Below are 60,948 nucleotides of genomic sequence, written 5' to 3' on the forward strand. Positions count from 1 at the left end.
ACATAGGTGGCTTTCACAACAAGGAAGAGATAATGTTTCTAGCCTAGTAGCCCATTGACGGGGAGGACTCCTTCGCCGATTAGGGTCAGGAGTTTCCGAAATGAGAAGTCAGAGGATAGGTTGACTCGGTGGTGATGAACTCCGTGGTTGTTGCGGGAGGTGTCCCATGGGATAAATAACCAACAAGATATCTGCTTGCCACGCTGCCCTTTCATAGCAACTTTTGAGGCTCCACTGGCAATCTCTTTTGAGCAAGAAAGTCACGGGGTATAGATATTGACGAATAAAGAAGTCCCGAGAGGATAGACCAGCCAATTGACTCGTCAGAGTTCCTGTCAGGAGAGGGAACTAAGCAATCAAGTATAGTAGTGTGCGACTCTCTATCAACACCTTGTACAGAGCGGTTCTCCTCTACCTTGTGCCTCCCAACGGAGTCTGTCTGGCAGTTCTCCAATTGCTTTGTCCTCAAAATCACTGTATCAGCCTTTTCATGGTCATTTAGGCTTATTAGGCATTGGCCTTTAAGAATTCAGAGCAGACATTTTCAAACCAATTAAGCTACTCCTAATTATATGAAAACACAAGATTTAAGATGTAAAGGATCCAATTATATGCAAATGTACAAATAACACTTAAACACTCATCACTACTAAAAAAAAGGGTTTTTATCTCGGTTCCAAATTTTGCTTTATCTCCGTTGTACTCAAAACCGAGAAGATACCTCACCTGATAGGTTTTTAGACCTGCTTTTGCCAAAACCAACTAACATACTACCATGGTTGACTCTTGACCGAGATGAAAAGTATTTTGTTATATCGGTTCATCAGTAACGCATATAACATAAATTTCGGTTATCTCAGGTACATCATCAATTGAGATAATTAATATTTCGAATACCTCGGAACAGACAGATATAATAGGCGGGAGCGAGAAAATAGAAAACATGATCTAACCAACTGTCCATTAAGTCATGGTCTCTTCAAACTCAAATATCCCACGATTAATTAATTAAAAAAAGAATTTCATCCTCTTCAATCATTGTTCTCGAAAAAAGTCTAATCTCCACTCATTGTTCTCTAGCTTCTTCAAGTTAATACTAGCGAAGTAGCAAGCCTTAAATACGGTTGGAAACTTGAAATCAACAGTTTCCCCAATCCCTAGTAAGCTTTCCTTCCCAACTTTTCCTGTCGATGTCTAATGACATTTTTATTCGTAAGCATCTTCAGTTTTTTATTAACAGTGATCAGAGCATTTTCTGAACATGAGATGCAGCCCTTATATCAGACTTGTTTATTTATTTGTTTTCTCTTTTTTACTTCTCTCCATTGTGTGGTAAGCACAACAAAGGTTCGGCTGAAGGAAAAGTGGATCTGATTTTGAAAAGTTGTATTAACTGGATCAGCTTGATGGGTTCGTGGAGGTTGGCTTCAAACGGTTTCAAAGCTTGATCTTGGTTTAAATGAATGGGAAGTGCAGACCAGTTGAAAAGGGAAAGGGTCTGATCCATTTAAATAGTATATCTGTATGTCTAGTTACTGTTCAACCAAAATGTTGATACACATTACGAATGATGAAAGCATTGGCTATCTTCAAGCTCGCGTCTGTTCAAGTTAGCTGAGCTTTCCTACATGAAATTTGTACTTCAAATTTTAAGGGAACTTTCCAAAATGTTGATAAAGTCTGAAATCTGAATGATAACACCTTTTGTCTACCTTCAAACTGGTATCTGTTGAAGGCACCTGGGTTTCCTACATGAAAGAGCTTTGGTTGTTGTTTTGTTTTTGGAATGGAACGATTTCGCATCATTTTGAAGTCTGCAATACGAGATTCAAGGTGTGGGAGCTAGACTAGGCTAAAATCACTACTTGTTTTCTGAAGCTTTTGTCAAACAGAAAACTTGTGTCGTAACCATTTATTTGTTCGCAAGACTTTCATTGTGACATGGACGTGGGCTATACGTTTAGGCACATGATACAGATTTCGCTCAACAAAACTACTGCTTCAACAAAAATGGTGATACTTATTATACTGTTATCGTAAGACTCACTTTCTTTTATTTGTTTCTCATCATGGAGCAACCTAGCTGCTTATGGCGTTTGTTTGTTTATGGTCCTTTCTTTGATTCTCAAGTGTTGGCAGACACTTGGGAAACACCACATGACCATTTTTTAAGACCAAACAGGGAAGGCAAGGTCTTTTAGTTTATGAGTTCTGCTGTGACCTAGGCACGCTTTTTGTTATGAGTATAATTTTGAAAGGCTGACGCAACCACATTTAATTTACAGATTTCATGTTCTTTCTCGTTTCTTTTATTCCAGTAATTGTGGAATTTGGAATGGTTTCTTTCCAAATTTGAGAAGCTAATCATAAAATTCTATTTTCCCTCTCCTTGGTCATTTCAAGATGAATATTCTGGAGAATCTATTAGCTTTCTAAAACAAGACAAAATATCTAAACTTCAATCTAACACTATGGCTGCGTTTGGTTCACGGAAAGATGAGCAAAAGAAAATGTTTTCATGGAATCTAAAATCTTACGAGTGTTTGGTGAACCATGGAAAACAAAAAAGTGGAAAATGGATTCTCAAAGTACCTCAGAATGGGTGAAAACAACTTCCTAAAAAATAGAATAGAAGTTGTTTTCTTTTCTTTAGTCTCTTATCATCTCATATGAGTTTTATAATAAAAAAAAAAAAAAATAGCTTTCATCGTTGAAAACTTGAAAAAAACAGTTGGAAAACAAATTTTTGGAAATCAAATTTAGGTCAAGCAGATTCCAGGAATGCAATTTCTTGTTGAAAAAGAATTCTGCGAACCAAACATAGCCTAAGTAAATCAAGTCACAACACATAAGCAAGAACACCACTTTTTTAAAAACAATTGATGAGTAAAATTTACCTTGAGCAGATCGAATGACAAAAGCAACGACAACTTGTTCAATCTCTGAGTAAATTTACCTTGAACATAGATAAATTTTTAATTAGAACCCCATATCAATTATTGAAAGGGGAGGATAGAAGAGAGAGGAAGAGAGGACGACTTACCTTAATCGAAACCTTGGCTGGCGCGGCAACACCACTCCAATGTTTTCTCTTTTTTTTCTTGTTGTTTTCCTTTTCATTCACATGTTATTGATTTCTCCTTTTTAGGGCATCGGGATTTAGATGAGCGGCTAGAGCAAAAAAAATCCCGCTTAAGTTTTCATTATTTCCCGCTTAAGTTTTCGTTATATTTTTAGGGCAAAGTAATTTTTGTTTTTGACAATTTAATTATTTTCCCTTTTTGTTTATCTTTAGTAACGTATATAGAAGCGTTAGAAAATATACAAGAAACGTTACATAGTATTTACCAACGGATATTTGTATTACTAACGGTTAATAAATGTTGGTCCATTAAGTAACGGATGCATATGTGTTGGTAATGAAAAATCCCAATGGTTGCAAAATAGCCCAAATGGTGTAGTGATGTCAACTGGGAACCTGAGCTTATCACTTCACTTCATCAACCAGCAACCCCAGACACATGACACCTCTATGTAGATGAAGCGTGCAACAACAACGACAGTGGATTGGGGGCTGTGTTAACTTCACCAGAAGGCACCCAGCTACAAAAATCAATGAAGATCGATTTCGCAACGTCCAACAACAAAGCGAAGTACGAAGCATTGATCACAGGCCTTCGCATGGCACAACAACTACAAGTCCCAAAGCTTAAAGCTTACAACAACTCATAGCTAATAGTCAAGCAGATTACCAAGGAATATGTCACGAATGGAGCAAACATTGCAAAGTACACTCAGGTCATCAGTAACCTCATCAGATCGTTCAAAACATTCTCATTAAAGCATATTCCAAGGGAAGATAACAGACATGCAGACAGTCTAGCCTTCTTAGCCTCAAAGACAGAAAAGGTTTGCCCCAGCACAATCTACATTGACATTTTAGAGAGGCACACCTACCAACAAGAAAGTGTCAACAGCCTCATAGATTTCTAGCCCTCATCCGAGGAAGAGATCAGTTAATCTTGGATAGGCCCATTTGTCAAGTTCATCTTACATGGCGAGCTCTCATCAGAGACAAAGAATGCACGTGCCATACAATTCTGAGATCCCATATACATCATAATCAATGGACGCTTGTTCCATAAATCAGCAGGCAGACCCCACCTCAGGTGTATCACTCCATGCGAAGGCCAACTCATCTTCGATGAGATTCACAAGGGAGAATGTGGCAACCATGCAGGAGCAAGATCCCTGACACATAAAGCAATAGCCCAAGGGTACTACTGGATAGGCATGCATATCGAAGCAAAAACGTACGTTCTCAAATGCCACCAATGTCAAACATTTGGCCACAACCACCTAAGCCCAGCATGGGAGTTGGTCAACATTGCCAGCCCTTGGCCTTTCCACATGTGGGGGCTAGACATCATGGGACCATTCATCCCACAAAAGAAAACATGACTCAAATACGTCCTAGCAGCCACAGATTACTTCACCAAATGGGTAGAAGCAATCCCTCTAGTTCAAGTCAAAGAAGTCCACATCATCAACTTCATATGGACCAATATCATCACATGATTTGGTCTCTGCCACACCCTTGTCATAGACAACGGAACTCAATTTGCTGGCTCGCAAGTCAAAGCATTTCTACAAAAATGGCGCATCATTTAAGTATTTTCTACACCCAGATATGCACAAAGCAATGGCCAAGTAGAAGCTACCAACAAAGCAATCAAGGAGAATCTCTAAAAGAAGTTGGAAAGCAAGAAAAGCCAATGGTCGGAACAACTCGAGAACATTTTATGGGCATACAGAACAACAGCCAGAGCCAGTACCAATGAATCTCCTTTCACACTTTGCTTCAGAACAGAAGCAGTCATACCATCAGAACTCACAATCACAACCACACGTTTTGACATCATTGAATCAGGAGAAAATGACAGCATCTTGGCAAAAGAGGTCAATCTCCTAGAATAACGAAGGAAAACATCTGCAATATCCCTAGCTCGGTACCACCAAACAATCCAACGATCTTACAACAAAAAGGTCGTCCCAAGATCTTTTCAAGCTAGTGGCCTAGTTCTCAAAAAGACACTCGCTCCTGCCAAGCTCGACCCAACATGGGAAGGCCCCTACATTATTGACAAAGTCGTTGGAAATAGTGCATACTGGATCAAAACTCAGCTCGATGATATGCTTCCCCGGCCTTGGAATACAGCTCTCCTCAAGCGATTTTATCAATAAGTTTTGTTCCCCAGATATATCAGTCGATATGAATAAATTTTCATCAACATTTCAAGTACAGATGTCATCTTTTGCTTTACATGAGTACCAGGCATCTTGCAATACCCAACCCGACTTCGGACATCACAATGTTAGGTCGTACATCAAAAGCGGAGTCAAGAATGACTCAACTACAACAACCACGCAGTGGTTAATTATCAAACAATTCAACCCAAGGTCCCCCAAAAGGACCCTAAATCAACTTAACACCAACGTCAGGGTTAAGCATGATTCAACTGTAATTGCCACTCAAAGGCCAATTATCAGACAAATACAATCCTATTACATCTAAGGGCCAGGAAAGACTCAACACAAACACCTAAGGGCAAGAGAAAGCTTAGGTGTCAACTACACAATGCTCCATGACCTGTTACAACCAGACGACCTAGCAAAGTCCAAAAATTCATCAATTCAGAACACATGTCGTCATACAACAAATCAAAAATAGCAAAAGCAATCATCTACATGCAAACATCAAGCACAATCTCAGCAACAGCAGAGCTGCTAGCCGGATCATCAGCCACTTTCAACATATCCATGAAAACATCATCAGGAGAGGCAGCTGGAACATCACCTAGGTCAGAGGGTAGATCAAATCGTCAACTAGCATCTGCAGCGGTACTTCCACCAGTTACCACTGCAGCCCCACTTTCGACAGATCTTTTTAGGGCATTGTACTTACGACCCAGCTCCATAAAATCTTCAATCAGAACGTACTCAACCCCACTCTCCACCAAATCAACCAGGTCGTTGTACTTAACCTGAGCTTTTTCAGCAACCACCTGTGCCTTTTTGAACTCACCAGCCCAGTGCTGAGTCTTTAGCTTTGAAGTATCGAGAGCAGGTCGCAACAAGGCCACATCCCCAGCCAGATCATGCACCTAAGCCATCAGCCCAACAACCTCAGCCTTCTCCACCTTTTGCACAACCACCAGCTTGTCATAAGCCTCCTTGGTGGCATCTAGCTCCTTTTTGTACAGGTCGGAGATGGTTGCCATATCCCTCAACTTCCTGTACATGGCCAGCACCTGACAACCAACAAAATAAGTTAGATCCGCAACACTTACAATGCATAAAGAAAACAAGCTCAGATCAGCAGAGCACTCACAAAGCACAGTGATCGGTCCATCTCTTTCAGGTGCGCATCCAAGCCTTTCCCAGAGTCCAGCTTACGCCTATCTCCATCAAGAGCAATGCTCTCCAGCAACCCTCCTGCCACCAACGTGGACTTAAAACTACAATCCCCATTCTTCACAAACTTCCTTAGCCCACTCGCAGGGTCATCATACATGACAAGCCTACTCAGAACGTCATCTCTACTCTTGTCACCTGGGGCTGCACTCCCCGACCCTTGATATTTTTGGGCAGCTGGCTCAGCATCCCCAGCTTTCTTTTTACCACGGGCCTCAGCCACCCCAGCATCAACAGCTAAATCACTCAAGTTCATCCTCTTCAAAGGTACCCGACCTGAAGAAGCACGACCTTCACCAGCACCAGGTCATTCTTCAGACTTAGAACGGGACCTCTTGGCCCCCTCCGTCTCAACCACTTTGGAGCGCCTCTTCAAATTAGGCCTCCGAAACGAAGTGGGAGCATCACCACTTCCACCCGCACTTACACCAGCACTACCACCAACATCTCCACCAGCACTACCAACAGCACTTCCACAACCAATCTCAGAGTGTTTGGATGCAGAACGTTCACCATCACCCACCTCAGAACGTTTGGAAGCAGAACGGCTTTCAGGAGCTCCTCTAGCCGTCCTTATTGGAGCAGAACGGCTATCAGCAGCTCCTCTAGCCATCCTCACCAAAGCAGAACGGCTATCTACAACCCATCCAGCCATTCTCCATCTAGAAACAGGTGCTTTCTTGTGGCTCTCCCTCACCATTATGGAATCCGAGCTAGAATCAGAGATATCAACAACAACCTTGCGAGCCCTCTTATTTTGCTCCAATTTTTTACGGTTGATTTTCTCTCCTCCACGCCTCTTAAAATAATGCACAACCTCCCCTAACAAAGCTCGTTTTCCCTCCAAGCTCAGACAAGCAAACCTTTCTATCACCAATCTCAGTACGATCAAGAATCTGAACCTCTGCACAAACAAAACAAATAAGTCAGAACGTCCAAAGTATAATATAACATACACACAGTACGACCTAGAACAAACGACCTACCCTCCAACCGTACATCATGAGTGTTCAACTCACAATGAGAAGGACAATATCTACCCACAACCAACAACGGCCTATGCCTCCAATTCTCATTACTCACTCCCACAATAACAGGAGACTTCCCCTTCCCGACCTAAAAATTGAAGTTCAGAGCAGCCAACCTCTTCACAGTGAAATGCTCCATCACATCTGATAAGCAGATGTTATAGCCCCTCTCATTCAACAAATCCAATACATGGAAAATCCTCCAACTGTTCCCTACGAACTTCCAACTGTTCCCTACGAACTGACAAGTGGTTTTTCCCAAAAAATTCAACACCTCCACATTAAGATGGGAAAAAGGCAACCTCATCCCAGCCTTCAACTACCCATACCAAACCACTACCCCTCCACCCCAAAGAACGTAGTCACTACTATACAAGTTCCTCTCCCCACTCAGGTCGTACATGGCCAGGTTGGCCTCCACCCAACCAAACTCCTCCCTCAAAGAAGCATAACAATCCTCCGACCTAGGCCTCCTCGCATCATCAGCCATCGTCTCTAATGACGAAGACGATGAAGCTTCATCACCACTACAAACCCTAGCTTCAACTTCTTCAGCACTTACTGTTCTTTCTCTCCACTCATCTATCTCAACTTCACCACTTAAACTATCACTGGTCATAGATATTATGAAAGCAAAAAGAAATAAATATCAAAAAATTTCAAAGAACGCACTTGGAAAATGAAAGAGCAAAAAAGGGTTGTTGAGTATTTCTTTCTCTCTCTTCCTTTTCTTCGTTGAACTGGTAGAATGAAGACACAAATGACCTTTCCAACAAAACAAAACCCTTTGATAGCACAAACCTCGAAGAAAAACAAACCTTTTTGTATTCCCACAACTGCAATCATGACTCGCCCACAAACCGCCGCGATTTTGGGTCCACAAATCCAGCCTAATAGTTCCAGCACATTTTTCAAAACCCGATTCAAATAACCAGCTATATGACACGTGTTGTCAAGCTTTATTTTACACATACTTTTTTCACTGCGGTTGTACACAGAACGTATAAAATAAAAGGGGCTGTGTAAGTACCCTCTATTCTACACTACAATGCACGTGTCCACACACCAGGTTGTAGTATATCAGCTCGTACCAATTCATCAGAGCGTACCAGTGACCCAACCCTAGAACGTCCCCAACATCAGTTACAACCATTTATGGAAGTAAATCAGCTAGCGCAATCCTGGAGCTCAGTCAACGCAACAATCAAGGAGACATTTACTTTGTAACATCAGAGTAATGACGAATCTCCAAGATAGCACACAAAGTGGATCTACACTTCATAATGACCTAGAGCAAATATAGAAGGTTAGCTCAAACATCTATAAATAGAGAGAGATGAACTACATAAGGCTTGATTTAAGTTTACCCTAAAAAACTTGATACGTAGGCAACTCTTATCACAAGAAGAGTGCAGCCATTCCCCTTTAACCTCAACATCAGGTCACAGGCATAAAACACCAACATCTACATCATATATATATATATATATATATATGAGTTTGCGCATATTCTCTCTATTCACCATATCGCTCCATTTTGCACCTCGAACAATATGATTGGCTCCTAAAAAATTGGATGGAATAATAATTAGTGACACCTCCCCTGGTTTGTTTAAATCTCCATAATCTATTTTTAATTTTCTATAGACTCCTCAAATTAAAAAAAAATAACAAATTAAATAAACCTTATACAAATTCTACCGAAAACCTAACTTTTCTCCTGAAGCTACGATTGTCTCTTATCTTCTTCCCTACCAAGCAAGAGTTCACAATAGCCCCACTACTGCATCAAGCCAAACTGGCAGCCATGACACAAAAATTGTACGCCTCAATTCAACAACCTTTTTCTCTCCTCGCCTAGGCCCATTTCCCAAATCTCACTCTCACCCTTCCATCGTCACAATGACCAGCAAAGACCCGAATCTCGATGCCATCTTTGACAAAAAATGAGACCTTTCATAATCTGCAGGTGATTAACCTACAAGTAGATTTAAAGAATTGAAAGAGCATAGACTCCATAGAGTTCTTCAATGCGCATTAAAGGAACCTATCATCTCTCGCCTAAGAAAACTGGAATAGCAGTTGATGCTCCAATGAGATAGCATATGCCCTAACCTGATTATGCTCCCTATGATCCTCCAGAAGAATGCATATTCAACCTGTCAAGCAGAGTATTGAAATCGATAGGTAGCCCACTCATGGCCATGGCCATAGTGTTTATCACATGCACAACAAAATCCCTTCCATAACTCATGCTCACAGCTTTCTCAATAAGCTATTGTTGATATGGTCCATCAACAATCCGCATATTTGGAATGCTCTTAGCCTATTTTTGTTTTGCTGTATTCCTCTTTTTCCCTAGAACCCGCAATTACTTAAATTTTCTATTTCTGCCACTCGACTTCATATGGCATTCTCATCTGTTCATTTGGGTGAACTACACCATAGTGGAAAGTGGAAAGTCATCGGGATTTAGGTACGCTTACATCCTATTAAGGAGTATTATATTGTTAATCATCTAGCGAACTCCAAAAAAACACATAGCACGAGGCCAAATGATCACATCAATTAATGCCATCCATTTGATCCCTTAATCTTTAGGGACTATTTGTATTCCTGACATATTTCTAACATGATAATTCTATTTTCAGATGCTGCAATACAAAAGTTTTGAAAACCTTTGAGTACCCCAAACCACCGAAAAAGAATTACAAAAAACAGAAATCTCAATCTCCCAAATTTTCTTATACTTCAGGTATGGTCTTGTCCTTTTCATTTTAATGTTTTTTGTTTTTGTGATTCTTTTACCAATTTCTCTTCAGTTTTATTTTTTTTCTCTTCAACAGTCTGTGTATCTGATTTCAAATGGGAATGAATAAAAAAAATAAAGGCTTTAAACCCCCAATCACAACAAAGAAGAAGACACCCATGTCATTCCAGGTAGTTCAATCATGTAAGCTTTAAACCCTTAATCACAACAAAGACGAAGACACCAATGTCGTTCCAGGCAGTTCAATCAAGTAAGCATATTTTTAATCTTCAATTTAGACAGGGTTATCTTCAATTTCCCAAACCCTAAAAAGCTCTATCTTCAATTCATTGGATTTGATTTTCTAAATCAAAGGTAACCATTCCAAAGTGTTGATATTTGTGACTTTCAATTTGTTGAAGTTGCCTTCGATTCTTGGTGGTGCTGACGATTCTATTTTAATTGCTGGATGGAGTGGGTATTGGAATTATAGACATCATGTAATGCCCATGTTTTTAATTACCTTGAATTTCCATGTTATATATATACTATAAGATTGTTGAGGACATTTTCAAATTTGAAACTATGTATATGCCAGTTGATGTTTGATTGCATTAATAATCAAACACAATGTTCTTTGGGCAATGTCTTTGCTATTTAATGTTGTTAAAGCAAAGAGCTTCAATACATAAATCAGGCCTTAGTTTCTTTAGTTTATCTCATTCCATTTTTTCCTTGATTTTTTCTTCTTTTCTTTGCCATATGAACTTTGTTCGCATGCCAAAGAGGGGACGGTGTTTCGACCCCCACCTACGTGGCAAACGTCTATTAATTAGTAGGGGTCTCAACTTTATTCATTTAATCGACAGGGCTAAAGCCCAATTTGCAATATCATAGATCAATATACATGCCCATTAACTCATGTGTCTAGGGCTGAACCCTAGCCACATGGTTTGCCACTTACGTACATTAATTTATATCTAGATTCATTTCATATCAAAGAGATAATCATCAATTAAGAGTTAGGTTCAATTGCAATTACTTAAGCTATAAGAAATCTCTACTCTACAGATATAGATACCAAACTATTTTTCATATAGAACTACATTCTTGAGACTTGATCTCATCGATAATTTGGGTACGTAGGCAACCAAAAGATGCAATCTCATCATTCTCTTGATCACCATCACTTTTCTCACTACTTTTCTACGTTATTCATCTATTTCATCACCACTTAGTGTTTTGATCATATTTGGTCGAAATACTGAGTAACCCCAAATAAAAGTTATATATGAAGGTTGTGGTGGCAAAGGTCAAGAAGACGAACCATAACACACCAATGATTCAAATTTGAAGAATAGTTGGAGTGACCAAGCATCCCGCTGGTATGATCATTATGCTCATCGATTGTATTTCTTTCATGATTATCTATATAGTTTTTCTATGTTATATTTTTTATTTTAAGTTGTTAATGCTATAGCCTAGAAAATTACACGATTTTTAATACTTTTCTTAGAGTGTAAATTTCAATTCTACAATGGTATTTTCCCCATTTGAAAAGTGATTTGAACACAATGGCATGCTTGATACCTCACCACATTAGTATACCCTTGCATGGCGTTTTCATTTCTATTATTGTAAATGTATATAATTAGTTAATTCTCAAAAAATTGGGTCCATATTCCATAGAATCATGTTTGTGCAACTCCTCATGATGCAATGAAATTGGTTTATAGTTTTCATGTGAAATGGGTTTAACAGTTTTGTAAATTTGAGATTAAATACTTTATAGTCATGATGATTGTTGAATAGACACGTCTTAATCTGTTAGATGGAAAAATGTGTTCAAATGATATTAGTAGTATAATGAGGTAAAAAAATATGATATTAGTAGTATTAGTAGTCTTAATCTATTTGGCTACTGCCTAAAGTTTGAACGTCTCCTTACAATTGTATAATGAGGTAAAAAATATTGTACTTTCATGGCATTAATTATTTATATTTGGGTGTTTCATTGCATTATGAGTGGGTTTACACACACCAAGCATAGTAGCACTTATACAAAATATGCATTGGTAAGTATACACTATACATTTTCACCCTTCAGAAACTAGCTCATGTTCAATATTATATATAGGTGCATAAGAATGCATTGGTAACTTTATTGTAGTCATGGTAACTGTAATAATGACCGATAAAATATTCCAAAATATCGTTGACCAAACAAATCTTCAATTCAATTCCATCTTGCTCTAATGCCGCTGTAAGGTTTCTACATAACTATTATGCAAGTCTAGGGAAACCTTCCCGTAGGAATAATTTATTTGAGTGTTTCACACTTGATTGAGCAATTGGACTTAATGCTTTGAGTTTGGCAATATAATTAGTATATATTTGTTCTAAACTTCTTGCACCTTTGATCTCTCCAACTTCACTTTAGTGAAACACTTATGGACTTTTAAACAAGAAAAAGATTTGGTGTGGGTGTTATGTTGAAGATTTGTGTTGGATGGTGATGGATAATAATGATATTAGACTCTTTTTTGAACTAACCTTTTTGTCTCATGAATGCATCTATTTTGTTCGATTGAGTCATTAAGTAACTTCACTATTTTTATTAAGGTTTTGTTCCACACTAATGAAACTAATAAGTCACTTCATGTGATTTGTTGGTTAATGAGTAAATGGTCCATTTGCAGTTCGTATTATCTGACCTATAAATTGGACTTATACATAACAAATTTTAGTCGTTGGGTTGTTGTTCGCCTATTTGATTTTTGTGCGTAGTGAGACATTGCAGGGGGAAAATGTTTCTGTACATTTACTAGCAACTATATAGTTCCGTGGAGCTCACCGAATCAGTGTAAGCAATCTAATTATTCATTACAGTTTTAAGTTTGAACTACTTCCTGTTTGCATGTTCTTCCTGTTTGCCTTTTCTTACCATAGTGATTTGTCATATGCATGTTATATTCCGAGAAGGTTGTCTATGATAAGGAAAGTTTTAACAATGTGAGTGTCATATATCAGATAGTGGTTTTTACATTTGGGAGCACAAGTAGCTTACCCTGTATCTAAGTTTGTGCACGCTTGCTGGGATTGTTGCTAAGTTCTTTATTGGGCATGTTTCTCAGTTCACAAATGAGAATGAACTTAGTATCTTCTTGAGGAGACTCCATAATGCATAAATAGATATCCCCTTAGGAGACTGTGTTGAGCATAATGCACACTACTGATTGCAAAAATGGTGATGGCCGTAGGCTCCAAAACATGAACTTATGGTTGTCACATTAGCATACTATAAGATTAGTTGGAAAAATTGCTATGTCACTCAGATATTAAGATGACAATTTGATTTTAAGTGTAGAATAAAACATGACTATACTATACTAATGTATGTATAGAATATAAAAGTAATGTTGTAGATAAGGTATGACAAAACATGATTTTGATTGCTTTCTTTTTCCCCTCACATATGTCATATTATTGCTCTCCCTGCTATATGAATCTTCATCTATATAAATTCCTTCATTGCTTCGACTTTCTAATTAGGAATGAATTTCCCCTTTTCCTTTAAAATGTACTCATCTATTATGTTCATCTAATAATGTAAAAACTATGAGCTGAAAAGAAAAGGAAAAAATAACACTTACACTAAACCACATACCTTTGAAATCCATATCAGTTAACTTCTTTGTGTGTCTTGTCTTATGTGTTGTATCATTATTTTCATACATTCTTACTATTGTTGTTCTTACGAAAATGACTTATATGAATCAACACATGCAAGACTGCAACAGAATCTTTCAACTGGTTTTGATTTTCATTGTTAGTGCAAATTAGATCAGATGGGTGCTCTTCAATCTGTCGAATGAATAGTACTATAAATAAGTGTAGTTAGTACCAGAGTGACATACCAAAGTGAAATACCATAGTGACTGAGATTCTCATGTATATGCTAACGTTACACCATATAGAGAGCATGCCCCAAAATTGAGTCTGCTCTTTCCAACAAAAGCTATAATAAAAACATAAAGCCCCGTCTAAAATCCTTTCCAATGTTCATTTATTGATTTTATTATATTAGTGTTTTTTGTTTGTACCTTTAGCCTATGCACAGGTGCAACTATGAAAACCACAAAACTTTATAATGCAATTTATGAGAAAAAGTTCATTGCATTGCTTTTGCAGCTCTTGCCAAGCCTCCCTTCTTTATTCTAAGGTACCTTCAATATTTTGACATTAGAAACTTGTAGGGAAACATCTTAGCTCCATTATGCAAATATGAATATTTCTATCAACCAAGAGTTTTAGGGGGTATCAAAATCTTCCAATAGGTCTCTGTTTGCCATGTTGAACTATATTTTTCAGCTTTTTCATAACGATTGATTTTGGTTCCTATATTTTGTAGATGGATTGAGTTGAGGAAGATGCGAGCACACGTTAGCTGAATGTTGCAAAAAACATGTCTTGGACACAACCTATAAGCAGTCTTGATTCATTACTCGGGTATAGTAGAATAATTTTTAAAGACTTCAAGTTAGTTCTCTCAATTTTTTGAGAATGTCATATGAGTAATGTTTTACCTTTGCTTAAATTAAGATCACCTCCCACTATTTGTTGTTTTCTTCTCCATTTTTGAGAAAATTGTAATAACCCCTCTTAAAAGTTAAATGTTGAAACCCATAAAAGAAACAACACCGTTCTAATATGTTTTTTCTTTCATAGAATACTGCAGATAGGTGAAAGTAGACAAAAGGGATTTATAACCTTAACACTGATGGCACGTTGAAAGGGACAGAAGGAGGATGGGCAGCAGCGCTTCGTGATGATCAAGGAAAAGTAATAGCTGCAAGTCATGGTAGCTCAGATATGCAAAACATAGCACTGATAGAATTACAAGCGGTAGAGAGAGGATTGGGGATGGCAATAAGAAAGGTATAGGAAACTTATTCCAAAAATATACTTATTGTTAAGTAAACAAGAAAATCAAATTGATATAACGAATATATCATGAACAAACCTTTAATTCAACAAACAAACACACAAACCTTTTAGTTTAACGAATGAACTTAATTTCCCAATGATTAAATCGAGCCTAGTGATGATCACTATGTCCTTAAGATAGATTTTTCCTCTCACGGTGCTTGAAGGTTGATGGAAAACTGTCTCCCAAGATAGAATAGATTTCCTTCTATAGAAAGTTAGCACTTCAATTCTATAGAATCAGGGAACACAATATAGTATTTGACTAAGAATAGGGGAAGAAGAGAAATATCAGAACTCTGTGTGATCTGGTGTATCTTTCTTTCCAAATTCATCCACTATTTATAAGTGAATGGTGCCTCTTCGAAACAACATAGTGACTCTTGGGAAAAAGTAAGCAACTCTTTGAAAAGTCACATGTTTCGAAAAGACACAACATTTTGGCATAAAGCAATGTTTCAAACCAGTACCTATTCGAAAGTCACACCTTTTCAGCATGATGCACTGTTTCGAACCAGTGCACATTAAGGTCTCACCTTTTCGACATAATACACTATTGCGAACCAGTGCACATTTTGAAAGGTCACACCTTTTCGGCATAATACACTGTTTCGAACTAGTGCATCCTTTCGAAAAGGTTTTTCTCACTTTACGTACTGTTTCAAGATAAACTAATGTTATCAGACCCAACCCGGAGGTTAACCTGGTGAAAGGACTGGGTCATTGGGTTAGTGGTTCAACCAGTGGGTCATTGCTTGGTTCGCCATAAATATATATACAATGTACTTGTTTAATTTTTATAGCAAAAGTTGATATTGTAGCCTAGTGGAATGTTGTCTACTAGTGATTTTGGAGGTCCTCGGTTCGAATCACAGTGAATACATAAGCTTTTGAAAGTTTACAAATAACTTGTCTTTAAAAGTTTTGTAAATATATTAAAAATTAACTTCAAACACAAACACAAGAAGTGAATTGGCACGTTGGCGAGCCTATACATCGATGACTTATTGACCCATGGTTCGAGCCGTCCCTCCTACTGAATTTATTTTCAAAGTTAAAAATTTCTCATGAACCAGTTCGGTTAAAACTGCCCCAGTTTAACCGATTTAATAGAAAACCGGCCGATTTTACTGGGTTAGGACTGGGTTAATTGCTGAAACGATCCACTTAATGACCCAACCCGGTTTGGAGACCGGGTCACCGGTTCACCAGTTCAAACTGTCGAGTCTGGCAGGGTTTGATAACACTGAGAGAAACCCATTTCATGGTAACTTGGGAGACAAATTACTCATTCATATTTCAATGGATTTGTGCAAATCCATTTTTCTAACAATCCCCCACATGAATGAAAATTTGGCTTATTCTATCATAAACATCGAATTTCTGTTCTTTTACAAATGAAAAGATACTGCATCAGGTCAAGTAGCATGGGAGGCCTTGAACTTGCCTTAGTGAAAGACGATCGGATTTAATTGAACGATCGGTAGACTTCAATTAATGTCCTTGAACTGTCAGCCGTTTGTATAAACCTAGACAATTATCTTCACGCAGTACCTTCTCGAATACTGTTGGTTCTCACGTTTGTGTTCATTTTGGCCTTAAACGCTTCTTGGGTTCAGATGTGCTTTTGAGACATTTGCCTTTAAAATTTTCATAGAAGCGGCCCACTTCGCACTAACATAGGTGATTTCTATAAAGAGTATCCTGCAATACTCCACTTGGATAACATAACTTTCCAAGATATAGTAAATCATTAAAAGCTTGACTTATCCTAGTTCCCATGACAGATATGCACTGTTTTATATAGGAATGGGTTAGAATATAATATTACTCTCCAGTGCTAACTGAGTCATAGACATAATTTAGTTGGTCCATTGAACCTAGATCTTGGGATCTCCAGTCAACTATGTTGGTTTTTCCATTATGAGGACTCTTGGTTGATTATCTCAAAGGTTTTAAGCCCATTCCCCTTGATAATCTTTTCCACTTGCTCTTTTGTTAAACATTTTGTAAGCGGATCCGCAATGTTATCTTTTGACCTTACATAGTCGATTGAGATAACTCCATTTGAGAGCAATTATCTAACAGTGTTATGTCTACGACGTATGTGTCGAGACTTCCCATTATACATGCTACTTTGTGCTCTACCAATAGCAGATTGGCTGTCACAGTGTATTCATACTGCTGGCATAAGTTTAGCCCAGTTTGGAATATCCTCTAAGAAATTTTGAAGCCACTCTGCTTCTTCTCCAGCCTTGTCCAATGCTATGAATTCTGATTCCATAGTGGACCTCGCTATGCACGTTTGTTTTGAGGATTTCATTGAAATTTATGCATCTCTCCTAAAGTAAAACACCACATTTGATGTCTTTTGAGTAATGTTTCAACAAATTTCCAATTTTGAATTGATTAATTCAAGGAGATACATAATCTCCCACATTTTCCAATTTCTCATGACAAAGTCAATAAATTAGAAAACCATTTAGATATATGTTTTTCAAGTGAGGCGTCTTGTTAAAGAATGTCACATATCATTCATATAATGTCAAAAATACTTATAAGACCTCAATTTTTCTTACAAGTATGCTTACAAAACAATATCTTAAGCAATCTTCTTTATTGACACTCTTTGGCGCAATAGTAAAACACAAACATCTTACAAATAATAAAATAATTTTAGAACCCTTTTAGCACCCGCCATTCCAAACATCTGGAATGAAGCAAGGATTCTCAAAATCTTGGATCATAATCCCCCCGAAGTGTGGCATTACCACCACCTTGTTTGCTTTCAAGAAGTCCATTCCAAAAATGACTTGAAAATGGTCTAATCGAGCTACCATCAGGTTCACCTTTCCTCGCCAGTTGTTCATCTTAATGTCAACTTCCAAAGCGAGTCCTTTCACCAGTTCGGCTTCTTGGTTCAAGTCTCTCATAGAGCCTTTACATTATGTGAGTTTCAATCCAATAACCTTGGATATATACTCAGAGATTAACGTATGAGTTGAACCAGTATCCACCATTGCTAGTAGACACCCGTAGTTGTTAAGTTCCACCTCTACGAACATAAGGTCGTCATCGGGGACCAAAATGTTCATACCATTCAACGAACTAGTAGGTCTAGCAAATGAAATAGGAACAACATGAATAGGAGAACCTGGTGGTGTTGTAATTTCTATTCTGAAATAGAAACACACTTTGTTATTCTTTAAAACCAAAAAAGAAAACAAAAACAAATTCTGTTTAGTAAAGAAGACACACTCACAAACTAATATGTGAACTTGCTTCTGTTTGAGAGAGAAAGAATGGGCGCCTAAAGTACCTTTTCAGTAAGCGACAAACAGTGCATGAGATGTCCTTTTTAGAAGGTTCAAAATTGGAAGGCGTGAAAAGTACCTTGTTGTTTCTAATTTCCTTTACTGGTTATCAAACCATGAAATGGAACCAATTTACTGTTCTTAGTAATAGACAAATACCATGTTTTTAACCGTCTGGCGCTAACAGTTGCCGCTTATTTAGTTTTGTCCTTTCAAACTTACTTTTTGAACATGTGTCCTTCCGAACATGCATCATTTCGAACATGCGCACCTTTTACCTTTTACTAACCATAAGGGCCCAAGCCATAATTAAAAAACTGAAAGGCTATTAGGCTTAGGCGTTGCTTACTTTTACTGTCTCACATATTTCCAAAAAATCTTAGTGCACATTTCGAAAAATCCATTTGACCAACTCACTATGAATAATCAAATGATTAACTGCCAACCATCTTTTGATGGTTTTGGTATTGGCACGGTACTGGTATATATGCTGAAAAGGTGTCTACTTTGACTCCCAACAGTTTATTAAGATATCCAAAAATTATGTGCGTTTCTGATTCCTCATATGCTTGATGTTTACTGGTATGCTTCATTCAAAGACCACATCTTATATAAGCGTAATCCGATTCTCCATGGCAAGAAATAATTTTGCCACTTATCAATCAATGACCACCGCTAACGACACATTAACAAAAACCCACTTCAAGATTGTTAGTGCATTTACAATAAGTATAGCCAAAATTAATTTCAACCAAATTAATTCAAAGAAAAAAAAAAGGATCTGTCTTAAGTTTTTAGGAAACTTATTCCAAAAATATACTTATTGTTAAGTAAACAAGAAATTCAAATTGATATAACGAATATATCATGAACAAACCTTTAATTCAACAAACAAACAAACCTTTTAGTTCAACGAATGAACTTAATTTACCAATGATTAAATCCGAGCCTAGTGATGATCACTATGTCCTTAAGACAGATTTTCTCCCTCATGGTGCTTGAAGGTTGATGGGAAACTATCTCCCAAGATAGAACGGATTTCCTTTTATAGAAAGCTAGTACTTCAATTCTATAGAATCAGCGAACACAACATAGTATTTGACTAAGAACAAGGGGAGAAGAGAAAGATCAAAACTCTGTGTGATATGGTGTATCTTTCTCTCCAAATTCATCCACTATTTATAGGTGAGTGGTGCCTCTTCGAAACAACATAGTGACTCTTGGGAAAAAGTAAGCAACTCTTTGAAAAGTCACATGTTTCGGAAAGACACACCATTTCGACATAAAACACTGTTTCAAACCAGTACCTATTTCGAAAGGTCACACCTTTTCAGCATGATGCACTATTTCGAACCAGTGCACATTTCGAAAGGTCACACCTTTTCGGCATAATACACTGTTTCGAACTAGTGCATCTTTTCAAAAAAGTTTTTCTCACTTTACGTACTGGTTCAAGAGAAACCCTTTTCATCTCAAGTGGGGTAACTTGGGAGACAAATTACTCATTCATATCGCAATGGATTTGTGCAAATCCATTTTTCTAACAAAAGGGTATTAGAAAAATTTAGGTACAAATTGATTCAACAAATGTCATCTCATTTTTTAACAAGACCAGCAAGTATCCATGGGCAGCAGAAAAAAATGATACGGATGATACAAACACTCAAGGGACAGCTAGAACACTTCAAGATAACTCATGTCTACAAGGAAACTAATAGATTAGCAGATGCTTTAGCAAACAATATTCCTGCTGTTAGTTATATAGATTTAGTACCAAGCTCATTTCCTGAGGATGTAAAGAAAATAATCTATGAAGATGCTAGTGGTAAGCAATATGTGCAGATGTAACAAGCTTTTCCTATTTATGAAAATGGGTAGGGGACCTCTCTAAAAACCTCACTTACCAACCAAAAAAAATTGACTTTCTGTTTCTCCCCCCGAAAACCCCACTCTAAAACCTTCATCAACCGAGTGGAAACTTCACTCATTCTAAAAACAAAAGGAAATTAGAAACTATTGTTTTTTGGTGATTTCACTAAATATTTTTCAATGTGGAAGGACTTTTAAGCTACTAGATTGTGAAGAATAGGATTCCATCGAGAAGAATGGTTTGAAGCTTCAACTTCTTTTTGGTTTTTATTGTTTTCTCATCATTTGTTTTATTTTTCTAGATTAAGTGGATGAATTCCATGCACATGTTCTTTGCTACTGCAGAAATTGCTTCATCCTTACCCATTCAGAGGAAATTCACATTAATAAATAATGGTACAAGGATTCCTTTCTCTTATGTCTTTTCTTTGCTGATTTAATACTATAGACAAGAGTGAACTGACTTTAGAATGACAATAGTTTGTGTAAAATGAAATATTTTAGAAATCCCTGTGTATATGTGGTAAATTATATGAATTCTAACTTTTTGGTGTTTTATGTCGTCAGTGTATCTTTCCGACATGAACTAATATACAGAAAATTATCATAAACTCAACGCAAGCAGGTTTCTTTGAATTATTAATTGGTTATGAAGTGACCCACATATTCTTATGCATAAGTGCCACTATGCTTGGTGCGTGTAAACCTACTCATAATGCAATGAAATGCCCAAATATAAATAATTAATACCATGAAAGTACAATATTTTTACCTAAAAAATGTACATGCTGAGAAGTTCAGCAAGAACCTTAATATGGAAAGTCCTAGGGTCTTCTCCTTCTGCTCCTTACAATAAACGATATAAGCATCTCTTTTATTAGGTGGTGTTATTAGAACTTAAGTGATATCAAAACAAAAGACACATAACCCAAATGTTTCTGCATCTTTGAGAATGATATTTGTTTTCTCACTTTCTAACCTATAAAGAATTACTTCGCTCTGAACCCGTATGCCTTTTTGTCTGAGTATGTGGGCATATAGATATAGACTTGCATTTATGTGCTATTCGTTTCATCAAAAAAAAGAAATAAGTTATTGTGCTATTCGACCTCTAGCATTTTTAATTTGCACAAGTAACTCTAGAACATTACAAAAGATGTTTGCTTAATGGAGTTGGGAGATAGTTAATGTGCTATATATTCAAACTTATAGCATTTTTAATCTAGACAAGTAACTGTACAAAGAATGTTCTGCAGGGAAGATAGAAGAGGCTTTCAAATTTTCGGAAGAATTAGGGAGCAAATGTTTCCTACGGTGATAGCTAAATAGCATGTTTCCCATTTCTTATAGAATCTCATGATGGATTGGCTATTGAGTTGTATTTGAACTAGCGTAGACGTATTGCCAACGAATTTACAGTCTGTTTCCACTCAAAAATCGATTCTAGACTTATTGATAATACATGATCCCAACTGATATTGCTAAAAAAAAAAACTCATTTAGCCGTTACTTCACTACCAATAGCAACTGCTGCTTTCTTAGCTCGAATCATTGCAGTTGTTGTAAGAAGATAAAATGGCAATGACTAAAAAGGCAGTTGTCTTTGGTGATCATTCAAATGGAGTTTTAAAATTTTGTGGTGTTATACAAAGTGACGTTATGTGGAAGCCCCCCACATGTTATACCCCCACCCTTTTGTAATTCCCCTTAATAGAACCGATATTCTTGACCTTCATGGTTTTCCAATGGAGCCGACATAAAGGGGTACATGGAAAGAACTAGGTGTACATTGTTTTTCTCTTGTACATTGTTTCTATTATTACAAATGAGGTTTACACCCGTTTCAATTTTTATTCATCATTTAATTTCTGTAAGGAATTCTTAATGTTGTAGGTACTGGGTACAACTTTGGTCGTGTGTTCTGGTACTTGGATCAGACACAGATTCACACTTAAAAGATGAACTTTGTCAGTGTGTTTCAGGCAAGTTGGTGCCCAAGCCCTCGACTATTAGATGCAGAGAACTTGACAGGAATGACAGCCAATTAAATTGTCTCTTTGTTGGTATCACATCTATGACAAATCACCTCTATGAAGCACGAGGAACCATTTTTTAAGTTGTTGCATTGCTTTCTCAATTGCTTCTACCAGCTCTTCTTCACTGTATATGCACAAGTCACAAGTAAGCCAATGACCCCCAAGTTTGCATCATCTCTCTAGCATTTCCTTTATTGTTAAAAAAAAAAAAAAAAAAAAAAGGTATCCAACTCATTCAAAAACACTTTAAAACATAAACAGACCAACAAAGTAAGCAAAATATATTGATTAAACATCAATGCAATATAAATCAGATAACACAAGTTGGTATTTAACCACCAACTAAAAACAAACCAATGTCACAGTCATAAAAGCTACCAAAGCCACCATCAAAAGCTATGTACCACAAAGCATCCAAAATCTGTTTAGCTGAAAAATAAAAATAAAAATAAAAATATTAGAATATATTAATTAAACTATAAACAAAGCAAAAAATTTATGCGATAAAAAAAATTACCTATCAACAACTTTTAATGACGATTTCTTCTTCAAATATTTTTAGTCTTCACATTCCTACCACTTGAACTTCCTTCATAATAAAGTTCTTCAATGCTCTTTGTTTTAAAATGAAGAAGTTCTTCCTTCCTAATAACTTCAACTAAAAATTTACACACTCCACAAAACTAATTCTATCAAAGTTCTTATCATAATAATCTTGTACATTCTTCACTTAACTTTTTTAGAAAACAACATTATAGTAGGACAACGAACACAATCATTTTAAGGGAAAAAAAAAAAAAACAAAATTAGTAACATTATAATTAAAAAAAATCAAAATAAAAAATTAGATTTAAAAAAAAAAAAAAAAAAAAAAAAAAAAAAAAAAAAAAAAAACTTACTCATTCAATAGGCTTCTCATACTGATAACCAACTTTTGAGTTTCACTATATATTTGTATATCGATTACTGCCACCACGGTGTCTACTGTCTACAACACCTCTTCTGCTTGATTTTTTTAATCAGACATTGAAAAAAATCAAACATAGAAATTATTTCTCTGTTATCAATAGCATATTTATTTGCCAACCAGATATCATTTGGAGAATTAAAAAAACATCATAAATTTACAAGCACAATCCCTACAAAGCCAAAAAAATTTAGACAAATACATTAGTAATTAATAAATAAAACTTCACTTCAGTATAAACTTTGATAAAACTAAATAGCCTTCCATTGAGAAAAATATCCCAAAAGAATCTATAAAACAATAATATATATCATGGGAAATTTTTTTATTAAAATATTAATATCTCCCACAACAACCACAACCCCCAGATTCCCTTTACACAGGCGGCTGCCTAGCTAGCTTGCCATAGAGTTGCCCTGCCAGAACCACAAAACAATTTAGCTTTTAGTCCTAATTATAATAACAAATTATGTTGGTCACAATTCTTTGTTTATTAAAATTGATAGTTGACTGATAGTTGACCATTTTCTAACATTCGTTTTTTAATGAAAAATGGCTACAATACACTGCACATGTCATGCATGCAGCATACTTGAGGACCAAATGAAAATATTGTGATTAACAGTAGGACTAAATATTAAGAACTCCAAAGAGAAAATCAACACTTTTAAAATAAAAACACTTTTAAAAGCTAAATTTAGCTTTTAGTCCTAATTATAATAGCAAATTGTGTTGCTCTACAATTCTTCGTTTATTAAAATTGACGCTTGACTTAGTTGACTGCAAGTTGACCATTTTCCAACATCCGTTTTTTTAATGAAAAATGGCTACAATACACTGCACATGTCATGCACACAGCATACTTGAGGACCAAACGAAAATATTGTGATTAACAGTAAGACTAAATATTAAAAACTCCAAGGAGAAAATCAACACTTTTAAAATAAAAGCACTTTTAAAAGCTACTAAATTTACTTCTTTACTAAAGTCAACTGAAGATAGATACTCAAGAGATAGGTTAACCCATTTGCTATCTTAAAAAAATTAGAGTGAGAATGCACGTGTGAAAATTAGAGATGCAAGTGGTTAAAGTGATAAAACGTGTTAAGTATATTAATGGGCTAACGTACAATTAAAAAACAAAAAATTAAAAGACACCACAAATTTTGGACATCTTAATACACTATAAGGCACATTGAATAAAAAAAACAGTTTTTTAGGCTATCATCAAAAAATTTACTATATGAGTTTCAATATATTTTGGAAATAAATTTTTTGATAAATAATAATCAAATTTATAAAAACGGTCCTCATTCGTTAAACGGGTCCAAAAATCTAGTGGACTATTTATTTCTTAGGTGGCGCGTTCTTGAGAGAGAAGTATGACACGTGGAAACTCTTAAATCATAAGAAGTTTCATAATATAACAAAAACTCTTAATCTTAAGACTAATACAACCACAACTCTAATAAGTCAATCAACATCTCGCAAGAAAATTTTATACAACTCCAATTGCTAAATCAATTCTAAAAAATTATGCTAATAATTATCCGTCATTAAATGCCACGTAGACACTCTTAAATCATAAGAAGTTTCATAATACAACAAGAGTTCTTAATCTTAAAAAGTTTCACAATACAACCACAACTCTAATAAGTCAATTAACATCTTATAAAGAAATTTTATACAACTCCAATTGCTAAATCAATTCTAAAAAATTATGCTAATAATTATCCGTCATTGAATTCCTCGCAAAATTTAATATGGGTTGTGAATTTTAGAAATGATTCCGGTCATATGGTCGGTTCTAAAACCTTGTTAATATTAAAGCTCTCACAAGGGGTATTTTTCTAGCTCTCTTAAAATTCCACGTCATCAACTCCTATTAAAACGGGAATTCCTCTCTTATTAAAAAGAAAAAAATTAGCACTTCTAATTAAAACGGGAATCATTCTCCTATTATAATGGGAATTCCTCTCCTATTGAAAAAAAAAAATCTAGCACTTCTAATTAAAACGGAAATTCTTCTCTTATTAAAAATGGGAATCACACTTATAAAGGGATCTCTTCTCCAATTAAAAAATGGGAATCATTCTCCTATTATAATGGGAATTTCTCTCCTATATATTGAAAAAGAAAAATCTAGCACTTCCAATTAAAACGGAAATCACATTTCTAAATTAAAATGAGTTTTTAAAACTTAATTAAAACAAATTGTTGAGAAATTAAAAGTGGGATTTAAAGACTTGATTAAAACAATTTGTTAGGAAATTAAAACGAGTTAGCGACGAAAACAGGAATCACGATTTGTTAGAAAATTTATATATGTATAGTTATGATTGTTGAGCAAGTTTTTAAAAGAGTCGGTGCGTATGCACGGGTCTACTTTCTAGTCTCTTCATATATATTTTTCATTTTAGGAAATATAGAGATTATTAACAAAAAACAAAGATATAAAAAATAATTATTTAATTTCTCAATGTTTGAACTATCATTATTTTTTTTCTCCAAACCTTCATTTTGTTTTTGACCTTTCATTGGCTATCTATGGCACAAAATTGTATTAAATCAATATATAAGTGAACCTCTCTCTCTCTCATGTGTGCTGCTTATCACGTTGGATTTTTTTTTTTTTTTTTAAAATGAAAATCTAAAGAGTTCAATTTTAGTTTGCTACCCCATTAGATTTTACAAAATCTATAGAGATCTTAAGTAATCTCCAATTTTGCAAAAAAACAAAAAAAAAATCCACTTTGATTGGGGAACAAGAATTTTCATATAAACGTTATCGTTGGTTCTTTCTTTAAATGAGCGTTCATCATTGCCTCGTCTCATGGACGATTCGATATTGTATGATGAAGTTTTAAGTCCAGGCGATGAATACTTTAGGGTCAAAATTTCCTTACTTTCTATTCATTTGTTAAAATTTAAATTCTTACTGCTCTTGAAGAGATACCGTGTTGGAATGGCTGAGACAATTTTTTTGTTTTTATTTGTGGAAAAGTAATTAGCACAGTAGCACAAGCATTGTTACAACCCACACCTTGTTACTGTCACTATTCACTAGGTCTTAAAGCACTATTCCCCTTCTCCTCTCTGCTGGTCGCTCCCTCCTTCTTAGGTTTTCCTCCCTCTCTTAATGAATCCTCCTCCCCTCTCATCTCTTCCTCTTTCTCTTTATATCGGTTTCTCCCTCCATCCAGGCCCTCCGCCTGTCCCTCCATCTCGCGGTCTCCTTCTCTCCGCGTGTAGGGTTTCCGTACAGCGGCCATGTGCCCTGGGCCCTGATCCTGTACGCCGCGGCTCAATACCTTTCGTTAACTCGGGCGCATCCCCCCTTTGATACTTCGGGCCCCCATACTACCACTACAGATGCCCCCTCTCGAGTCCGCGACCATTTGGTGATCGGGGAGTCGAGAGTCCACCACGTCACGTTTCCATCCGCGGCCCACAAAGATTCTTTTTCATCGCTGGACTCACGAGTCCCCTCGCAATTATAACTTGTGCCCCCTCGTTTCTTGTGCATCCACGCATCACACCCTGACTGATCCCTTTTGGTGTCGCCTCGATTTCAGCCCCCTCCAATTACTCTTTTGCCCCTTCCTCTTATAAAAAGCCCGCTCGATTCTCTCTCCCCCATTCAGCCTTTCATTTTCTTCCCAGTTGCTCTCTCCCTCTCTCTACTCTTCCTCCTGGTTAACTACTCCGGTCACGCGCGCGGCTGTCCTTCCTGTTTTCTTTTGCTGAGGTTTTTGTTCCTGCTGCTTCCCCCTTCCCTCAGGTTGGTCCCTTTTCCTCTTTAGTCCATTTATTTGCTATATTGCGTGTTTCTCTCTTGAGTTTGAGACTGTTCGGTTTCTCCTCTCTCCAACCTGTCTTGACTGTGTGACTTCTTCCCTGACCTCGATGTCGGTTTCCAGATCCGACACCTCATCCTCCTCCCCGTCCCATGGGGTCGCCTCCCCCTCCCACCCCGACCAGATCGGGGCTCCTTCCACCTCTAGGCGCCCCTTTGCCCTTCCGCCACCCCCACCACGCAGCCGCAGACCTAATCTCGAAGCTGTTAAGGCGGCTTACGGAATACCCGCTGACGTCATCCTAGAGCATGTCCCTGCCTTAACCTACTACCCCCACTTGGTTCCCTACAAGCCGGGCTGTCTAGTAGCCACGGTAGGGCAGATTGTAGCCGGCCTCCATTTGCCCCTCACCCGTCTTGACATCGAGGTGTGCAATCACTTCAACATCCCTCCTTGCCAAGGCATCGGCAATTCACGGAGGGTTATGTATCTTCGCGAACCACTACAACCGGTCGAAGTCCCCAAAATAACGATCCACGACATGATCGCTCATTTTACATAAAAAGAGCACCAAGGATGTCGGCGTGGGATACCACTTTCTGCGTTAAGCCTAGAAAATAGCACTTTATACTCCGTGTCACCTCCTCCGGACAAGTTGTGGCACCATTACCCTCTTTACATCTCACGGGAACTTCCTTCTCGGATCTTCCTCCCGACTTGAACCTTAATCACCTGGCTTTTCTCCCCAGCGGTGAGTCTGCCTCTCTACTAATCCCCTTGGTATAGGTCTTTTGTTCCCCAATCTGACTTGACCGTTTTCTTTTACAGGTTGGCGCCCGGACTCGAAGTCGCAGCCCTACGATAATTTCTTTTCCACCACCCTTCGGAAGATTCGCGACCTGGGACCGGCACAATCCGCTGTACTAGGGATTGATCCTGTCACTGCCATTCCCCTCCTCTCCGATCCTCAACTGAAGCTTATTAGAAAATATTGTTCCCCTTTTTATCGCCCCCCACCGCCCAAAGAGAGAAAGCCTCGAGACACACCCCCTCCCAAGAAGAAGCGCCACCCCAAGAAAGCTTCCCCCCACCACAGACCAGTCCGCTGTCCCCCACCTTCATCCTCCGCTTCTCCACATCATTCCGTTGACTCCCACCCCTATCGGTCCTTGACCACTTGGGAAGACCAGTACTCGTCTCCTCATTCACCCTCCACAACTTCTCCCCATCCCGACATGGGCGCCCACAAGCGTAAGCTCTTCGACAGTGACTCAAATGAGGATGAGATCTCCGTTGTCGTCCCTGCGGCCGTGGCTCAATCCTCTCCTCCCCTGGCGTCTAAACGTCCGCGGCCTGGAGAGGACCCCGCCCATCCGTCCACCGACCACCCTGCTGCCCCCTCTCGTGCCGAGCAGCGGCCTGGGAAGGAGGTAGCCCCCCGCTCCGAAAAAGGGGGCACTGAGCCCATTCCTACTTTCTGCCCCACTTTCAAGGTCCAAACCGCACTCCCAACATCCGCGATTCGGCCTTGGACAACGCCGCCGTGGCCTCTTCTCTGTTCTACGGGTCTCATCTTCCTAGAGACATGGCCTATGCTGACGGGGGAACGTTTGACTCTCACCGGACCTCATTTTACACTAGTTGGGAGAAGGTACTCTCTCCTTCGTACTGGGTGTCTTTCCCTTCCTCCCTCTGAATACTCTAACTCCAGTTACTTCTTTTCAGATGAGCTTGGACATCTCATATATGATCCGAGGCCTCTTTGGTGCAAGGGCCAGGATCGACCAGTTGGATGGTGACGTTGCACGCCTGGAACAAAAGAACGCGGCCGCAGACTTAGAGACGCTCAGAGCACAGGATGAGCTGAAGACTGCTGAGGCCGCCCACCTTGCTTACATGGATAAGGTTAATGACCGCTTGAGTAATCAGTGGGAAACCCTCCTGGCGCAGCATACCGCCGCTCTTGCCTCCCTCTCTGAGAAGCACCAGACTGAAATGGCGGCCCTCCATAAAAGCACGCCACCGACATGGACGAGCTCCAGGATCACTTCCGAGCCCAGGCTGACAAGAGGGTGGCCAAGAAGATCAAGGAGGAACATGAGTGGCTCATCAAAGAAGGACGGCTTCTTCCTGAAGCCCCGGCCGCTGCCCCCCTTTCTAAGGTTGCTGTACCCCCTCCGGCATCTACTCCCGCGGTCAATGAGGTCGCTGTCTTAGTGGCCGGGGTGATAGACGCTGCTGCGGATGCCGTCATTGAGGAAGCCGCCGAGTCAGTGATCCATGAAAATGCTTGAGTGTGTTTTTACTTGAAATGGCTTGTTTTGTGCCCTGGCCAGGCTTCTTTTGTCGCAATTTTGTAATACTTCTGATACATTTTGTTTTATTTTTACTCCCTCGGGTTGAGGATAACTGATTGTGGTATTTATCTTATATTTTGTCTTTGTGAATTCCACGTGCTCTTGTCGGTATCCGATACCTGCGTGACTTTAGCAATAGTGAACCTCTATCATCGTCTTCACCTATTTGGTCGGGAGCGCTCGCTCCCTTTGCCCCATGTTAAGGTCGGGCCCCCGCCCTTCCTCTCTACACATGTCGGACCCCTTGTCCGCGGCGAGAGGAAGCCTCTTCGCTTCCTCTTGCCGGCATCTCATATCTTGTCCGGGGTGACTCCTCTCCCCGGCTCGTGTGAGAGTTCGTACCCGTCGTGGACAACTCTTTTTGCCTCGACTGAGTTCTAGACCTCTCGTCCTCGGAAGGCTCCCCCCTTCGTTCCCTTTACTCTGAAGGCAGTAAAAATTCATGCAAAATTCCTCATCTCAAAAGTGCTAAGGTTTTATATATGTACAACTAGCTCAAATGCAGTTCTGACCACTCCCATTACATTTACTCATGAAATTTTTTCAGCATTTCTTTTACATTCCACGTTTTTCAACCGTTTTCCCTTCCAAGGTCCGCAACCTGTAGGTGCCTGATCCTCCCACCTCAACCACCACATAAGGCCCCTCCCATGTTGGACCCATCTTTCCCTCGCTCACTTTCTTGGTGTTGGGGGTCACCCGCCGAAGTACCTTGTCTCCCACCTTAAAGCTCCTTAGTTTCACCTTCTTGTTGTACTACCGTTGGAGGCGGCGATGGTACTCTTCTAGTCTGATGCGCGCAGTGTCTCTTCTTTCTTCAGCTAGATTCATATCTCTGGCCAGGATGCCCCAGTTTGATCCATCCTCGACGACTAAGGTTCTAGTGGTCGCTGCCACCATTTCCGTTGGTATCACGGCCTCCACACCATATGCTAACGAAAAGGGGGTCTCCTTGGTAGTGGTCTGCGGAGTTGTCCGATATGCCCATAGTACATGATTGAGCTCGTCGGCCCAGGACCCCTTCTTGTTCTCCAGTTTTCTCTTGAGATTGTTTAGTATGGTCTTGTTGGAGGATTCCGCCTGCCCATTGCCCTCGGGGTTGTACGGGGCCGAGAATCCCTGCTTCACATGATAGGCCTGCAGAAAGCTCTTAACTCTTGATCCCGTGAACTGCGTTCCATTATCCGCAATGATAGCATAAGGCAACCCGAAACGGCAAATAATGTTCTCCCACAAGAACTTGATCACTTGGACCTCCTTTACCAATTGCAGAGGTACGACCTCGATCCACTTGGTAAAGTAGTTCGTCGCGACCAACAGAAACCTCCTCTTACCTCTGGCCGTTGGCAGCGGCCCCACTATGTCGAGGGCCCACATTGCAAATGGCCATGGGCTGGATACACAGTGCAGCGGCTCTATTGGGGCCCATATTAGTTGAGAAAATCTTTGACATTTCTCACACTTTCTCGGGCGATTCCACGGTCTCTCTTTTCGTAATGCGGCCAAAAGTAACCTTGTGTTAACAACTCAGGCACCGTTGTCCGGCCAATGAATGGCTCCCCGCAGATCTCGCCTTGCGGCTCATCGAAAGCACCTCTTGAGCCAGCTTCGGCCCCAAACATTTCAACAAAGGCCCGTTGAAGTTCCTTCGATATAATTCTCCTCTAATCAGTGTGTATCTCCGAGACGCCTGTTCCAATCTCCGCCTTTCTCTAGGGTCGGTCACCTCAACCCCTTCCAAGAACTGCTTGAAAGGCCCCATCCATCCATCATCTCCCTCCGCCGTGATCATTACCTCCAATCTTTCCTCGGTACTCGGTCTGCTCAATTTCCTTACCTCGATTGTCCTTTCTTCAGACCTTGGAATGGCGGCGGCCACGTAGGCCAGAGCATCGGCGTGGCGGTTCTCCCCACGGTTCAAATGGATGAATCAGATTTGGTCGAACTTCGAGGCCCAAGCCCGCAGGACTCCCAAATACCTTGCCATTCTGGGACATCTAGCCGCGAACCCTCCATTTGCCTGGCATACCACCAAATTGGAGTCGGAGTATACAATGAGTTCCTTCACGCCTAGACCTACTGCCATTCTCATGCCCGCGATTACCGCTTCATACTCCGCCTCATTATTTGATGCTGCGAAGCCCAATTTCATCATCTGCTTTAACCTATTGTTCTCCGGAGTGACCAATACCATGCCTATTCCGCTGCCTGCATCCGTTGCCGATCCATCGGCAAACACCCTCCAACCGTTCCGTACATCCCATGGGTTCAAACAATCCAGTTCCTCTTCTCTCTCGGGTTCCAAAACCATCTCCTCCCCCCAGGTAGGATCCTCTGCAGGGAACTCCGCCAAGAATTCCGCCACTGCCTGAGCCTTCTCCGCCGTCCTAACTTGATACTGAATCTCATATGAACTAAGCATCACGGCCCATTTCAGCATTCTCCCTGATTTTTCTGCCCTCAGAGCCTGCTTAAGGGACAAGTTGGTTACCACAATCACTACGTGAGCTTCGAAATAGGGCTTCAGCTTCAGGGCAGAGAATACCAAGGCAAGGGCGTACTTCTCTACTCGGCTGTACCTAGTCTCCGTATCTAATAAGGTCTTGCTCTGGAAGTACACTGGTCTTTCTACTTTATCCACTACCCGGACGAGGACCGAGCTGATCGCATAATCTATGACACCTAGGTACAAAAATAACTTTTCTCCCACTTCGGGCCGCGACAACAACGGTGTTTCCTCTAGATACCTCTTAAGCCCTTGGAATGCCTCTTCGCACTCCGCTGTCCATTTGAAATCCGTGGTGTTCCTCAACAGTCGATACAGCGGCCTACATTTGTCGGATGACTTTGAGATGAATCTGTTGAGAGCCGCGACTCTACCTGCCAACCGCTGCACCTCCTTCACTGTCTGTGGTGACGACATCTCCACCAGCGATCTTATCTATTCGGGGTTTGCCTCTATTCCCCACTGTGTCACAATGTACCCCAGAAATTTCCCCGTGGTGACTCCAAATGTGCATTTCTCTGGGTTGAGTTTCAAATTGTGGACCCGCAGTATCTGGAACGTCTCCTTCAACCCCTCCAGGTGCTCTGGCTCTGACATGCTTTTCTCCACCATATCATCGATGTATATCTCGATGCCCCTTCGGATCTTGCCCTCAAACATTTTCTCTCCCAATCGCTGGAAAGTAGCCCCTGCATTCTTTAACCCAAATGGCATCCTCGTATAGCAGTATGTGCCTCCTTCCACCACGAATGAGGTCTTCTCCTGATCAGGTCCATACATCGCAACCTGGTTGTACCCCATGGACACGTCCATAAATGAGAATATGCTGAATCCCGCCGTCCTGTCTACCAATTAGTCCACTTGCGGCATAGGATAACTGTCCTTCGGACACTCCAAGTTTACGTCCGTGAAGTCAACACACATTCGCACCTTCCCATTTTTCTTTGGAACCGCGACTATATTGAACAGCCATTCCGTGAACTCCACCTCTCTTATGATCCCTGCACTCTTTAGCCTGGCAACCTCTTCCCGGATTCCTTCCGTGTATTTAGTTCTCATTCCCCTCATCTTCTGTCTCACTGGCTTCGCGTCCTCCCTCATATGTAAGCGATGACATGCGAATTCCGGATCCAAGCCTGTGACATCCTCTATCCCCCAGGCAAATACGTCCTTGTTCTCCACCAAACATTGCACCAACTTATCTTTCCATTTGCCCGTCAGCCTCGATCCAATCAACGTCAACTTCTCCTCTCCGCCCTCTCCCAGGTTCACTATTTCTGTTTCATCTAAAGTCTTTGGAACCATCGCGGCCTCTTCCGCCCCTTCCACGGCCCCGCACTGTAATTGCTATGCCAGCCTCTTCCTAGGGTTCACCGGTCCACATCCCGGTACGCGGGACATCCTCTTAATTGTGTTCTGGTGACTGTTCTTGGAGGTCACCTGATCTCCGCGGACCTCGTATGTTCCCGTAGGAGTAGGGAAGCGTATGAATTGCTAATAGGTCGAGGGTACCGCTCTCATCTCATGTATCCATCTCCTCCCTAGGATTGCGTTGTATTGGGAATGGGAGTCGACCACCATAAATCTCGAGAACACCGTCACCGGACCCGTTGTTACCGGCAACAAAAGTTCACCCATAGGCTCCGTGATGCTCCCATTGAACCCATACAAACTGGTCCGCGGGGTCTTAGTTGCCCCGGGTCGATCCCCATCTCCTCAAGAGCTCCCTTGAACAGCAAATCCACGGCGCTGCCACAGTCAATCAGGACTCTTTTGACCACATAATTACCCATTGCTACCGTAATGACCAGCGCATCTTCATGTGGAGTATCCACGGTTCGGAGATCCCAGACGGAGAATGCAATCCTCTCTTCCCATTTCGTTAGCCCGTCTTCGTATCTACGCCCTCGGTGGGACTCATTGACTTGTTGAATGCTCGCTGTCCTCCTGACCTTATCCCGATGGGCATTATGACTCAGTGCTTCCCCACTGAAGATAACATTTATGGTTCCCAATATTCTTCCTGCGTTGGGCACCGGCTCCCTATTTTGTGGTTCCACTACCAATTCCCTCATCACTCCCTTCTCAACTAATCTCTGAACCAACCATTTTAAGGCATAGCAATCGTTTGTTTCATGATTGTGCACCTGGTGATACTCGCAGTATGGCTTGTTAGGCATTTCGGCAGGAAATGTTCGTGGCCCTTCATATCCCGGCACGTTTTTTATCAACGGCAGTATCTCACTCAACGGTCTTGCCAAGGGCACTTGTTCCACCTCGCGGTTTGGATTTTTCTCCCTCTGCTCCCTGTGCGCCATTTCTCTTCCCCTCCCCTGCCGTGATGACTGACCGCGGTACCTCTCCCCACCTCTGTCTTCTCCCTCTGACTTTCTGCGCTCCCTTCCTTTTTCTACCGCCGTAACTACCTTGGCTCCCCTCTTTGAGTCCTTTTGCATAGTGTCCTCGTATCTAATATACTTCTCTACCCGCGGATATAGCTCGTGCAATGTTGCAATCTCATTCTTCACCACGGACTGATGTACCGCCGTCCCTGGTCGCAGCCCCCTCTCGAACACTATTACCGCTGTCCTCTCATCCAAATTTTCCACTTTAAGCGTTTCCGCCTTGAAGCGACATAGATACTCCCTGACTGATTCGGCGGACCTTTGTCTGACATTAAATAAGGCCGCGATGTCTACCACCCTCCTCTTCTGATGTATAAAGTGGTCAACAAATGCTTGCTCCAACTCTTGGAAATTGGTTATGCTCCTTGACGGCAACCGATAGTACCAGTCGGAAGCCCCCCCTTTAAGACTGGCCGGGAACATCATACACCGCAGACCATCGTACCTCGCCTCTTGCCAGAGAGGCATCTGTTGCCGAAAGTGATGGATGTGATCTGCCGAATCCCCCGTTCTGTCGTATCTCTCGAATCTTGGCTGATTGAAGCGTTTTGGTACCTCAGAAGTCCATATCGCGATCTGCCGGTGGTTGCGGTTTCGATCCCGCCACCACCGACGGTAGCGCGCCCGTTTGAACCTTAGTTTGCAGAAGATTCGCCTCCCGGTCGTTGTTTATCATTTGTTGGACTTGCTCCATCGTTAATCCAGTCACCGAGTTATCCACCAGAGTCGGCCCCTGTTCCTCCTCCTCTTCCGCCTTTTCGTTCTCCGATTCCTCCCCTGTCTCTTCCCCGGACTCCTCCTTACTCCTCTCTCTTTCTCTTCTTAGCTCCTCATTTTCTTCCCTCAGCCTTTCAATCTCTTCCCGCATAAGCCGAGCTTCTTCTTCTCCCCTTCCCTCTCCTCGCTCTTCCCCTTCCTCCACCGCCGCTTCTCGCATTTGTTCTAGGATTCTTACCCTTCGACGTCTACCCGCCGCCTTCTTTGGTGCCATTTCCACGTTCCCCACAGACGGCGCCAAATGTTACAACCCACACCTTGTTACTGTCACTATTCACTAGGTCTTAAAGCACTATTCCCCTTCTCCTCTCTGCTGGTCGCTCCCTCCTTCTTAGGTTTTCCTCCCTCTCTTAATGAATCCTCCTCCCCTCTCATCTCTTCCTCTTTCTCTTTATATCGGTTTCTCCCTCCATCCAGGCCCTCCACCTGTCCCTCCATCTCGCGGTCTCCTTCTCTCCGCGTGTAGGGTTTTTCAGATTGCGGCCCATGCCCCTGGCGCTGATCCCAGACGCCAGCGCTCAATACCTTTCATTGACTTCAAGATCCCCCCTTTGATACTTCGGGCCCCCATACTACCACTACAAGCATGCTACTAGTTCTTTTGTTTATAGGATTTCAAAAACTTAACGAAATTTCGTAATACTAACTATCTTGGTCCACTTAATTTAGTAGCATATTTGTGACCAATCTAGCTACCAAGGAGTAGATGTGGCCAATTCCTACCACATAGAGATGAAAAAATCAGTTTGTTTTTTTATGGATTTTAAGTGGATGTAGCACATTTGATGCTACCACCTAGAATAGGAATTCAATGATGCTTGGTACCACGGATTATTTCTCTTTAGCAAACTTCACCAGTGCAGATTTTGCTTGTGCTGCTTTGAGTAGGATCAAATTTGGTGATGGTAGACTTACTATAGTGAACGTTGAGAGACTGGCTATAGTACCCAAGGAAATAGCTTTACAAGCTAATCAGCAAATACAAGTAGAGAAGTTCACCAACGTGATGCATGCTTGGGATTACATGCTTGAGTTTGGGGATGCCTGCTGCCATGGTGTGCGCGTAGCACATTTGATGCTACCACCTAGAATAGGAATTCAATTCTACTTGCTACCACGGTGCAGTGCATAGAGTCCTATGTATTTCAAATAAACCTTCTTGTAGCATATATATATAGTAAAAACAAAATCGAAGTGCAAGGAATATAGCCTGACACAAATCACAACACACATTGTATATTCCAACTTTAATCAAATACTAATAACCCTACTATACATATCATTAAGAAGAAAGAATTAAGAATTTATTTACTTTTGAGTTGCCAAATCAGCTCCTTTAAGAATTCAACTCCAAAGCTAAATTTGTTCCAAGAAAAATCCACGGTCCTTAATGTTTCGCCATAACATCCATATTCTAATTTAGTAAAACCTCCAATTTTCCACATTGAAATAGCTCTAATTCGACACCCCACCAATTAAAACCCTACTTTGTATTTCATAGCAATAGTGATTAGAATGTTTTGAATCACAAAACTAGTCGAGAAATGGTGTGGATTCTTCCCCCACATCAAAAACCCAATTTTTTTTCTGCAAACAATGACCAACTAACTCTAGGTGGACGCAAACCAGAATCTCAAATTTCATGTAGGAACTACCCCATGCTATAGTTGGAGTGTAGAAAATTGATACCTCCACATTTACCTCCACCTAGAAATGGTTTTTGGTAAAATTCCAAATGGTGGAGGCAAATATGTAGTTGATGCCTCTACCTAGAGATGCCTCTTACATTTTTTTTTCAATGAATTAGAGATGCCTCTTACATTACATCCTTTAGGTAACACAAGCAATTTAGTGAATCAAGAATGGAAAAAAAAATATTCTATGTTTATTAAACTTTTTTATGCAAAGTAACAAAAGCTAGTTGAACATAAATAGAAGCTATTGAAACATTAAAAATCCATACATGTAGTTTGCCAAATTAATACACTCTTGAATTCGAAAGTAAAAGGGATTGAGAAGCAGCTGTTTAAGAGCAAGAATTGAAGAATGTGTTTATCTTCAATACTTCACGCTGTTGACTTGGATGATGTAAGTACCCTCTGTTCTCAAACATATCACTACAGCACAAGTATCCACACACCAAGTCATATCTTCACAGCTCGTACATCACCAAGTCGTACCACGCCACCAGGACGTAACAACGACCCAAACTCAGGTCGTTCCAAATATCAAACACAGCCATATATGGAAGCAAATGATCTACCGTGATCCTGAAGCTCAATTAATGCACCAATCAAGGATACATTTACTTTGTAACATCAGAAGTAATAATGAATCATCAAGATAGCACAAAATATGGATCTACACTTGAAAACAACCTGGAGCAAATAAGGAAAGTCAGCTCAAACATCTATAAGTAGAGAGAGATGAACTACGTAAGGCTTAATTCAAGTTTACCCAAGAAACTTGATACGTAGGCAATTCTTATCCCAAGAAAGAGTGCAGCCATTCCCTATCAAACTCAACATCAGGTCGTAGGTACAAAATCTACACCTCTACATTGGCGCCGTCTGCCGGTTTGTTTCCTTTAGAAAAACACCCACACTATTTTCTCAAGCCCACGAAATTGTTTAGAAAACCACCATGGAAGCACAACTACAAGCTCTAGTAGATCAAGTCAAGTTTCTCCACAAATCATTTACCACGCTCTAGCAAGAGAACCAAGCTATGTGCGAGCAAACCAACAACACCAACAACGTGACTCCAGACGTCATCGATAACAATGCAGTCACAACCCTCACTACAACTACTAATTAGTGTCTCGATGACCTCACCCAATGACTGGAGAAATCAGGCGAAAAAGCCAGCGCAACCCAGATCGTTTAGAAGATGCTCCAATCATACAAGACGTCACCATTCACCACAAAAGTCAAGGACAAGCAGCTTCCCATTGACTTTATCCAACCAAAGTTCCCATTGTACGATGGTAGATTGTGTACAGGCCAGCATATAGCTCGTTTCAGCCAAATCCTGTCACTCTACAGTGCTCCAGACTTTGACTATATGTGCAAACTCTTTCTAGCTAGCTTGAAAGACGGAGCATTGGACTGGTTCTACACGCTAACTCCTGATTCAATCCACAACTTTGACAAGCTGGCCGAGACGTTCACAGCAGAGTTCGTCCACAATAGGAAGAAACAAGCTGACCTAGACTCCTTGTTCCAATTGAAGCAAGCACACTGGGAGACTATTCACGCTTTCCTAGGACATTTCAAAAAGGAACTCCTATCAATGGAGCCAGGCCTCAAGGACAGCTTTGCAACCTCTACACTCACCAACGCCCTCCTAGACGACTCCGACCTAGCAGGGTCTCTAATGTGCAACAAGCTAGCATGCCTAGACGACCTGTACCACAGAGTCGACAAGTACATGAAGTACGAAGAATGGATGGCCCAGTGCAAAGGCAAAGAAGTGCTCGCAGTCAGCGACAAATGGGGACCCAAAGAAAGCAACCAGAACTCAGGCAACAACAAGGGCACCAACTCCCACAAACCATCATACACCAAAAGAGAATTCTCCAACTTCTCCAGGACGCCAAGCCATATCCTAAAGAAGATATATACAACACCTTACTTCAAACCAAACATCAACAAGGTGATTGCAATATCAGGACGTCTGTACTGCCACTTCCATAAACTCTACCACCATGACACCGATGAATGTTGGAGCCTCAAGCACTACCTCCAAAACTTAGTCGAAGAAGGAAAACTGAAAGAGTTCCTGCCAGAAAGCAACCTCAGGCATAAACTGAATGTCAACCATAACAGATTCAGGAGCCGTAGTCATGAACGACCTGCTCATAGAAGTAGAACAGCCTGACAATCTAAATCTCCAGGTTGGTTAAGGCACAATAGAAGACAACACTCCTTCGATCACGATGAGGAAAAAGTAATCCACATGATTACAGACATCTCCAACAATGAGACTTCCGGTCAAGAAAAATGCAAAGCGATAGAGCACTGCAAGAAATCTACCACCTATCCCACAAAGCTGAAGCGATCACTCTTGCAAGCGCTTAGTCTATGATCTCAATATCATTCACCGAGGAAGATCTCGACAAGGTGTGCCTACCTCATAATGATGCTCTGGTAGTGCACGTCAAAATCAACGGATAGACAATCAAACGGGTCCTAATCGATCCAGGCAACTCCTGCGACATCCTCTTCTACCAAATATACAAGGATATGCACCTGCCAGACTCGGTGATGATAGAGTCAAATGCACCACTCTACGGGTTTAATGGAGACCGCACAGATGCCATTGGAGACGTCATCTTACCAGTCTCCATTGGAGAAAAAGAGGACATGGTTAAGACCTCAACACGCTTCAGTGTGATTGATGTCAAGTCGTCATACATTGCCATCTTAGGACACAGGTGGATTCACAAGATCCAAGCAATTCCATCAACCTTACACTAAGTCCTGTGGTTCCCCGGACCCCGAGGCATCATGGAGCTTAGAAGTAACCAACTAGAAGCTCATCGATGCAATCAAGTCAGCATAACAACCAAGGCCAAAACTGAGGTCGTCCAGACAAAAGATGTCCTAAAGCTGCAAGATCCTCAAGCTTCCAGCCCTCCAGCATCAGCAGCAGACAAGCTCAAGGAAAAACAAACACAAGTCGAACCTAGAGAGAAAGTCAATTTGGGCCCAAATGATGACTCAAAATTTGTATATGTAGGGGATGATTTAGACCCCAAGCTCAAGGATCAACTTGTCAATTTTTTATCTCTCAATAAAGATGTTTTTGCTTGGTCGTATATCGATATGCCAGGAATCGACCCTCAGGTCGCTTGCCACAAATTAAATGTAGATCCAACTATAAAAAATATCAAACAACAATCTAAGAAACTTGCACTCAAATTTCAAAAAGCCAGCAATGAAAAAATAGAAAAGCTAGCTCAAAAAGGTTGGATTCATCAAAGAGGTCGAGTACCAGACCTAGTTAGCTAACATTGTAGCCGTTCCTAAGAAAAATGGCTAGGTACGACTCTGCATAGACTTCACCAACGTCAACAAGCATTGCCCAAAGGACAGCTTCCCCATACCCAGGATTGACATACTGGTAGATCAAACTTGCGGGATGAACTTTTATCATTCATGGACGCATATAGCAGATACAATCAGATACTACTTGCAGAAGAAGACCAGGAAAAAACGTCCTTCATAACCGAACAAGGAACGTTCTGCTACAACGTCCTACCATGCGGCTTGAAGAACGCCAGTGCGACCTACCAGAGACTTGTCACGAAAATGTTCAAGGACTTGCTGGGCAACACTATGGAAGTCTACATAGACGACATGGTAATCAAAAGCACAAAGGCTGGCGACAACATTTCTCACCTACAAGAAGCCTTTGAAAGATTGCGCCAAAACAAGATGAAGCTTAACCCAGCAAAGTGTGTATTTGGGGTAGCCTCAAGGAAATTCTTAGGATATCTCATTTCACAAAGACATATTGAAGCAAACCCATAACAAATACGAGCACTCCTTGAAATGCCAGAACCAACTTCCAAACAACAAATTCACAAGCTATCTGGCATGGTTTCAGCCCTCAATAGATTCATCTCATGTGCATCTGACAAATGGAGACTGTTCTTGCAAATACTAAAGGAAGGGCGAAACATTCACATGGACAGACGAATGCCACAAAGCATTCAACGACCTGAAGGCTTACCTATCAACTCTGCCCGTTCTGTCTAAACCAAATGAAGGAGAGACACTGGGGCTTTACCTTGCGACTACCGATTTTGCCATCAGCTCGATCCTCTTTCGCGAAAGCAAGGGAATCGAAAAACCAGTCTATTTCACCAGCAAGACATTGGTAGATTCAGAAAAGTATTACTCTCCAATTGAGAAAACAATGTTATCTTTGTTATACTCTGCTCGCAAGTTTTGACCATACTTCCAGGCTTACAACATCAAGGTCATAATAGATGTACCCATCAAACAGGTCTTGAGTTCAAACAACAAAACAATCCACATGGCCAAATGGGGGAGAAGAACTCAGAGAACATCACATCAAATTTTTTCCCATAACGACTCGAAAAGGTCAGGTCGTTGCCGACTTCCTTGCTGACTTTCCCGTCAAAGATATGAACTGGGAACCCAAGCCCATTACTTCACTCCATCAACCAAGCACCTCAAACACATGGCACCTCTACATAGATGGAGCTTGCAACAATAGCGGTAGTGGACTGGGGGATGTGTTAACTTCACCAGAAGGAACCTAGCTACAAAAGTCATTCAAGATCGATTTGGCAACATCCAACAACGAAGCGGAATATGAAGCGTTAATCACAGGCCTCCGCATGGCACAATAACTACAAGTCCGAAAGCTCAAAGCTTACAGCGACTCGTAATTAATTGTTAAACATATCACCAAAGAGTATGTGACAAATGGAGCAAACTTAGCCAAGTACGCTCAGGTCGTCAATGATATCATCAGCTCGTTCACAACATTCTCCTTAGAACACATTCTCCGAGAGGATAACAGACATGCAGATAGCCTGGCTTTCTTAGCCTCAAAAACCCAATATGCATGTCCCATCACAGTTTATAATGACACCCTAAAGAGGCCCGCCTACCAACAAGAAAGTGTCAACAGTTTTACGGACTTCCAGCCCTCATCCAAAGAAGACATCACTCAACCTTGGATAGGCCCTTTTCTAAAATTTATCTTACATGGTGAGCTACCCAGCAGAGGTAAGAAATGATCGTGCCATACAATTTTGAGCCCCCAGATACACCATGATCAACGGACGATTGTTCCGTAAATCAGCAGGAGGACCCCACCTAAAGTGCATAACTCCACGCGAGGGTCAACTCATCTTCGACGAAATTCACAAAGGCAAATATGGCAACCATGCAGGAGCAAGATCTCTAGCTCATAAAGCAATCACCCAAGGGTATTATTGGCCAGGCATGCACATCGAGGCAATGAAATATGTTCTCAAATGCCACCAATGTCAAACATTTGGCCACAACCACCTAAGTCCAGCATGGGAGTTGATCAATATAGCCAGCCCATGGCCTTTTCATATGTCAGGGCTAGACATCATGGGACCATTTATCCCACAAAAGAAAACAAGACTCAAATACGTCCTTGCAGCCACATATTACTTCACCAAATGGGTTGAGGCAATTCTACTTGTTCAAGTCAAGGAAGTCCACGTCATGCATTAACTTCATATGAACCAATATCATCACAAGATTTGGTCTACCCCACACCCTTATCATAGACAACGGAATCTAATTTGTCGGCACACAAGTCAAGGCATTCCTATAAAAATGGCGCATCACTCAAGCATTTTCTACACCTAGATATGCACAAAGCAATAGCCAAGCAGAGGCCACAAACAAATCCATCAAAGAGAATCTCCAAAAAAAGTTAGAGAGCAAGAAAAATCAATGGCCAGAACAACTCGAAAACATCTTATGGGCATACAGAACAACAGCCCGAGCCAGTACCGATGAGTCTCTTTTCACACTTTGCTTCGGAACAGAAGTAGTCATACAATCAGAACTTACAATCATAATCACACGTTCTGGCATCGTCGAATCAGGAGAAAATGACAACATCTTACCCAAAGAAGTCGACCTCCTAGAGGAGCGAAGGGAAAATGTTGCAATATCCCTAGCTCGGTATCACCAAACCATCCAACGATCTTATAACAAGAAGGTCGTCCCAAGATCTTTCCAAGCTGGTGAGCCAAGCTTGACCCAACTTGGGAAGGCCCATACATAATTCACAAAGTCGCTGGAAATGGAGCTTACTAGATCAAAACTCAGCTCGGTGATGTGCTTCCCCGACCTTGGAATACAACTCTACTCAAGCGTTTTTACCATTAATTTGTCTATAGATGTATCAATCAATATATATGAATAAAATTTTATCAACATTTTGCGAATAAATATTATCCTTGCATTACATGAGTGCCACACATCTTGCACTCGCTACTCGATCTGGGATATCAAAGTAACTGACCTAGCACCAATGTCAGGGTTAAACACGACTCAACTATAATTACCACACAATGATTAATTATCAATCAAATTCAATCCATGGTCCCCCAAAAGGACCGCAAATCAACTTAACATCAATGCCAGGGTTGAGAATGATTCAACTATAATTGCCACGTAAAGGCTAATTATCATTCAAATATAATCCAAGGTACCACCAAAAGGACCACAAGTCAACTTAAAGCCTTTGAAAGGGTTAAGTTTGACTCAACTATAATTACCATTCAAATGCTAATTATCAGTCAAAAATCAATAAGAAGTTCCCCCAAAAGGAACCACTCAATCAATACACACACCTAAGGACACGAAGAAACCTAGGTGCCAACTACGCGCATCTATTAGGTCGTACACAAGCACATACGACCTACAATCATCAGAGAATCTAACAAAGTATGACAGGTCGTCGAGTCTACTACTATGCAACACAAGTCTTCAAATAATAAAACAAAAAGCAAGGGAAGCAATCACATTCATACAAAATTCACAAACAATCTCATTTCAAAACAAGTAAGTAATTTAAATATTTTTACTTAATACAATTTTGATTAGATACTAGAGGCCCACAAGTTATCCTGGGAAAACTATCTCAGCATCCCCATCAAAATAAAGTTATCAGTATCAACAACAAAAGAAAAGATAGTTTAGAAACTTCATCCATAATCAATCAAAATTACAAGAAGAGCTCAATCAGTTGACATGATGCAGATTCTCCACATTCAAGGGGTCCAATTGGCAGCCCTCTTCACTAGCAGAGCTACTAGCCGGATCACCACTTACATTCAACACTTCAATGGTAGCATCTTCAGTGGGCTGAGCAGTTGGAGCAGCACCCAAATAGGTTGGTAGATCAGATCATTTACTAGCATCTACAACAGTACTTTCTACAGTTACTGTTGCAGCCCCACTTTCAATAGACATTTTTTAGGGTTTTGTACTTACGTTCTAGCTCCATGTAATCATCTACCAGAATGTAGACATCACCACTCTCTACCAGATCGATCAGGTCATTATATTCATTATGAGCTTACTAAGTAATGGCCTGTGATTGTTTGCTCCAGCAACCCAATGCACTACCTCCACCCTTGAAGCATCAAGAGACGACTGCAATAAGGCCACCTTCCCAGCCAAATCCCCGACCTAAGCCCTCAGCCCCACCACTTCAGCCCGTTCAACCTCTTGCATAACCAACAACTTGTCATAAGCCTCCTTTGCACCCTCCAGCTCCTTCTTGTACAGATCAGAGATAGTTGTCATCTCTCGCAACTTTCTATACATAGCCAGAACCTGACAAACCAACAAAATAAGTCAAAAAGCAATAACTTAAAGCACAAAACAAAACCTTAGATCGGAAGGACACTCATAAAATAGATCGAGTGATCCATATCTTTTAGATTTGCCTCTAGATCCTTCCCAGTCTCCAGCTGATGCCTATCTCTATCTAGGGCAATACTCTCCAGCAGCCCATTCGCAACTAGTAAAGACTTGAAGCTACAGTCCCTATTCTTCACCAGCCGCGTCAACCCACTCACTAGGTCGTAGTAGGTGACTGTTCTATCCAGAACGTTAGACTCACCAGCCTTATCACCTTGGAGAGTACTCCTAGAGTCTTTGCATTTTTGGGCAGTTAGCTCAGTGTCACTAGCCTTCGTCTTGCCCCTAGCATCAGCCACCCCAACATCCACCGCCAGCTCCTTTAGGTTCATCCTCTTCAAAGAAGCCCTACCTGATGAAGTACGATCTTCCACCATAATAGGTCGTTCTTCAGATTCAGTTCGGGTCCTCTTAGCCCCCTCAGGCTCAGCTACCTCAGCCCGCCTCTTCAACTGAGGCCTACGAAAGGGAGCGGGAGCATCACCACCTCCCCCAGCACTCCTACCTCCACGACCCCCCTATCACTTTCACCCCCCTCAGGTCGTCTGGACATAGGACGGCTACCAGAGCCTCCTCCAATCGTTCTCACTCCATAAACAGGCACCCTCCTTTGATCATCTCTTTCTATCTCAGTATACGATCTAGAGTCAGAGATGTCAAAGACTAACTTTTGGACCCTTTTCTTCTGCTCAACCTTCTTTTGATTGATCTTCTCACCTCCGCGCTTCTTGAATTAATGTGCAACCTCTCCCAAGACATATCGTTTCTCCTCCCAACTTAAACAAGCAAACTTTTCTATAACCCCGGTACTCGAACGCCCATAAATAGCAACATCTGCAAAAACAAAATAAAGTTGTAAGAACGTTCAAAATATCAACTACCATACATACACTATGACCAATAATATAACGACCTACCATCCCACTTTATAGTATAATTCTCCAACTCCAAGTCAGAAGGACTGTAATTACCCACAACCAGTAAAGGCCTACGCCCCTAATCCTCCTTACTCACACCCACACAATCATAGCGAACTTCCTCTTTACCACCTGCAAGCTAAAATTCATATCAGATGACCTCTTCACAGAAAAATGCTCAAGCACATCTGATAAACAGATGTTATAACCCCTCTCGATCATTCAACAAATCCAACACATGAAAAACCCTCAAACTATTCCCCACGAAATGACAAGGAGCCTTTCCACAAAAGTTCAAAACCTCCACAGTAAGACGGGAGAACGGTAACCTCATCCCAGCCTTTAATTGACCATAACAAACCACAACGCCCCCATCCCGAGGAACGTAATCCAAGCTAAATACATTCCTCTCTCCACCCAGGTCGTAGACAGCCAGATAGGAGTTCACCCAACCAAACTCCTCCCTCAAAGCAGTAGTACAATCTACTGACCTAGGTACCGCCTCCTCAGCCATCGTCTCTAATGAGGAAGATGATGACGCCTCACCTCCACTACGAGCCCTAACACCACCATTTTCATCACTTACAGTTATCTCTCTCCACCGATCCAACTCAACTTCCCCACTCAAACTGTCACTAGTAATTGACATGAAAAAAGGAAAACGGTAACAAAAAGATCAAATTTTTTAGATCAAAAGAGACGCACTTGAAGACAAAATGTTGAAAAGTTTTGGTTTGTTTTTTTTCTTTTCTTTCTCTCTGCTTTTGCTTCCTTTGCGTTGATAGAATGAGGAAATGAAAGACCGCTAGAAAACAAACTCTTCAGCTGCACAAATCTCAAAAATAGACAAAATATTTTGCCTTCCCCACAAAATGTAATCATAATCTCGCCCACAAACCGCCACGATTTGGGCCCATGGATCAGATCCAACAATTCCCGCACATTTTCCAAAACTGTTCAAACAAAGCCAGCTGTGTGACATGTGTGGAAAGCTTTATTTTATTTTTTCTTTTCACACCACAGCTGTCCAAAAAATAAATAAAATAAAGGGGGTTGTGTAAGTACCCTCTATTCTCAAACATATCACTACAGCACACGTATCCACACACCAGGTCGTATCTTCACAACTCGTACATCACCAAGTCGTACCACGCCACCAGGACATAACAACGACCCAAACTCAGGTCATCCCAAATATTTAACACAGCCATATATGGAAGCAAATTATCTACCGTGATCCTGAAGCTCAGTCAACGCACCAATCAAGAAAACATTTACTTTGTAACATCAAAAGTAATGATGAATCATCAAGATAGCACAAAATATGGATCTACACTTGACAACGACTTGGAACAAATAAGGAAAGTTAGCTCAAACATCTATAAGTAGAAAGAGATGAACTACGTAAGGCTTGATTCAAATTTACCCAAGAAACTTGATACATAGGCAACTCTTATCCCAAGAAAGAGTGCAGTCATTCCCTAACAAACTCAACATCAGGTCGTAGGTACAAAATCTACACCTCTACAGATGCCAACGTACACTATAGACAATACTGGTTGCGTGCGGGCCAGGTAATGTAATTTTGTTGTTGTTGTGAAGCTAAATTTTTATTTAGATAATCCGAGCTTTGCATATTCCAATAGCATCATAGAAGACATCCATACTTACAAACATTGGGGTTTTATCCCACCAAACAAAAGAGAAAATATGAAGGAAAGACAAGTCACTAAAAGGCCATGTTGATTACTCAACATTTTGACCTTGCCATCTAAAGTTCTTAACCCGAGATGCAGCATATGAAGCAAAAACATCCGCACAATTGTTCCCTTTCCTATAGCACCAACAGAACTTGACCTCATCAAAATTTCGTAGTAATATCTTGATTTGGTTTGCTATTCTTGACAATATCCAATTGCAACTGGCTGTCCCATCTGTCATGACCTTAAATAGTAGTTGAGAATCAGTTTCAAATACTATGCCAGGTAATATATTTAAAAATATCTGTTAAACACTTCAACATATATATATATATACCGCCCGGCTCCTAAAATGACCTTAACTAAGTACCAAATCTAAAACAACCACAATTTCACCTACAAAATAATTTAAAACCTAATTTTTTGTACATATGATCTACTAACTATAAAGAACATCTCAACAAAAATTCAACTCGTTTGACAATTTTTAACATTGGCAAAAGATGATTACAAAAACTAGACATTTCTGAACCATTAGATATTTTTAAAAATGGACAACAATTTTTATCGAAGTTAGAGGATATCAAACGAGTTGAATTTTTGTAAAGATATTTTTTATGGGTAGTAGATAATATGCACAAAAGATTAGGTTTTAAATTATTTTGTAGGTGAAATTGGGGTTGTTTTAGATTTGGTCCTTTTATATTGTAGGCCCGTGCATACGCACCGGCTCTTTTGAAAACATTTAATTTTTTTTTAGAAAATTGGAACTACCACTTTAGTCGCTAACCCGTTTTAATTTTCTAACAAATTGTTTTAAATGAAGTTTTAATTAAATTTTAAAACCCCGTTTTTTCAATTGGGAGAGAGATCATGTTTTAATAGGAGAATAATTCCCATTTTAATTAGATATGCTAGATTTTCTCTTTTCAATAGGGGATGAATTCCTATTTTAATAGGAGAATGATTCCCGCTTTAATTAGAAGTGTTAGAATTTGTTTTAATATGAGAAGAATTCCCGTTATAATAGGAGATTAATTCCTGTTGTAAAAAAAAGATTCTCGTTTTTCAAATAGGAGAGAAATTCCCATTTTAATAGGAGATGACATGGAATTTTAATAGAGCTCAAAAAATACCCCTTGTGGGAGCTTTAATATATTATATATATATATATATATATATATATATATATATATATATATATATATATATATATATATATATATATATATATATACTTTCAAACCGATCCCCTACTTAACGGGTGTCGTTATATTAAATTATTTTAAAAAATATTAGCAACTATTCATAGCTATGAGATATGAAAATTATATTAATCACTTGTTTAAATTTTTTGCATCACTCTCTATCAAACGAAAGCACCAAATCTTGGTAAAACCCGTCGATTTATTTTGGTTGTTATGTTTAATAATAGAAGTTTGATTGAAATTTTATGAGAATGCTCAATATGGTGAAGATGATATTGAAGCTACTTAAATAGCAAGACATTCTCAATCATAATAAAATAATTATAATAAGTACTGCTTAAAATGCAAAACTATACTTGTCGAGATATTATATTCTCCCTATATATAATACAACTATATTTCGAGGTTAGTTCAATGCATTTGCATCAAGTTTCTAATTTTACGTTAATTATTCTTTGAGGCTAGTTCAATGTATGTAGTTGAATCTAGTTTCCGATTTTCCATTAATTATTCTTTGAGGTTAATTCAATGTAGTTGTATCAAATTTTTGATTTCCCGTTAATTATTATTTGAGGTTAGTTTAGTACAGTTGCACCAAGTTTACGATTTTCTGTTAGTTATTCATTAAAATTAATTCAGTGCAGTTCCATCTAGTTTTCAATGTTTCGTTAATGACTCTTTGAGATTAGTTAATTGCATTTGCATTAAGGTTCTAATTTTCCATTAATTACTCTTTGAGGTTAGTTTAATACATCTGCATCCAGTTTCTGATTTCCCGTTAATTACTTTTCAAAGTTAGTTCGCATCTAGTTTCCAATCAATTTCGAGTTATTTATGCTTTGAGGGTAGTTCGATGTAGTTACATCCGGTTTTCGATTTCTAGTTAACTATTCTTTAAGATTATTTTAATGCATTTGTATCCAGTTTCTGATTTTCCGTTAAATATTCATCAAGTATATTGCATCCAATTTCTGATTTCCCGGCCTGTTAGTTAATATATGATTTTAGTTTAATGCAGTTACATCTAGTTTTCTATTTTCCGTTAATTATTCTTTGAGGTTAGTTCAATGCAGTTGCATCCAATTTCTGATTTTCCATTAATTATTTTTCGAGGTTAGTTTAATGTATTTGCAGCAAGTTTTCGATTTCCCATTAATTATTTTTTGAAGTTTGTTCAATGCAGTTGCATCAAATTTATGATTTCCCATTAATTATTCATTGAGGTTAGTTCAGTGCATTTGCATCTATTTTTTTATGTTTCTATATTCGTTAATTAGTCTTTAGATTAGTTCATTATATTTGCATACAACTTTCGATTTTTCATTTATAATTCTTGAAGGTTAGTTCAATACATCTGCATCTAGTTTATGATTTATGATTATTTATGCTTTGAGATTTTAATTAGTTCAATGCAATTTCATCCGATTTCTGATTTTCCGTTAACTATTCTTTGAGGTTATTTTAATGTATTTGCATGTAGTTTCTGATTTCCCGGCAATTATTCTATGAGGTTAATTCAATGCAGTTGCATTTGGTTTTTTATTTCCTGTTAATTATATTTTGAGGTTAGTTCAATGCATTTGCATCAAGTTTCTGATTCATCGTTAATTATTATTTGAGGTTTGTTTGATGTATTTTTGCATACCATTTCCGATTTATAGTTAAATATTTTTCAAGTATTTGCATCCAATTTCTAATTTTCCATTAGTTATTCTCTGACGTTAGTTTAATACAGTTGCATCGAGTTTCCGATTTCTAATTAATTACTTTTTGAGTTTAGTTTATTGCATTTACATAAAATTTTTAATTTCTCGTTAATTACTCTTTGAGCTCAGTTCAATGTATTTGAATCCAGTTTTCGATTTTCTTTTAATTATCCAATGTGGTGTGTAATACCAACTTTATACTTATCCATATGTAGTGTCCTTGCAAACATGACATAAAAATAAATTATGCTTGATTTATTATATTGGATCATCAAACATTATCCAGTTTCCGATTTTCCGTTAATTATTATTTAAATTATATACCTGACTTAGTATGTGGGATCTTCAAAGATTATCTACGAACGGGCCCTGTCATATTAATTATTATGAAAAATATATTCAACTATATATACATAACTATTATATACATATATTATATTGTTCACTCATCCAAATTTCTTATAATATGTAAACCTCACGTACTCTCTATTAAAAAAAAATAACTCGTCATTGATAAAACCCTTCAACTTCATTTGTTGTTTAATAATAGAAGTTTGATTAAAGTTTTATAAAATTGTCTAATAAGATAAAGTTCATATTGAAGCTACTTGAATAGCAAGGTGTTCCCAATTATATGAAAAAAGATTAGATAAACACCGTTTTAAATGCAAAACTATACTTATCGAGACATTCAATTCCCACAATATATAACACAACTATATTTTGAAGTTAGTTCAATGCATTTGCATCCAATTTCGGATTTTCTGTTATTTATTTTTTTAGGTTAATTCAATGCAGTTGCATCCAGTTTTCGATTTCTTGTTAATTATTCTTTGCTGTAGTTTAATGCATTTGCATCCAATTTCCAATTTACTGCTAATTATTCTTCGAGCTCAGTTAAATGCATTTGCATCTAGTTTCCGATTTTCCGTTAATCATTTTTTTAGATTAGTTTAATACATTTGCATCCGGCCAGTTTTCGATTTCTCGTTTATTATTCGATGAGGTTATATTTGCATCTAGTTTCTGATTTCCGTTAATTATTGTTTGAGGTTAGTTCAATGAATTTGCATCCAATTTCTGATTTTCCATTAATTATTTCTTGAGGTTACTTCAATGCATTTGCATCAAATTTATTTTTTGAAATTAGTTTAGTGTAGTTGCATCTAGTTTCCGATTTCCCGTTAATTATTTGTAAAGATTAGTTTCACGCATTTGTATCATGTTTCCAATTTATAGTTATTTGTTTTAGGTTAGTTCAATACAGTTGCATCCAGTTTCCGATTTCCCGATAATTTAATTTATGAGGGTTAGTTCAATGTATTTGCATCCAGTTTCCAATTTCCTGATAATTATTTGTTGGTGTTAGTTTGATGTATGTGCATTCAAGTTTTGATTTCCCGTTATTTATTCTTTGAGGTTAGTTTAATGCAGTTGTATCAATATTCTAATTGTCCATTAATTAATTTTTAAGATTAGTTTAATGCTTGCATGTGCATCCAATTTTCGATTTCCCGTTAAATATTATTTGAGGTTAGTTCGATGTATTTGCATCTAGTTTTCTGTTTCTCATTAATTGTTCTTTGACGTTAGTTTCATGCAATATTATATATATTTGAAAATATTTGTTATTATTGGGGGGGTTTTTTTACCAGTTGCTATTATATATTTTGTGATGTTATTTTTTGTATAATTTAATTTTCCATATGTAATTTGTTTTGGTTTGGTTTGGTATATAATTTATTTAAGCCCAACGTCTACTTTAACTAAATCAATAGTTATATAAATTATTTAAGCCAACGTTCATTTTAACTGAATCTCATTATTCCGCTAAAATTGGAAATTATAAAATTCATAAATTTAATTAGAATATGTCGTAATTATTGTGGCCTGTGGTTTTTGAAATCCTTAACTATGACTAAATTTTACACCTCAAATTGATTCAACTTTATTTGTTAGACCCATATATATAGTGCATACAATATAATTTTATTTGTTTTTGGTGTACACTATTACTTATTTTATGATTAGTTTACTCTTTTTTTTCTTTTTTTCCCAGTCACATGTGTGGTTAACAAATGCATAAAGTAAATGTTCAAGCAACTCAATTCATTTTTTTCATTTGTTCTTTCATAGTTTCATTATCATTTTCTAGAAAGAAACTTTGTTATGTTAAACTTCACCTGAGATTAGTGTGGAAACTATTATTTGTGGCGTAAGGGTATTAGGAAAATCGTTTTTGGTTGAAAATATTGCTTTTTGCAATTTAGTTATTTTTTTTAGGTTAGTTCAATACAGTTGCATCCAATTTCCGATTTCCCGGTAATTTAATCTCTGAGGGTTAGTTCAATGTATTTGCATCCAGTTTCCAATTTCCCGACAATTATTTGTTGGTGTTAGTTTGATGTATTTGCATCCAAGTTTTGATTTTCCGTTAATTATTTTTTGAGGTTAGTTTAATACAATTGTATCAATATTCTGATATATTGTCCATTAATTAATTTTTAAGATTAGTTTATTAGTTTAATGTTTGCATGTGCATCCAATTTCTGATTTCCTGTTAAATATTATTTGAGGTTAGTTCAATGCATTTGCATCTAGTTTTCTGTTTCTCGGTAATTGTTCTTTGACGTTAGTTTCATGCAGTATTATATATATTTGAAAATATTTGTTATTATTGGGGTTTTTTTTTCAATTGCTATTATATATTTTGTGATGTTATTTTTTATATAATTTAATTTTCCACATGTAATTTGTTTTGGTTTGGTTTGGTTTGGTATATAATTTATTTAAGCCCAACGTCTATTTTAACTAAATCAATAATTATATAATTTATTTAAGCCAACGTCCGTTTTAACTGAATCTCGTTATTCCGCTAAAATTGGAAATTATAAAATTCATAAATTTAATTAGAATATATCGTAATTATTGTGGTATATGGTTTTTGAAATCCTTAACTATGACTAAATTTTACACCTCAAATTGATTCAACTTTATTTGTTATGCCCATATATATATTGCATACAATACAATTTTATTTGTTTTTGGTGTACACTATTACTTATTTTATGATTAGTTTTTTTTTTCCCCCTTTTTTCCAGTTACATGTGTGGTTAACAAATGCATAAAGTAAATGTTCAAGCAACTCAATTCATTTTTTCATTTGTTCTTTCATTGTTTCATTATCATTTTCTAGAAAGAAATTTTGTTATGTTAAACTTCGTCTGAGATTAGTGTGGAAACTATTCTTTGTAGCTTAAGGATTTTAGGAAAATCGTTTTTGGTTAAAAATATTATTTTTTGCAATTTAGTTTTTTTTTTTCCCGTAATTAGCTATATGTTTTAGAAAAAGTTGGATATTCTGTGAAACTCTAGATGAGATTGTTTATTTATTTATAACCTATTTTTTTATAATTAGTAATAGAGTTTAGAAAAAATTGGAGTCTCTAGAGTGCTCCAAAAAATAGATCGGTGAGGGTATAACTATAATATATATCTAAAGATTTGGATTTTTTTTTTTTTTCCGTAATTAGTATTAGAGTTTAGAAAAAGTTGGAGACTCTGTAAAGTCTTGAAAAATAGAGCCAAGAGGGTATAGCTATAATATATATCTAAGGATATATATATAGCTATAAGTTGTAGGCCCGTGCATACGCACCAGCTCTTTTGAAAATATTTAGTTTTTTTTAAGAAAATTGGGACTACCGTTTTAGTTGCCCTTAATCCGTTTTAATTTTATAACAAATTGTTTTAAATAAAGTTTTAATTAAATTTTAAAACCCCATTTTTTCAATTGGGAGAGAAATCATGTTTTAACAGGAGAATAATTTCCATTTTAATTAGATATGTTAGATTTTCTCTTTTCATTCCCATTTTAATAGGAGAATGATTCCTACTTTAATTAGGAGTGTTGGAATATGAAAGGAATTTCCGTTATAATAAGAGATGAATTTCTGTTGTAAAAAAAAAGATTCTCGTTTTTCAAATAGAAGAAAAAAGTTCCCGTTTTAATAAGAGATGGCGTGGAATTTTAATACAGCTCGAAAAATACCCCTTGTGGGAGCTTTAATATTAAGACTAGCTTGTAGCCCGTGCATACGCACCGGCTCTTTTGAAAACATTTAGATTTTTTTTTCTAACCCGTTGACTACCGTTTTAGTCGATAACCCGTTTTAATTTTTTAACAAATTGTTTTAAATTAAGTTTTAATTAAGTTTTAAAATCCCGTTTTTTCAATTGGAAAAGATAAAGTTTTAATAGGAGAAGGATTCCCGCTTTAATTAGAAGTGTTAGAATTTGTTTTAATAGGATAAGAATTCTCGTTATAATAGAAGAGGAATTTCCATTTTTCAAATAGGAGAGAAATTTCCATTTTAATAGGAGATGACGTGAAATTTTAATAGAGCTCGAAAAATACCCCTTTTGAGAGCTTTAATATTAAGATATAGATATATCACGGAATTTTAGTGGACTCAATGTTCTGCAGCCGCGACACTTGCTATTACGATATTAGTATCACCCCGTAGCATGCCTACTCTTGTCATCTTAAAATTATTTTGGCCTTAATAACTTGATGGTATATAGTTTATGAACCCAGCTCATCGCAGGATTATTTGTGTACTGGTATCTGGACAATCTGGAAGTTGGATTTCCACTATAGCCTGAGCAATGTGGATAATCATCAGCTGAAAATGTTTCGTAATATAGAACTTGCGTCTATTTAAAATTTTAGTATTTTTTACTTTAACAGCTCGGGGTCAAAACTAAGGCATTGTCATATATACTTATAGTATTTGAAAGGGTTAATTAGTATTATCCCACTAGATGAGCCAATTAGGATTTCTCTCTTACTAGAAAGAGAAATTAGAGTCTCCTCTCTCTTTTTTGTATGTATTTGGAGAGAGATTCTAATTGCCTGTCTAGAGAGAGAAATCCTAATTGGCTCATTATCTAATGGGGATAAGACTAACTAACCCTTTTAGAGATAATAAATATCGAATGATAAATGAAGTATCCAAAGAAGTTATAACTAAAGGGCATCTGAATTTAACTCTTTAAGACAGAGAAACCACAATTTCAACCTTCATGTACATGTTGATCATATCATGCCATGGTTTAATTAGTTACAATCATCCACTGATCCACAAACCATTTCAAAATTTTATTGAATCGAATGATCAGACACTGAACAGAAAATTTATAAACCCAATACAACCCCAGACAAATATCCTAACAGCGCGCAGGGGGACATGCTTTGGGTGCATTCCACTTCTGCCGCTTCTCCGAGACACCGGTTGACAAATACACCCAGAAATTTTCTGGGTTGTGTCTTCCATTACTAATCAATAGTGGCTACAACTTCCGACTAACTTTCCCTGACATTTCAAGCTGGGATTGCTCTTCTGCCTTATTTGTCCCCATATAAGGATCCAGTACCGATAAGTTGAACAAACACACCTTGAGAAGAGTATCAACAGGATCCCAAATCTGAGGTACTTAAAGAACATGATGAATAAAATGCAAAATAGACTTGTTTTAAAACAAAAGGGATCTGTACGGACACTTGAGTATATTGATTAAACACCATGAAGAATATATTTACAACAGCAGCAATCTCACATAATAAACCGGATCTAAGGCTTCATCATAAGTTATTAACTAGGAGATTCGCATAAATTCCACCAATATTTTATTTGCTTTTTGACCTTTGAATATGTAGTAGATAACTAGATGGTAGCAAATTTGCTTGTGATGTTTACATGTAAACCAATTACAAATTAAGAAACAACTTTGCAATCAACTAAGCACCATAGCGTTTTAACAACCAGTAGTGTTACTACATAAGATATGTGAAACACTTGAGTTTGAGAATTATGTTTGTCTCTGTTGAGCTCATAGTAAAAGTTTTTTTTTTTTTTTTTTTTTTTTTTTTAAGTTATGGGGTTAAGGCAGACCCCCACCGGTTCATAGTAAAAGTTGACAGCTCAACTAGACAAAAGATATCAAGGTTTCTGGCAATCATGGATGTTCTCTTAAAAAATCAGAGCTGAGACTCTACCAGGTTGTGCAATATCAGTGTGTAAGTATTAGTCAGACCAGTCATATTGTTCCTCTTTAAAGAAGGGTTGAAGGAGATCTTTGACGTATGGATGTTCCCATTCCAGTGAATCCCACCACTCTCTGCTTCCTTTGATTTGTTGGAAAGCAGGTTGAGACGGATCATCGCTGCTGAACTTTGGGAGCCTCCTCAACTCAACACATTCTAATACTTTTACAGTTTCAAGGGAATCACAAACCATAACTCCCTTCCAAATGATCTTCAGCTTCGATAGTTCTGCCAGCTGCAACTTCCGTAAACTAGGAAGTCTGATGGTAATAACACTTTCGCTCGCTTTATCTGTTTCATGTTCTGCTATGAAAATCTCCTCCATTTCTTCACAGTTAGAAACTTCAATCTCTTCGAGGTTTTGAAGTTGCCGCAACAACCTTGTGGAGAACAAGGTCTTTAGTCCAGCACAACTCCCTACACTAACGTACCGCAAAGAGTTGCTAAACATAAATACCCGAGTCCATGTGCTTTTCAGGTTTGGTAAGCCATACAAAGTTAACTCCCGTAATCTGCTGCTACAGCTGCCTTCTTCATCTATCTCATCTTCCTGTTTTTCATCTGCTACTGTTATCAGCTCCTCCATTTCATCACAGTTCCGGACAATGAGTGTTTCCAGGTTTTGGAGCTGCAGTAAAAACTTAGATGAGAATAAAATTTTGAGACTACCACATCCATAGATGTTCAATTCCTTCAAACAAAAAAGAGTGCCACTTGCTGTAGCGATCCCCTTATATATGGTGCTCAGTTTCGGACAATTAGAGATTTCCATCATCTCCAGGCTCTCCAGTAAGAGAGTACCGACCTCTTCTTCTTTTGATGACGAGATATACTCCATTATTTTACAATTATAGATGTGACACTCTCTCAGATCCCTCTGATCTTTCAAGCATACAAAACCCGACAAGCTGGTGAGGTCATGGAATTCTTCAATGGAAATGAACTGAGTTTCTTGAGGAAGTGAGACGGTACAACTAGGAATACTGTGACAATTACACATTTTCACACTTCTGCTATGAGAACCCCAGAAAAATCTAGAATTTCCTGCAACAATGTAGAACTCTTTCAACCCGTTGAATTTTCGTGATCCAGCATAACTATTATAGTCAGACAAATCACGAAAGTTTATGAAAATGTTTTCCAAGCGTGTCAAGCATAGGAGTTCCTCCACAAAATCTTTCTCTGCTCCTGGTGCATATATTTTATCAACTTGTGTGCCATAAAAGTTCAATTCTTGGAGTGAAGACAGTTTTGATATTAATCCTTTGGGAATTACTCCTCTTAGTTTTTCCATCATACTGAGATTAAGGCGCTTGAGGTTCACCAACATTTCCATCCCTGGAGGCAGTTCTTCTAAGGCAGTTGCTTCGAGCTCCAACACTTCCAGTGATTGGACCTTGGATAATGAAGGTAGTCCTTTCAACTTCGAACAGCCACGTAAGAGTAATGCACGGAGTTTCACCAAGTCTGATACTGAATCCGGTAGGAATTGTACATCAGTCTCACGTATGTCAAGAACCCTAAGACCTTGCATATGCACAAAGAAACAATGTGCTATATGTTTCAATCCATTACTTAGCAATGGGCTGCGAATAAGTAGCAAAGTAGTTAGTTGAGGACATTTAGGGCTTATTGAAATCTCTTCAACACAACTTCCAGTAAAAGAAACCCTCTGGAGATCTTCTCTCCATTCTTCCTCATTCAGCAGTGCTTTTAACTGTGGACCAGCATTAACCATGAATTTTGTTCTTGCGATGTGAAGAGCCATAACCCTGATTAAATCATGCATTAATACAAAATCTTTTGAAGGATAAGATGCATTGTGAACAGATTCTAGCATGCCACATCGTTTTAGTTTATTCAATACAACATAGCCTCGATCCCTCTCATCCTCCATGTTCCTCCCCTTGATTAGCCCTTCCATGACCCAATGGTCAATCAACTCCCTTGAGTCAATCTTGAAATCTTCGGGATATAATGCACAATACAAGAAACATTGTTTGAGAATATCATCTTTCAGTTCATTATAACTGAACTTCAGACGCTCAATAACCTGCTCTTCCATGTCCACGTCCAAACTTGTTGTTTCTTTCAAATCATTTAAAGCAATTCTCCACTCTCGAATGTCATCCTTCCCTCTCATAGCTCCACCAATTGTGACGAGTGCAAGAGGCAAACAAGCACATTCTTCTACAATAGCCTTTGCAACCTTTACTACTTCTGGAACGATATCTACGCCAACAGTTTCAATGAATAGTTCCCATGCCTCATCCTCTGATAAAGGTTCTACTTTAATATGTTTTTGGCATTGCATCCTATGGCATACTTCCAATGACCTAGAGGTCAGCACTAGTTTGCACCCAAAATCTTTAAGAGGCTCGGGAATTCCTATCTCCTGTAAAGAAAATGCTTTCCACATATCGTCTAAGATAAACACGATTCTCCCTCTATTACGCAGTGCTCTGAGCAATAATGACGCCCTTCTAGCATCATCTTTTTCAACCGATAGATCCGTATCGACTACATTTGCAATGTCATGTTGAAGTTTATGAATATTTGAGTCCCCCGATACAGTGACCCAAAGAACCTTATCAAAACAATGTTTCTCTTTCAGGAGTCGGTCATTGACACTCTTCATCATGGTCGTTTTGCCCACACCGCCCATCCCATAGACACCGATTTTGCTAACTTCATCACCCATTAAGCACTCCCAAACCATCTCTAGATTCTTCTCAGCAGTAGTTTTACCAATTAATCTTGGTGGCATCATTTCAATCCCCATTGTTGGGACAAAAATAGCTAAACGCTCTTCTGAGAACTGACCATCCCTGTCTAAAAGATTAGCCTCTATAATTAACCTTGTGATTTCTTTGCCAAAGTTCAGTCGTGATTTACAATCAAGTAAAACCCCATTTAAGCACCTTTTTGCTAATCTTGCTTTCTGTTCCAGGCCTTCAACTCGAACTTTGAAATCATTGACTCTCAGCAGCCAATTTTCCACCTGACTTGTGCACGTCTTTCCTTTCACCTCTGCAATATGCAATCTTAATTTCACATCCTCCATTCGAGCAACTAAAACACCTTTTCTTTCCAGTAACATCCCAAATCCTCTAGTAGACCTTTTGATATACTTGTATTGTTTAGTGACTGGTTCACAGATGCAGCCACACATACAAGTTAGCACACTTCCAACAATTGCTCCAACAATTTCCATGCCTGCCCATAACAGTACATTAGTTCTTAAGAAATATATTAGTGAAGGTGAACAAAGAGAAATAACAATTACAAAGTTTACTTTTCCATAGGACTTCATGTGATAAAAGGAAATGAAAACCAGATGCCTAACTAGAGAAACTTCGAAAACCATATGCCTAACCACAAAAGCTTAAATAATACGAATGATCCATAAAGGAAAAAAGACAAAATATCTTGATCAGCAACTGGTCTTTTGGAAAATAATGTGCAATGTAAACTGTCCAAGTACTCTAGCATACATCAACCACAAATTATTACATCCGTAAGCTAGAGCTCTTAAATTTTACTCTATTTTTTGTTTTTTGGCCTAAATAGGTAGTTCTAATAACTAGCAGAGCTCACACTAAGGACGCTAAGAAAGGCTAATAAGAACGCTCCTATGAAGACAAGTGCAAACTATGTTTGTGGTAATGAGTACTCTCTTTCAGTCACACTTTAATTTAGCGTTCAAAAAGAAAAAAGAAAAATCTCTTCATCTCAATGTAATCCGGTGATATATTCTGCTCCTGTTTCTTATATAATCATTTAATTCTGGTACAAGAAATTAAGATTAATCAGATTAGAACAAGTACATGAGAAAACTTTTATGAAGTTGAGAATGCGACTCGATCTGAAACATGTATGCAAAATAATAAAGCAGAACAACAATTAATAGAGGAGGGAGAGGTTTGTGGGCATACCAAATCATTGATGCAAAACAAATGTGCTTGACATACTTAAGTTATTTCATGATCTTGATCACTACAACAAAGCAGGACATCGCACTCACTGAGAAAACGTTTAGTAACAGATTAGAAAAACATGAGGAAAAATGTTCCAAGACAAATTTAAATGAATTAGAATGAACTAGAAGAGGGTAGTCGACATCATGAGTGTTTTTGAATTATACACAGAAGATTTGACGTACATGAAACTACAAAAGTCTATAATTCGCTGACCTTAGACTTGTGGACAGTTTGATATAATAACTTTAGATTCTCTATCATTATATGCTCATTAACTATGAGCGACAAACCATGATCAGAAGATGAATGCCGCATATAGCGACTTGACTAACACACAATTAAAATGGTGGGCCTCCTCAATCAAGAACATCACAGGTAAGAAACTAAATGAGTACGTGACAAACTAAATGTTTGGTTCCAGTTGTCTCAAAAGTCACAACTTCTTACTTCGTTAATGTTTGGTCCGGTCCATTTTATGAATTAGGGCCACAAATAATAGGTAACGTATGAACCAGGTAAATTGTGAAACCACAAAATTCGTGTAGAGTGGATCTTTGGTTTTATTTTAATAAACAAACTAACCGTTCGTTGATGACATGAAAAATGAAATGAAA

General features: G+C 38.7%; 2 protein-coding genes across 2 annotated transcripts; both read right to left on the reverse strand.

The window, feature by feature from the left end:
• Positions 1–33,696: 33,696 nt before the first annotated feature.
• On the reverse strand, positions 33,697–34,956 carry LOC147504841 (uncharacterized). The gene has a single exon (XM_086605379.1). It carries the CDS (start codon positions 34,954–34,956, stop codon positions 33,697–33,699), a length of 1,260 nt encoding a protein of 419 aa, XP_086461505.1.
• Positions 34,957–56,002: 21,046 nt separating this feature from the next.
• LOC147504842 (putative disease resistance protein At4g27220) lies at positions 56,003–60,507 on the reverse strand. The gene is made up of 2 exons (XM_086557555.1): positions 60,290–60,507; positions 56,003–59,570 (listed from the first exon to the last, which is right to left on the reverse strand). The coding sequence occupies exon 2, from the start codon at positions 59,566–59,568 to the stop codon at positions 56,335–56,337; it is 3,234 nt and encodes a 1,077-aa protein (XP_086413681.1). The 5' UTR covers positions 59,569–59,570; positions 60,290–60,507; the 3' UTR covers positions 56,003–56,334.
• Positions 60,508–60,948: the final 441 nt, after the last annotated feature.

The sequence above is a fragment of the Coptis chinensis genome, chromosome 4 (genome assembly GCF_015680905.1).
Source record: "Coptis chinensis isolate HL-2020 chromosome 4, ASM1568090v1, whole genome shotgun sequence".
NCBI lineage: Eukaryota > Viridiplantae > Streptophyta > Magnoliopsida > Ranunculales > Ranunculaceae > Coptis > Coptis chinensis.

What these genes read in the sequence shown, in the direction of transcription:
- LOC147504841 (XM_086605379.1), bottom strand. Translation starts at nt 34,956, where the DNA reads ATGCCTCTCTGGCAAGAGGCGAGGTACGATGGTCTGCGGTGTATGATG.
- LOC147504842 (XM_086557555.1), bottom strand. Translation starts at nt 59,568, where the DNA reads ATGGAAATTGTTGGAGCAATTGTTGGAAGTGTGCTAACTTGTATGTGT.